General features: G+C 36.3%; 1 protein-coding gene across 1 annotated transcript; it reads right to left on the bottom strand.

Annotated features, from left to right (window-relative positions):
- Positions 1-22408: 22408 nt before the first annotated feature.
- Positions 22409-57050, bottom strand: LOC134662062 (insulin-like growth factor-binding protein 7). Its single transcript, XM_063518336.1, has 3 exons — positions 56655-57050; positions 24662-24884; positions 22409-22660 (listed from the first exon to the last, which is right to left on the bottom strand). The coding sequence occupies exons 2-3, from the start codon at positions 24808-24810 to the stop codon at positions 22558-22560; spliced, it is 252 nt and encodes an 83-aa protein (XP_063374406.1). The 5' UTR covers positions 24811-24884; positions 56655-57050; the 3' UTR covers positions 22409-22557.
- Between the last annotated feature and the right edge of the window lie 15039 nt (positions 57051-72089).

The following is a 72089-nucleotide window of genomic DNA, read 5'->3' as shown; positions in this document are numbered from 1 at the left end:
TAGCGGCCGTCATATAGCGACCGCAAAAAGACGGCCGTCTTTACGGTCACGACATGTGGAAACTTGGAAAGTACCGTGGCGTCATAACACACCGTCAGCCACCAAGGTCAAACGAAACGTATCCAGGATAGAAAATGGACGACCTTGATTTAACTATAATAATTTACTTGGAGGATGAAATATCATCAGAACGGTAGTACGGAAGATCATTTATTCAAATCTCGTGGTACAGAAGGTGCATTTGAGATTTTAGTACAAAATGGCTTCACCGCTATCTAATAAAACGTTCACGAAACTATCGACACCGTCATGACGGCCGTCATTGCAAATGGCGGCACCGCTTTTTTACGTTACGGTGTCAATCACCGCCCTCTGGGAAACCGCGCCATTTGGTTTACATAGACACCGTTCTCGTGACGTCATTCACCGCTATATTACGGCCGCTATATGACGGCACCGCTTTCGGAGGAATCCAAAGCTTAACATTCCTCACAATTAAATTCAAAGCACCATCTGTTCCGTTAATTGTTAAAAAAAAACACATTATAAAAGTAGAACTATAGTAAATTGTATCTGATACCGTAAAATCAGCAGCAACAACCTTTAAAATAGAGCAAAATAAATTATGTAAATTTTGTATTCATTCTCCCGTGCGTCTCACTCGCACTCGTATGTATGTACGGACAAGTTCGAGCGAAGTACACGCGTGAATGATAACTAAATGACATCATTTATATATCATTTTGATCTCAGATGTACGTTCGAATTGGTTCCTGGTTATGCGAGCGAGTTGTATTCAATTTAATACGGTTTCTCTGTAATCAGGAATGGCAGACAAATAAGCATCGAAGCAGGCTCTCCGGGGATTTCTGAAATTTGTGGAATCTTCGTGTTCAAAGGCTGGGTGGTTCAAATACAGGCTAGTTAATACAAAATCGGAAACTGGATCTCAAAATCGGCACACTTCTTTTTTTAGGAACAGACTTCAAATAGAAAATGTGATTTTATATAATTTTCTTTATATTTACTTATATTACGTAGCGAAATATGCTGTAAGTAATAACATATAGATAACAAATCAGTGACAGATTTTGACATTCAAACGCCCCTGATAGTGATTATTAACTTGTACCATAGAGAAATATAAGTAAAGAAAGAGTGGTAACTCCATACATCAGTTTTCTTACCAAAACACGAGTTAATAAATAAATATTATAAGACATTATTACACAAATTGACTAAGCCCCACCGTAAGCTCAAGAAAGCTTGTGTTGTGGGTACTCAGACAACGATATAAATATATAATATACTTACAAATACTTAAATACATAGAAAACAACCATGACTCAGGAACAAATATCTGTGCACATCACACAAATAAATTCCCTTACTGGGATTCGAACCCAGGACCGCGGCTTCACAGGCAGGGTCACTACCCACTAGGTCAGACCGGTCGACGCCGGTCGTCGGTAGTTATTTCGCAACATAGGTAAGTACTTTACTTTATCAGATGATGATGTAGGTAAATTTAAACTTATTTTCACCTCACGAATTTCTACCTTTCCATTATTTAAATTAACGCTACTTCACGCATGTCATTTAATTTGGTAGAGATAATAGAAGGGGCGATAGCTGATCTCGTCATTACTTTAAATGGATATTACGTATTCATCGGGAAAATGGTTCCCTCGATAGCCTATCATGTGAGCGTTATTACTTTAAAGTGATGAGTTTTGATGATTACCATAGCGGGAAGCCAATTCGAACTTTAAAAATCATTTTAATTTGATATTGATTTGACAATAAAATTATCCATGCTTATTGTTTTGCGCGAAATTCACTTCTATTACCTAGTGTCAAATCCATGTCAAATTTAGGAATTTTAAAGTTGTAATAGGCCTCCGGGTAAGTATAGCTTTGAAAAAACAGTGTTATATACACGTTTTTATACAATAAGTTTTGAATTTGATCTCAGATACTTCAAATAACTGTTCATCGGTGGACCTTATGCCTTTTGTAATAAGCTTTACGAACTGTCAGTTAACAGTATGATTGTGAAATTGTGATAGCGGAATTCTAAGCTCGAATTAGCCTCCCAATCTCTTCTTTATGGTGTCTACTACAATATGTATAATTCCAACAATATAAAATCCTCCTTTTCTACCGTGTGATAGAATTATAATAACATGTTACCATTTATTCGCCTTAAGATATTCGTAAATAAAAATAAAACCTGTAGCGATGGAATTCCGTTCCAACGCAATGTTTCATGTAGGTGCGAAAGTCACATGATTTAATTCCAGGTTTTATGGGAACAATAAAATTTCGCGCAATAAAATGTCGCGAGTATCAGGGCGTAATCCCGCGGATACAAACCACGAATTTAAATCACTCCTTTACGTGAAATAATACAGATATAGGTAGGTATGGGGAACTGTTTGGAGAATTGACTTCGTAAAACAAAAGATTTGCGTTTGCTGTGCACCCTTGCACTAAACATAGGTAGTTAAGTACCTACTTATGACCCTTTTCTATTTAACTTTTACTACCTATTATACTTACTTTACTCTTTGCCTTTTACTTTAAAACTAAATACGTTGTGTGTAGGTACTGTCATTTTCCTGACAAAATGTATGGCGTTTGGAACGATTGCTAACTGGCCGTTATTGGTACACAGTTATACTTCGTTTTTTTAGCAGTAGAAATAAGGTAAACAATCTTGATGTGTCTTTTAATTGAAAAACACATTTTAAAAATAAGTTACGGCTAGAGTTTGTACGACGGATCCGAAATGTATGGGAAGATCCGCGGATCCGGATCCAGATCCGGATAATTTCATACATTTCGGATCCGGATTGCAAACCCTAGTTGCGGCAAATATGTAACAATTATGAATCTAATACGATCATTTATATTCTTCTGCTTTCATAAGTAATAGTTTTTGATTTTTAAAAAGCGTTTTTCAATTAAAAGGCATGTTAAGATCGCTTACCTTCTTGCAAGTTCTTTCTAATGCTAAAAAAAACGAAGTATAAGTGAAAACGCTCTTCCATATTCATATCATCATCATCTAAGTTACTCTTTATTGCCAAAAGTCGTTCCCTTTTTATAATCTTTGGGTGACTTCCGTCTTCGTAATAAGTAATAAATCTTAGGCTCTCATGGGAACTTCGTCAGCGCCAAAGACTGTTATAATAGGTAGGTATTCTACGTAAGTGATCTATCACAATAATAGAATAGCGTCATTAAAAAAAAAATTCTACGCTGTACATTTTTAAATTGCTCTTCTCTATTTTTTTCCCTTATATTTGGAGCGAGTCACGTGAACTACGTTATACTCATAATTTGTCGTTGGATCTTGTACGGCATCGAAGCATAGTGTTAAAATCTCAATTTCTGAAACAATAGCTGATATGTTCGGCAAGCAAGCGTCATCCCTTTATCTAGGGCTCGTTTAATTTTAAACTTTGCATGAGGGACTAATCTTGCACGTGTCAAGGGACCCCTGTCGCCCTTTTCAGGGTCACTGCATGGATAATAACCACGTTTCACAATTACAATTTCACACATCCATGTTCCAAGCGACCAGATGACTGAGACCTCTGAAAGTGAAAGAGAAATTAAAGGTTTTCATGGGGAATGATAGGTCTACGGTGGGTAGTCGACCTGCAATTTTAAAAGGTCCATGGGTCAGCATTACTTATTGTCTTCACAGCGGGATTAACGGCGATGTTTATCCCAAAGGCCAGCAAAATGAACTGGAAGACAATAGCTTTACAACGCTTTAATTTTGTAAAGGTGCTTAGTAAATTATACGTTTAAAATACACGGTTAAAATACTCGAAGGAAAACATAAAAGGTTTTTACGAAAAAAGTTTCACAATAAAAAGTTTAGTCAGAGGACCGTCTCACCAAAACATGAAACTAGCTTGCAATTTTATTTTAAGCGTTTAATAACTGCATACTTGGTGAAGAGAATAAAATAAAACACTTTTCAATTTATGGCGTGAGTCTTATGAAGCGAAAGTAGGGGTCGTTATTTTCTACACTTGACTTAAAATATCTTCCGGAATAGACCGCAAGTGCTGAACTAATAGAAAAAGGCAGATACGTCAAGATGAACTAAAATTTATTACATTCCATAAGCCCCAGGGGAACTAATAGTTGTTTCCGAAGGAAAATAATGGTTATCAGTAGAAGCAGTTTAACAAGACTCGGCGTATTCTGGAAAAATTGAGTTTTAAGATTATTAGGCATATGATATTATAAAAATATTGTTTCATATAATAGCTTAACAAGTTGATGAGTAAATAACTAAAGTTTTGTGCAAGCAAGTGTACCTACATTAGCGTAGTGTAAGCGTAGTGTGTATACTGTACATGTTTTACGATTACGCGTAAATGTCACAAATATTTAATGCCATGTCGCACTGCCAATTTGTCACTATACAGAGCGCGCTTGATAGGTTTCAACTGACAAATTGCGATCTATTTTCCATGACTTATCCTTCACGTGAGCTTCAAGTTATGAGCTCCATAAACGAAGAAGGGGTCTACTTTTTCACCTCACAACCTGGAATTCGAACCAACGGCAGCTTCCCTTTCGCTTGAGACCTAAAAAGCTACGGCGTTATCTGCGTTGAGCTATGCACGTGTAACCTCATTGTATAAGTATAGGTAATACCTACTTTATACCTATGTAGATCGTTTCTTTTTTATTTAATTACTTATTTTTTATAAACTTGATAACTACAAATTTTAGGTATTGTAATACCTTGTAATATCTAAAGCACGTTATTATAAGGAAGTACCTAAATATTCTCATCAAAATGTTTCAAGTTGATGAGTAAATAACTAAAGTTTTGTGCAAGCAAGTGTACCTACATTAGCGTAGTGTAAGCGTAGTGTGTATACTGTACATGTTTTACGATTACGCGTAAATGTCACAAATATTTAATGCCATGTAGCACTGCCAATTTGTCACTATACAGAGCGCGCTTGATAGGTTTCAACTGACAAATTGCGATCTATTTTCCATGACTTATCCTTCACGTGAGCTTCAAGTTATGAGCTCCATAAACGAAGAAGGGGTCTACTTTTTCACCTCACAACCTGGAATTCGAACCAACGGCAGCTTCCCTTTCGCTTGAGACCTAAAAAGCTACGGCGTTATCTGCGTTGAGCTATGCACGTGTAACCTCATTGTATAAGTATAGGTAATACCTACTTTATACCTATGTAGATCGTTTCTTTTTTATTTAATTACTTATTTTTTATAAACTTGATAACTACAAATTTTAGGTATTGTAATACCTTGTAATATCTAAAGCACGTTATTATAAGGAAGTACCTAAATATTCTCATCAAAATGTTTCGGCCGGTCTCTCCTTTGTAGTCACTCCCACATGAAACACGGATTTACCTATAAAATTTATTTGGTGTATTAATAGTCAACGAAACAGAACTTAATCGCTTACTCACTCATTTTTGACGTAATTTGCTAAACAAGTATTCAAGCTGAATGAAACTGTTTGTTCCGCAAAACGTACCGTTAATTACGCCGCAGGCCCTAAATCAGGGCTCATCCTTCTGTCATGATTCTGTCACGGCAACAAAAGGTAAGTGTTACAGAAAAGCCATTCAACGCGATGCCAGTTTTAGTCAGGGATGCCGCGCTTTGTAAACAGACCGCTAAATATTTACAATAACATTGTTAGATTTGAATTAAATTGACAAAAATACACCTTACAAGCCCGATTTCGATCGTTCCCGTTCTCAAAACTGACCACATTTTTGAAATGACGAACGTAATTTGAAATTATGTATATTTAACGGAGTCGTATAAAATAACACAACGACTTCACCAGATTGTTGGTCCGCCTTAGCCTTCCCACGCTAAATATTCCACTAAACCATCGCCAAGAAAATCAGTACGAACATAGGGAGTTAAAATTCAGAGAGGTGACTTATTTGAAATACTTGTATTTAAAATGCAAATACAAAATGCAAAATACCTATTTTGTATTTTGTATTTAAATACCTTTTGAAGAAAACTATTTTGAAATAGTTTTTGAGACCTATTTTCTATTTTCAAAATACAAAATACTTTATAGTAGGTAATGTTGGTAGGAGTTACAATCTCTTCTGATGTTACAATCCTGGCAACTCTCTTATTCTTTTAACATGGAACTGTTGAATCTGTTTAGTAACGTCGCTCATCATTAAAAAAGTGGAATCTTAAGTGTTGCGAGGGTTTCAAGGTACGAGAGGAGAACAAACTTTTCTGCCCTGATGAAACACAAACGAGACGTTTTCATCACACTAACGAGAGGCATTATACTAGCTGTAAAACATTACAAATCTAAATTAATGCTTTTAAAAATTGTTCGTTATAAACCATCATCCATCCATCCTTCCGGTTAATATGAGCAAACAACTAGAAATTTGCACTTTAGATAGAGGACTGATTGACACACTGTTTTCAAAGAATAAAGAGAGTCTTTTCAATTCGGATATTCTGAGTAATACCTACTTTTTAATTCAGACTAGGTATTCACTATTCAGAGTACCTTTTATCGCAAAGTATTTGTATTTTTAAAAAGTATTTTGAAAATACCTATTTCGTATTTTGTATTTTAAATACAAATTCAAAAACTATTTTGTATTTTGCATTTGAAATAGTATATCAAGAAAGTATTTGTATTTTGTATTTAAATACTTTTTATAAAGTATTTTTCACATCTCTGTTAAAATTCAATATATTCATTCCATCTTCAATAACCCGAAAATACAGGAAAATTTACTATCGAACATTAGTTGTACGACGGCAATATATTTAGTACCAGCCCTCCAGTAAATCGAGCGTGGAGATGGCATCGACCGTTGGCTTGGGGTCATTAAAATGAAATTTGCTTTCACGCTAACCGGAATATCGTGGCAGATATGAGCCCAGAGCTCAAGCGTGTCGCTAAATGACACTGTTGATAGTGTGCGGGAGGTATTTAGGGCTTAATATCTAACTTGTAGAATGGTGGAGTATCAGGGGGAAGGTCACATACTGACAATATGTTCACATTAGTAGCTTAATTTTCAACTAACTTATGAGATGAGGCAGTGGAGTTCAAATCATTTAAAAATAATTTTTAAGAAAAAAAAACCGACTTCTATGCGGCCCGGTGAAAGATTATTGTAGATGGTGCGCTATGTAGAAAAGGAGGTAAAACCACCCACTTTTCTAGTAGCATTTCGTTTCTGTAAGGCTCGCAGTTCTAACCTAACCTAACCCACTTTTGTTCGGTTCTGTGAGGATAGCAGTTCAAACCTAACCTAACCCACTTAACGGCGCATGCGGTGCGGTGTACGGGGGTTTGAGCGGGAGGGGTTTGGCCTCATCATACTTTATACCTACATTTTATGGTAGGTAATCATAGTAGTTTGTTTAGTTTAGGTATCATAGTGGTTTTCCGGGTCAAGGTCTGTGTCCGAGTCCGGGTCTAGTCCAGGTCCGAGTCCGAGTCCAGGTCCGGGTCCGGGTCCGAACCGGATCCGGGTACGAGGCCGGATCTGGATCCGAGTCCGGGTCCCAGTCCAAGTCAAAGTCGAAATTCGAAATCACCAAACATGTACTATGCGTCGTTGAAGAGTTCTGTTCTGATCATCATCAGCAGTTCCAGTTCATGAAATGCGACAGTTTTTAATGTTAATGCTTTATTTTATGATGAAAATACAGAAAATTCTATACGTGTGCCTTTAAGATTTGAGGAGTTCCCTCGATTTCTCATGGATCCCATGTTCAGAACTTGAGCTTGACATAAATATGGCTTAAAAACCTAACTTGCTTAACAAACATAACGAAAAGGAAAAATCGCCAAACGCGAGCTATGCGTCGTTAAAGAGTTTCGTTCTGGTCATCATCAGCAGTTACACTTCCTCAAATGTTACTTTTTAAATGTATATGCTTAATTTGTTGATTAAAACACAACAATCACTATATGTATGCCTTTAAGATTTGAGGAGTTCCCTCGATTCCTTATGGATCTCATCATCAGAACTCGAGCTTGACAGAAATGTGGCTTAAAAACTAAACTTGCTTAACAAACATAACGAAGAGGACAAATCGCCAAACGTGAACTATGGGTCGTTGAAGAGTTCTGTTCTGATCATCATCAGCAGTTCCATTTCATCAAATGCGACAGTTTTTAATAAAAATGCTTGATTTTCTGATGAAAATACAAAAATCTCTATACGCACGCCTTTAAGATTTGAGGAGTTCTCTCGATTCCTCATGGATCCCATCATCAGAACTCGAGCTTGACAAAAATGTGGCTTAAAAACTAAACTTGCTTAACAAACATAACGAAGAGGACAAATCGCCAAACGTGAACTATGCGTCGTTGAAGAGTTCTGTTCTGATCATCATCAGCAGTTCCACTTCATCAAATGTCACGTTTCTGAATGTATATGCTTGATTTGTTGATAAAAACACAAAAATCACTATATGTATGCCTTTAAGATTTGAGGAGTTCCCTCGATTCCTCATGGATCCCATCATCAGAACTGGGTTTTGACCAAAACGGGACCAATCTGTATGCATATACATACAATAAAAAAAAGAATTTTCAAAATCGGTCCAGTAATGACGGAGATATGGAGTAACAAACATAAAAAAATAAAAAAATAAAAAAAAAATACAACCGAATTGATAACCTCCTTCTTTGAGATTTGGAAGTCGGTTAATAAAATGGTCACAGCACAGCATAGCAAGCCGTATTTCCGCCGAAAACATTATAAATAACACGTTGATACTTGAATACCTACTAAAAACGTCGGAGTCAGTATTTTACTCATATTAGAAAAATGAATAACATCATATACATAAGTAGGTAGGTACAGTCGAAAGTATTAATTTATGACCCATTTTGTACCTTGTATAAGACAGTAGTATAAGGTCTGTAGCGACTTTCATTATTGATTGTCACTGTGACAAGGTACGAAATTATCATAAACTAGCTGTGCCCGCGGCTCCGCCCGCGTGGAATTCGGTCTGTGTCAGTAAGCTAATTCATCCCTAATTTCTCTTTCTCTCCCCTGGAGGCGGAACTTGAAGTAAAGTTGACAGATGGATACGATTAGCGGGCTGAAGTCCAGATAAAATATTTTACAATTAGGTAGGTACCACTAAACAAAATTACACTCCAAACCCAATAGTTTTTTTCACCCTTCCCCAGCTTCGCCCAGGCTGTAAGTACCTAATCACAGAACAATAGTATAAGTGTTTAAGTGCGAAGGCCGAAGGCCGAGCTCCACGTAGGGCCGCAGGCCCGAAGCGTCCAGGCGGTCAGTGCTTAAACACAGAACATGAACAGTATAAGTGTCTAAATGCGAAGGCCGAAGGCCGAGCTTCGTGCAGGTTCAAAGGCCCGAAGCGTCCAGGATGTCAGTGCTTAAACACAGAACAATAGTATAAGTGTCTAAATGCGAAGGCCGAAGGCTGAGCATCGTGTAGGGTCGAAGGCTCGAAGCGTCCAGGATGTCAATGCTGAATCACAGAACAATGGTATGTGTTTAAATGCGAAGGCCGAAGGCCGAGCTCCGCGTAGGGCCGAAGGCCCGAAGCGTCCAGGATGTCAGTGCTTAAGTCGTAATAGTAGTCGCTCGGTAGGGGCAGTTTACGTGAAATTTTGGTGTGGATATCTAATGCGAAAGCCGAAGGCCGAGCTCCATGTAGGGCCGAAGGCCCGAAGCGTCCAGGATGTCCGTGCTTAAACATAGAACAATAGTATAAGTGTCTTAATGCGAAGGCCGAAGGCCGAGCTTCGTGTAGGGTCGAAGGCCCGAAGCGTCCAGGATGTCAATGCTTAATCACAGAACAATGGTATAAGTGTCTGATTGCCAAGGCCGAAGGCCGAGCTCCGCGTAGGGCCGAAGGCCCGAAGCGTCCAGGATGTCAGTGCTTAAGTCGTAGTAGTAGTCGCTCGGTAGGGTGCCCAGAATACCACCTTTATCAAAGTAGGCTTAGCTTTAAAAGTGAAAAACGCGAGCGTAGCGAGCGCGATTTTTTTTTTAATATAAAAAAATTGAGAGAGGCTATGTCAGGGGCACAGCCGCAATGGTTTACGTGAAATTTTGGTGTGGATATCTAATGCGAAAGCCGAAGGCCGAGCTCCAGGTAGGGCCGAAGGCCCGAAGCGTCCAGGCTGTCAGTGCTTAAACACAGAACTCACAGAACAATAGTATAAGTGTCTAAATGCGAAGGCCGAAGGCCGAGCTTCGTGTAGGGTCGAAGGCCCGAAGCGTCCAGGATGTCAATGCTTAATCACAGAACAATAGTATAAGTGTCTGATTGCGAGGGCCGAAGGCCGAGCTCCGCGTAGGGCCGAAGGCCCGAAGCGTCCAGGATGTCAGTGCGTAAGTCGTAGTAGTCGCTCGGTAGGGTGCCCAGAATGTCATCTTTATCAAAGTAGGCTTAACCTTAAAAGTGAAAAACGCGAGCGTAGCGAGCGCGAATTTTTTTGATAAAAAAAATTGAGAGAGGCTATGTCAGGGACACAGCCGCAATGGTTTACGTGAAATTTTGGTGTGGATATCTAATGTGAAAGCCGAAGGCCGAGCTCCATGTAGGGCCGAAGGCCCGAAGCTTCCAGGCTGTCAGTGCTTAAACACAGAACAATAGTATAAGTGTCTAAATGCGAAGGCCGAAGGCCGAGCTCCGCGTAGGGCCGAAGGCCCGAAGCGTCCAGGCTGTCAGTGCTTAAACACAGAACAATAGTATAAATGTCTTAATGCGAAGGCCTGAAGGCCGAGCTCCGCGTAGGGCCGAAGGCCCGAAGCGTCCTGGATGTCAGTGCTTAATCACAGAACAATAGTGTAAGTGTGTAAGTGCGAAGGCCGAGCTCCGCGTAGGGCGTAAGGCCCGAAGCGTCCAGGCTGTTAGTGCTTTAACACAGAACAATAGTATTAATGTAGGTTAATGTGTGTGCTCAATGAGTTTAGGAACTCCAGAGGGTCTGTTGTAACGTTGCCATCATCCAAGACAGCGTTAATGGATTTAGGTATATACTGCCTGTTCACCTTCGATTTCCGCCAATATCCGCGCATGTGTAGGTAAGTATCCAGTACTCGCTGATGTACCACAGTACTTACCGTCGAGCGCGTCTGTCGTACGAATCCGCTGAGCGGTCAACCGTTCTTCGCACTGCGTGAACGTCTCCGAGGCACGAGATTCTTCCTCAGATTCCTGAGACCGTGCTACCTTGTAACCTCAATACGTTGCGAAAATTTCGCGAAAAATTGTTTTTTTTTTGTCCGAAAGGTTATGGTAACGCGTTTAAAATGCAAGTCCCAAATTGTTTGACATTTACAAAGACATATACCTAATATTTAAAAACTTTCGCGTTTTGAACACATATTAACTCACATTTATAGACGGGCCTATCTCGAAATTTATTTTATTACCTTTATTTACCGACGTTTCGACACAGGTTTCACTGGTCGTGGTCGCAGCCAACTGATGTCCCAACAAAATGTCAAAACAAAGATTTGTGCAACTACCCGACGAAAAGTGTATGAAAAAGTTTGGGGTAGACATCATATTTTCAAACCACCCACTTCAAATAATGTTAATTATTGTCAATAGAATATGATTTAATACTTATTTTCAAAGACGTTTGACATCGACTACGAAAAATGTTGTTTTTTTTACAAAGTACCTACACAAAAAAAAAAGTTTACACCACTTTCTTAAGTTAGCGCCATAAGATTCAGGTGCAAACATAACTTAATTGAGTGTAGTGGCCACCGGGGGGGTGGCCTTTTAGGGGTTGAATTTTTCTAGCCTAAAATGTGGCCAGGGATTTTCTTGACAGATTAGTAAAGTTTGCATCAAAATCCGTTCAGCCGTTTTCACGTGATGCGCGGTCAAATAAACAGATAAACAGACAAACAGACAAACAGACAAAAATTCTAAAAACTGTTGGAACGTGTTCTGTTATCGATTCTAAGTATCCCCAGCCAATTTTTTTTCAAATATCTTCCATGTACAGACTTTCGACCCTCTTCAGCTTTATTATATGTATAGATTAATACTTTCGACCGTACCTATATCTTATTTAAGTACTAACACATTGAACACTCGTAAATATGACTTAACTTTCCCTTTTACAATAGGATAATGGCAAAATTTCTATAACACTATAATATTTACACACAACATTATACACATATCTAATCTACGCCTTGGCTGTGAAATACTGCAATGAGCATTAGCAAATACACGAGGAATTATTGTCGTCTATCTATTTTCATATCAAGAAGCTTATTAATGTTTAATTGAGGTCGCGTTCCCAGAAAGGAGTCTAGGGTGGAATCACGTCTGTCAGCATCGAGCCGCATTTTATATATGAGAAATTGCTCGTTAGTATGAAGATGCGTACGCATGCTTTCAGTTTTCCGATGCGTACGCATCTTCATACTAACGAGCGATTTCTCATATATAAAATGCGGCTCGATGCTGACAGATGTAACTTCACCCTTACTTGACTTTCATGCAATATAATTTCTGATCGGTTTCGTTTCACGATTTCCATCATAATTAGGTACTAGGATTTTTTGAAGTAGGATTACTAAAAGTTTTGTCCGTATATAATAATTTGTAGGTATACCTATACCGAAAATAAGTCAGATTTATTTATATTAATAATATCGATAACTGTTGGAAAAAATGAGAATAAAAATACGCCTGCATTTATATAAGTACGTAAGTACTTTCTAGACTAATGCATTTCGTAACTAAAACTCATACTAGTATCTGATTTGAATAAATAGGATATAAGTAAAATTCACCATACTGTTAACTTTTTTTTTGTTGTGAGATGAATATTCCTAGTAGTGTTACTATATGAAATTCTTGATTACTATCAATTAATTAAATTTACATTATTGGGTAGGTACGTATGAGTTGCAAATCTCTCGTTTTTAATGAGGAAATAAAGTTTAGCTATGGTCGCTTGTTTATTACTACTAGAACTACCTACTCTGGAATCTGTTTGTTAAACTAGTTTTTGATTCCGACGGTAACGCAACATGTATTTATTAAAATGCAAAATTTGTTACTTTTCAATCAATTTTAGGATGCTGCTTGCTTCATGGCTGGCATTAAATCGACATTGTTTTTTTACGAAACTGTTATTACCAACGGGATTTCACTAACTACCTACTTACAACATAATTCATATACATAATACATTTTTAGAATACATGTCGTAGTCGGCAACGCGCCTGTATCTAATACCTGTACCTCACTGTAGGTACCTCAAACGAGACATCCGTGCCAGGCCACAAACATTTCTTCATATAAATGTGTAGTGTAGTACCACGAACCCGACTATTGGGTCGTCCGGCCTGGGAACGAAATCATAAAATACCCGTGAGTCGGGTTTTCGGCACTGAATGTGTTAATACCTCTCATTGCAAGCTCCTTTAGGTTACAGTACTTGCTTATCGTCAGATGGGAAATACGTTTGATTAGGACTGCCGTAATAAACTCTCGCTCGCATTTAAATTAGCGAAACACATTTTAATTCGATATATTTGCAGCGACAATGGCTTTTATTTAGAACCATAGATCCGATACAATGAATCCTTATCCCTGTCCTTGTTAAATCCATATGAATCCGTGAAACTTTCGTATTTGTACATGAAAAGAGTGGGTGTGGAGGGAAAGAGGTAAATAATATTGTAGGAGATATACTACTTATAATACGCAGCTAGAATTTTTGCGAGCGCTTAGGGCTGCCAACAATATCAGAATTAAATATGTTAGTCATTAAATCTTCTGTGTATAAAACTACGAAAATATTGTGTCCTATAGGATTACCGGGAGTGATGCGTACTCGAGGTTTAAACAAATCTTTCCAATAGTTTTTTCTTTTAGAATTTTTTCTTCTAACCTAGTACACTAAAAAAAAGTGGGGCTCAAATTTGTGAATGCCGCCTCCAACCATAGGCTTTTATTTTCAGAATAATTCTGGCCGAAAAAACAGAAAATTTTTTCGTTTTTCCACCATTTTCAAATTTCCATAACAAAATATGGACCGATATTCGAAAATTTAGAACCTTACGATGCTCCGCAAGCTGCTTCATCTTTTAATACCACTGCCTTTCGTCTATCTTTATAACTTTTGGAAATATAGTCGAATTACACTCCCTCACGAAAACGATCTGATAAACATTTTTAATATAAAAAGATATTATACTTACTTTAGAATAGAATAGAATATAATTTATTCGTAAGCACAGACAATACATAATATAAAAGAAAACACAAAATAAGATTAAAGTGCCACGAAATGGCCTCATCTCAGCATGTTGCTGGTGGCTTCCAGCGCTGGTCTTCCGATGAGACCATCAAGTGACTTTACTATGTTTACGCTAAACTCGTCCAATTATGACGAACCGACAACAAAGGAACCCTACATTAACTTTTATTAACTGTCAAGATTCAAAAAATACACGATTCAAACCTCCATATAGTACTAAAGTGTCTGCATAAGAAAAAAAAGAAAAAAAAAAGTCAATTTTTGCCACATAAAAACTACCTAAGTGTGCCCTGTAAAGGGTTATTAACCATTGCACGACATGCTTGATATTTGATTAAGTGTGGCATATCTGTTTTACATGTATAATGAGTGGCAAGCGGGCTCGTAATTATGCGAAACAGGGTAAGATAAAACATATCCCTTTCGGGGTGCGTACCAGGATCGTGTACTTAATTAAAACATCACTTTAGAGGATTCTATGCGAGTTTCTGCCTTCATGGGCCTAAAACAATAGTCTAGACTCCAGAGACTATTAGTTTGCGGGCGAACAAAAACCTTTTTGAACGTTATTATTATCCTACTAAAATTATAGTTAAATGTGAAAGTTACGATGTTCCAAACATCGTTGTTAATTAATTGTGCAATAATCATTACAAAATTGGACTAAAAGCATTACAATTTTGAAGCAAATACACACAGGTAAACAAATAAATACACATAGGGAGTGGAGTAAAAGCAAAAGTAAGTATATTTAATTATGCAGATGACGTCTTTGAGGGGCCTTGGGCCTCGCTTGTGGTCTCATGAGATAATGATACGGTACACTTCCGGGGGTTGACCCGAATTTAGGCGAGAATTATATAAATCCGTTAAAAGGGAGACGGTATCTACACAGTACACAAGTAAATTCGGGTGCAGAGAAACCGGACCTCTCTCTTAAATTTTCACAAATATATATATTTCCAAGAAATTTGTGTCACGCACACGAATTATTTTAGTTAATGAGTTTGCATCACTCGCGCGAATGGTCGCAACTAGTTGTGTTAGACTGCACGATTGGCTCGACTTCATGAGTGACACCGCTGAACAAAAATAAAACAAACCACAAGTACTCGCATATTAGTGCAAACGAGATGTATAGAAAGTAAATTACGTTCTCGATAGCGTAAATGTCAATTTTGACACTGTCAGTGACTCATGGTACGGGCTCAGGCCAGGCCATAAATAAACGTAAGTTTTACGCGGTTAAGTCCCGTGTTAGTTTTAAAAGTATGAGTGAAAATTAAAATTAAAATTAAAACAATGCAAGATATTCTTTAAATTTTTATTCCATGTGTGCACAATTAACGAGTAGCTCCGAGTAAACTTTTTACAGGTTACAGTAAATATGTTTAGTTTTGTTATGAATCCCTCTGTAGGTACTTATAACAGAAAAATAAATATAATTTGCCTTTGTACTTATTTAAACCCTCCGTATGCTGTTAAAAAGATTAACTACTATGGAGGAAAAAATGTTACGAGTACTATGTATATCGTAATCCAATATTCATTTCAGGACCTCTGTAAATCAATGTCAATTGAGAGTTTAAAGAAGTATCAAAAATAATAATCTAATCAATAGTACCACAAATGTGCTATTACACTTCAAATAATTATATCAATGTAAAGAATAGTTATTTATATGTTCACAAAATTCACAAATTACATAGGTACATAAATTGCTACAACATAATGTTTTTGGATCCTCTTTACAAAACATTTAACAATCTTAAAACACGGTTGTGTCTCGATTTATACAAGTATGCATTGTACAGTTTAACAATACTACTTGTGTACTCGTTTATAGTAAAACATATATTAACTACCAAAAATAAAGAAAAGAAATAATACCCAATTCAGATTCAGATGGTGTTTTGTAGCCGTAAAGAAATAATTTCTAATCTAAAATCGTTGTTTCATCAGCCAACCGAATAATTAATACTTCGAGAATTCGCAGAAAATACCTAATGAATCAGTCCTAAAGTTTCAAAAGCAAGGAATGATTTTAGGTACCTATTATCTATTGCATATTTAATGGCGGATAATGTTGAAGTTTAACTAATTACCTACACAATCGAGAATACAACCTGGCTTCTTGTTAATGTTAATGTTGTCGTTCTTCTTCAATGTTAATGTTATAACAAAAAAATAAGTATCTAGTCTAGATTTTAACCAAATAAAAAAAATATGGCTTGTACTCACAACGATACCGACGATTGATTCCGTCAAAGAAAAAAACAAAGCGTATTAAAATGGAAACACGTTTTTCTTAATAAAAACGGATTGTAGGTCTCATTCGTTTTACTTAAAAAAAATTTGGTTGTTAGAAAATAAAACGTTTTTGTAAAATGTCCAAGTCACGAATAATCGTAGGCCAGTAAAACAGCAATAAATTGTTACTTATTATATGTTTAACTTACATTATTATTATAATTTTCTTATTATTTAACTTTACAAGTTTAAGTAGATACAAGATAAAAATGCTAATCAGATTCATATTTACAAGAAGAGAGATTAGGTACTACAATACAATTACATACAATGTTTTAACGTACTCTTAATTATACAGTAACCTGGAAGCACACACCAATATTGATAGAATCGATACACTTTTACAATTTAGTTGTAACTTTATTTTACAAAATTTACTGCAACTATACAACAGTTAGATACATTGAAATAAACACTGCTGGTCTGTAAATAATAATCATTTACATACACTAGTTTTGTTTTGTTACCACTCAATCTCTCATGTTATCCGCTAATAACCCATTGACTTGTTCAAACATTTATTCCAATGGCCACGGTAAAATGGAAGTCGACGGGCTACAATGAAACCTACGATTCCGATTACATTTATTGGAAATGAAAATGTCATTTGTAAACAGTGTGATCAATAGCGGTCATAACATACGGTTCCTGAACACATAGAGAGTTTATAATGTGTGTGTAAATAATGCAGTGTATGTAACTGTACATAATTAGGCATTAAAACACTCGTGCGATCTTATTATAAACTACGTTTAATTGAGTAACAGTCACTATTTTATGTAACAGTCACATAAACTGCGATTGTGTATCACTAATCATCATACATTCTTCCCAGGTATTTCATGAAATGCCTAGTCATATATATTATATTAAAGTTAGTCATAAAAAATATATGTCATACTTTGCCTTAACGTTTTAGGCGTTTTATTCTTAATGCCTAGGCGTTTTACAGAATACCCGATTATAACTACAGATCCGGTAACATGTGATGTACGAACAATGAATAGGGTACAGTACACCTACTGTACCCTGTATGTATAACCTGTATAGCATTGGGTAACTTTTTACATAGCATATTGGAAAATGACACAAAATACATATTTGAACTAACAAAGTATTCCTGAGGGCAAGCAATCAGATAGATTAAATAATTAATGCCGATACTGGATATACTTCGTGATCGAGACGTTACCTGTAATCAAAGAACATATGTTTTATCTATACATATAGCACCAGGTCAGATTAATAATTTTTAAGCTGCTGTTCCACTTACGCTTTACTTACACTTGTTTGCCCACCGCCGTGGCAAATAAAGACGCTACCAGGGGTAGGGGGATGATGTTCCTCCAGGCCAATCTACACCACGCCATAGCGGCCACAGCGGTCGTAGAAAAACTCTTCGGCGAAAATGGCCTGGACATCGCCCTCATACAAGAACCATGGATAAACACCAAGTCCATGGTAACAGGACTCAACAGAGCAGGAAAGGTACTAAACTACGAAAAAGGTGCTAAACCGAGAGCCTGCATCGTATTTAACAAAAATATTAACTTCTTGCCTGTTACAGAGCTATGCAGTGAAGATACAGTAGCTGCCTATGTCGATCTCAAAGGGAGAGGAGCACTGAAGGTAATAGTTTGCTCCGCCTACCTGCCCGGAGAGAAGCAAGACCCCACAGAAGAACTGACTAAAGTGCTAGAGTACGCTCAGGCACAAAAGGCGGAACTTATTGTGGGATGTGATGCCAACGCCCACCACACTATCTGGGGGAGCACTGGAATCAATAAAAGAGGTGAGTTACTATCCCAATTTATCTTTACCAATTGTCTGCACTTGTTGAATAAGGGAAACACGCCCACTTTCGTAACCAGAGCTAGGCAAGAAGTATTAGATATAACCTTCGCTACTGAAAAGGCGGCCAACTGCCTAGCCGACTGGCGTGTCAGTAGTGAAAACTCAATGTCGGACCATAGACATATTTTGTTCAGTGTTAAAGGATCTCTAGATAGGGAACCACTAACGCGTAGAAATCCAAAAGAAACGTCATGGGAAGCCTATAAGGCTGACCTTGAAAACCGTCTAAAGGATGTACCAAAATATGTCAAAACACCAGACTCTCTCAACGTAGCAGTTAACCTAATATCTGAAGGCATACTTAGGGCCTACGAACAAAGCTGTCCGTTGAAAGAGACTAAAACTACTAACACAACAACGTGGTGGAACAAAAGGCTAGAAAACCTCCGTAGGTCCACACGTCGCATATTCAATCACTCGACCACGCCGAATGAGTGGAAAAGGTATGGTAGAGCGCTGACTGAATATAATAAACAAATCAGGAAGGCAAAAAGGAGGTCATGGAGAAGGTTTTGTGAAGAGATTGCCCAAACTCACAAAGGAGCACGAATTCACAAAATACTCTCAAAGACACCGACGAACTATCTCGGTCTTCTTAAAAGACCAGATGGCACTTTTACGAACACAGAAGAGGAAACTCTAGACTTGCTCAGAGGCACCCACTTCCCCGGTTCGTACACAACCAGTAACACACAGTTATGCGCCCAAAGGAATAATCAAATCCACAGGGCACGCAATATCGACTGGAATTTGGCAACTAATATCTTCAGACCAAACAAAATTAAATGGGCATTGGAAAAATTTAAACCATTTAAATCAGCGGGAGAAGACGGAGTGTTTCCAGCGCTTTTACAGCAAGGACAAGACCTCCTCCTCCCGCATCTGGTCAGAATATTCCGAGCAAGTTTCGCGTGGGGAATCATACCAGATCAATGGACTAGGGTCAAGGTACGCTTCATACCAAAAGCAGGGAAAAAGGACTATTCACAACCTAAATCCTTCAGACCTATTAGTCTAACATCGTTTTTACTTAAAACGATGGAAAGAATCATTGACCAGCACATTAGAGCGAAATACCTGGTGGAAAGACCACTTAGTGTAAACCAACATGCTTACCAAAAGGGTAAATCTACGGAGACTGCCCTACTTGACCTGGTTGACAAGGTGCAGAAAACCCTAGAGGAAAAGCAAACCGCTCTATGTGCGTTCCTTGATGTTGAAGGTGCTTTCGACAATACGCCCACAGAGACCATACTCAACGGTATGAAGTCAAAGGGAGTAGACGAAACCACCACCAGATGGGTACATAGCATGCTCTCTAACAGAGTAGCCACTCTGACCCTCCATACTACAGAACATGAATTTTATACCACAAAAGGGTGCCCACAAGGAGGAGTTTTATCCCCACTATTATGGACCCTAGTAGTGGACCAACTTCTTGCAATTATGTCAGGCCAAGACTTTGACACACAAGGATATGCCGACGACCTTGTAGTCATCGTCAAAGGCCCTTGCCTCCACACAATATCCAACTTAATGCAAGGAGCTCTAAACACAATATTCAAATGGTGTAGAGAAAATGAATTGTCCATTAATCCGAGCAAGACTGTACTAGTACCATTCACAAGGAAACGAAAGCTCGAAAAGCTTAAAGAACCAAGACTTAATGGACAAATAATACCATTCTCAGAAGAGGTCAAGTATCTAGGGGTTATTTTCGACCAAAAGTTAACTTGGAACCCTCACCTGAGAAATATTATACAAAAAGCGAAAATGGCCATGTGGTCTTGCTGTCGAATGGCAGGAGCAAGATGGGGCATAAGACCCAATATTGCTATGTGGTTATACACAGCGGTAGTGAGGCCAATTATCACCTACGCCTCCGCAGTCTGGTGTAACAAAACCAACCAAAAGACGGCAATAGAAACTCTAAACAGCCTGCAACGCACGGCTTGTTTAACAGCGACAGGCGCCTTCTCCTCGACTCCGGGGGCGGCCCTAGATGCACTGCTGGACATTATACCACTCCATCTGCAGGTGCAAAAGGAGGCCAAGCAGTGCGTCTACAGAATATGCACGCTAAATAGGCCAAAATGGCGCTCCCAAGCATTAGCCAAACTAAAGGCCTGGGTTTTTGCAAATAAAACCCTTAACATGCCCACTGATGACACGCACACCGAATGTCATTTCACCAAACTGTACACAGTAGAAATACCTCCTAGAGACAAATGGACTAACAACCAAATGTACGTTGAAGAGGGAAGCCACATCTGGTACACGGATGGTTCAAAGAAAGGAAATGATGTAGGATGTGGGATCTATGGTGAGAGACCTAAGCTCAGAGCTAGCGTCAGCATGGGCACAAAGGCCTCAATCTTCCAGGCAGAAGTCTTCGCCATCAACAAATGTGCGGAGATTAACCTGGACAGAAACCTAAGACACCAACATATCTACATCAACTCAGACAGCCAGGCTGCTCTGCTGGCACTAGAATCCCTTGAGTCAAACTCAAAACTAGTCCAGAACTGTAAAACAAACCTAAATGCACTGGCTAACTCCAACAAAGTCACACTTAGATGGGTACCAGGGCACTCCGACATTAACGGAAACGAAGAAGCAGACGAACTTGCAAGAAAGGGCGCAGACACACCCCTGGTCGGCCCAGAACCGTTCTGTGGAATCACAAAACGGGATGCATATTCTCTGCTCAGCGACTTAGAAAAAAAGAGAGCAATCGATTGGTGGAAGTTCGCTAAAGGACAAGTACACTCGAAAGCTCTAATCAAAGGGTTCAACAGCAAAATCGCTAAGGAGCTTCTGGGGCTCAAAAGGCACAAAACTTGCGCGGTGACTAGAATACTGACTGGACACTGTAAGTTGAACAAGCACATGTTTCAAATTGGCAAGAAACAAGATGCGACATGCAGGTTCTGCCAGGAGTCAGAGGAGACTGCAATGCACATTCTCTGTTCCTGTGGACCACTAATGTCAAAAAGAAGTACCTACTTAGGGCGGCATGTATTGCAACCCTATGAGGTACAGAACGTTACGGCCCAAAGCATCTGTAATTTTCTGGATGCAACGGGCATTAGTAATGAACTTTAAAGGGCCGTCACAATAGATCAATACTTGGTCGACGTGACACTCAAAGGCCCGATACCACCCCAATAATAATAATAATAATACACTTGTTAAGTAGATATAATTATTACGCGTGAAAACAGGACAAAGATATTTTCCCTGAAAAAATCTCATTTTTTTTATGTATAAGCATTAAGTTAGAATAGTTTAATATATAAAAAGCACACATTGAAAATAATATCTGGGAGACCATATAAAAACTCAAAAATGCGCCGATTTTTCGCCCCCGAAACACCCATATAGCCAATTTCATCGAAATCGTTAGAGCCGTTTCCGAGATCTCCAAAATATATCGGTCAATATATACATACAAGAATTGCTCGTTTAAAGCTATAAGATGTTATCTCAGAACTTTTTCACAAAAATAATTCAATTAAACCACATCTACCTTATTCATGCTGCAATTTATAAAAGCTGTACATCGGGCATTAAAGCAGATCCTGACACTAAAGCCTTTCATGCGTCTGAATGGTGAAATAACGAGGTACCTATTCCAGAACTGAACGAAGTGAACGTACAAACGAACTGGTGGAGCACACTCGTATTTTGTATAGGTCTGGGTCTGGGTCTGGTACTTGTAGTGCAACCACTGGGTTGCACTACAAGTTTGGATATTATCTGTCACGTTTATATTCGCATTTAGTTAGAAGGTATTTCACAATTCTCCTATTTAAGTTTTTTTGCTAGTTAAGTGGTTCCTTGGCCTTTTGGTATGCTGTCCTAGGTCTCCCCTAATATTTTGGGTGTGCATCTCAATTTTAAATAGTTATGAAGTAGACTTACCTTGTACAAAACGATCGCCACTATCTAATTTATTGTCACTAGAGACAACGCTTCCTGGTCTGGGTCTGAAGCTGGTCCTCACATTCTACAGTTTTTGAGATATGTTTAATTTCTACTCTATGAACATATAATACAAGGTCCATTTTGCCCCAGCTTCACGTGGTGCACGTGCCCTCGATGCACTGTAGCTTGGGCTCGCAAGTTCCTTTGAACTCGCCGCAGTCTTCTCCTAACGTTCTTGCACATACTTTGCAACATCTGTGAACAATATAAATAGTATTGTAATGTCACAGAAACAAAAAGTGTTAACCCAAGAACCTGATTCATTAGCCGGGTCCACACAGAGCGAGCATACGCTCGAGGCAATTTCCTCACGCACGAAACGGCCAGTGTAGACGTTCCTCGCGCGCGCCGCCTCGGCCGAGGCCCGAGGCAGCACGTTTACAGGCTACATTGTCCATTTTGTGCGCGAGGAAATACCTCGCGCGTATGCTTGCTCTGTGTGAACCCGGCTTTATATAAAGATTATCATAAAGAACTACTTCATACCATCTTTGAATACAAATTACCGAAGCTTTTCTAAATATAACTAGGCATTCTTCAGTACAAAATGTTTCAAACATTTCTATTAATTAAAAGGGTTTCATTTGAATACTGCTTTGCGAAGAACAAAAGCGATTATTCGATGAAACTTTTTTATTACCTCGTCTCGGTTCTTTGTTTATATTTATAAATGGCGAAAAATGGAGCGAGTTTCACAAGGGAAGTTCAGTAATAGCATTAGACTTCCTTACTTTGAAGTTTGTGGGCAAGGTTGCGTTAAGTGGATCAGCCAGTCGTCTTAACTAATAAATTAGCAACAATAAAGTTTCAGCGGAAAAATACGATAGAATATTTTGGCAATTATTATCGGGTTATCGCAGATTTAAATCGACTCTATTCGATAGATATTTATTTTCTTGGACTAAAATAAGAACGGGTGATACCAACTCTATCCAGAAAAGGCATAGTTCCTATGTTTAGGTGGAGTTGAGCATTTCGGGTCCCTTTAAATCCAAACGTCCACAGTTCAGCATTGCAGGCATGGGACGAACCACATCAAACGGATTTAGATTGGGCAGCACGTTCACTGTCGGCCCAATCCAATGCGAACAATGCTTATAAGATGTCACAAATGTGTCACAACGACACGATACCGACCTGTCAGTGTCAAAAATGACATTTCTTCAACCATAACGTCAACTAATACGAACGCGTACCGTCCATAAATACGCATCACATCTTTATGCGTGAAATGCGGAACTGAAGGCGCATACATAGGTACGTAACTCCAAACCAATGGGAATTGATTTATCTAAGTTTCGCGTCGTCAACTTTCGTTGAGTATACTCAGATTAAAATGTCAACAGGAGATAAATGATCCTACTTAATACTAAGCCCCGGGACAGGAAGGAAAAAAGTAAAATTAATTGAATTCGACTACATTGGAAATTCATTCAAGAAAATGAAGTATTTTTATGCATGACACTTTAAAAGACAAAACAATCCTCTTCACTACATAGTATAAAACAAAGTCGATTCCCGCTGTCTGTCTGTATGTATGTATGCTTAGATCTTTAAAACTACGCAACGGATTTTTATAGGGTTTTTTTAATTGACAGAGTGATTCAAGAGGAAGGTTTATGTATAATTTGTTAACACGTGCGAAGCCGGGGCGGGTCGCTAGTTTATTGATAAATATCATTAGTATCATCACAAGGGAGCCAAGTGACATATTTACGGCGAGCTCAACAGCCAGAGCTGAGGAAAAAGTTTACAAGTCCATGCAGGAGTGGTGGTGGATTCTGAGGTTCCTACCCACACCACCATCCCTCTTAACCCTTTAACCGCCAGAGTCTGATATATAAGACATTACATATCCAGCTCATTTCGCCACAGTCTGATAAATAAGACAAAGATCTGATTTGGTTTTTACAGCACATTTATAACTCCCGTAACTATGCCAACCTTATGGCTCCACTACACGATGGGCCAGCGCCGGACATTCCAAGGGACGCAGCCATGCGGTAGAATGAGATAGCAATATCACTTGCTCCCTCTAACGCATAAATGCGTCCCTTGGAGTGGCCGGCGCTGGGCCATCGTGTATAGGAGCCATTACTCTGCGTGGTACAATTACTGTCGCTGGCGACACGAGCACGCTCGATCAAAAATTGCTGGCGATTAAAAGGTTAAAATACCACCACTGGTTGTACTCACCTACAGGGATCCCACACTACGTAGCCCTGCCCCGGGCACCCACTGGGCTCTAAGCCCTCACACTCGCTCGGGTTGCAGACGCAGTCCCACGCTCGCACCACTCCCGCCACGGCCACCATCACCACGGCCACCATTGCCAGCCACCGCATGCTGCTCACATCACACTCACTCGCCACTGGGCTATTGTCCGCGCATTGCACATTTTACGCGTTATTGAAGCATTCTGAAACAAGGAAAAACCCTCGTGAGAAAATTCAAATGTTAAGTTGACCGAAACCTATTGCATGCATGGTATCACTATCAGTCAGTCTATCAGTGCAATAATTTAATAAATAGTTTATCGTTCATATTAAATATAAAGTGTCATTCAATAGAACTTGCTAACTATGTAAACAAACCGCCATACTAAAATTGACACTGAATGTCAAATTACTAGTAACTTTTGTTTACATAGTTAGCAAGTTCTATTGAATGACACTTTAATAGTACATTATTGTCGAGGTTCGGAAGTAGCTACTTGCTGGCTGAGGATTCGTTTTAAACGGACGACCTTGAGAGTCCGTTTAATTGAATCCGAAGCCAGCAAGTAGCCTTCCAGCCGAGTCGTATATAGTGCTTTTCTCAAAAATGGTGCAAGAAATAGAAATGTTTTACAGAAGCAACGTTCTAATTTTCACAGAAAAAACCAACCACCAAAAACCATTAAAAAAAATTGCTTTGCCACCTTTAAAAAAAATAGAAGTGTATTTTTCTGCTGAAAATACGCCAACTTATTTGAGACACCTAAATAGTCGCGGTACCAACATTATAATAATAAGTACTGATCATCTGTTTGGCTGTTTAATGGACCTATGCCTTCATTTGATATGGCCATTTCAACTTTTAAAAAGTTTGGAACTAGTTAAATGGAATTTGTATGCAACATTGCAATCCCGAAATCGAGACTGCAATGTTTTTAACTTCTTAATTTTTTGAATGACCATAAACTACGCACTTCGCGACCTATTTTTTAACCGGCAACGTCGACTTTGCCGTCCATTTTTGAGAAAAATATCATTCCTATTGATTCGATCTTCATTGCCTATTTAACTATCCCAACCAATGTCAGACCCCAATTTTAACCTCCATTCCACTTTCATTATCATTACTCATTTGTGGCTAAGATTGTTTAAATACAATTTATTTCACCATCTGAAAAACGGTTTAAATGGAAAATAAACAAAACATTATTTTCGGCCGAATTGGTAACAGGAGCTAAAATAATTAATGACAGCTGTCTTTTGTTTTGAATAAACTTCTACGTGAGCAAATGGCTCTAAATTAAATTCCTAGAAGACAACTTATGAATTAGGTGTACTTATACTTTAGTCCGTTGTTTGTTTATACATACTTTGTAACTTAGACTAGAACTTACTTAATTCTTATGTTGTATGCAGTTTATACTTAACCACTTATAACTGACAGTTGCGGACATGTAATTGATGATATGATTGCGTTATTATTGTATAAACCTTTTATGGTTTTTATACAATAACGCGGTAACCAGTCTCAGAAATGAAACTTCGAACGATATTTTTGAACGCCGACTCAAAGAAATGTTACTCAAAAAATCGCTGTATTCCGTTAAAGAATACACTGACATGAAACGCGATTAAAATGTAAATATTTTTCTATTATAATTTAATGTGACATTGTTATTTTTTATGTTTTATTGTTTTTTATCTCTTATTGTTTTTAGCTGTTAATTGGGAATTTTGATTTGACTTTGCAATATTATTATTTATTCTGACATTATATTAACTAGGGTGCCCTAGCATTATATACATTTTGACCGCTTTATACTCCGCAAGAGATAATTTTTTGACATAGTTTATATTTTGACATTGTATTTAGTATGTTTATTTATGCTCTGACATTCTCTGACATTTCATTTTACTGTATTTAACTTTTACTTTTAATTTTTATTATGATTATTTGATTGTTTTATATTTTTTACTTAATTCTTAATTATTTTAATGTATTATTGTTTACAATCTGACGATCTTTTTGTGAATTCATGTTATTTGGAAACATTGTGACATTGTTAAATACCATGTAATTTCCAATAACAAATAAATAAATCTATCTATCTATCTATCTTCGTTCCTTGCCTGAAAAGGAAAAAACTAAACTCTCTATAGGATTACTCGTGTGTCTGTCTGTGCGTCTTTCTGTTACAGTCAATTTGCGCCTAATCTATCATAATTATGTAAGTTCGTGATGCAAAAACAGACGTGTGGCGTAAATAAATACGTTTTTAACATGAGTACCCGTACCATGAGTCACTGACAGTGTCAAAACTGACATTAACGCGAACGTCTACGTAACTTACTTCCTATACATCTCGCTCACCCTAATATGCGAATACGAGCGAGATGCATAGAAAGTAAGTTACGTTTTCGATAGCGTTTATGTCAGTGCTAAACTGGTAGTAGCCACACTGGTCTTCTTGGGGTTTAACAAATTACGAAAATAATGCATTTTTGTAAATATCTGGAATATACAAATCACTAAGTTTCATTAAAAGAGCTTGACCTATACGTATTATAGATTTATTTTTTTTATATTTTCTACGTACATAGTTTTTTTTTGCATTCCACCTTTGTAATTCATTTAAAATAATATCTAATGTAAAAATTTTTATTTATAAATATTTCGGAAATAAAGTGGTGCCTATTGCATATCAAGCGATAAAAGAACAAGATTATAATATAAAATTTGTAGGTAATACCGGGCTTGGTTCCACAAAAGCCATTATTCGATGTTGAGGATTTTTCATGAATATTCAATGTTACTCTTGTTAATCTCAGAAAATTTAAATTGAAAATGCATATTTGCTTCATAACTCAGAATCTATCAACCGAGAGTTATATGTACTTAAACTTTAAAATATGCCATTCAATCAAGTTGAGATATATTGATACATAGGATAGAAACTATAATATAAAGTTGCAGACATCGTTCAAGATTTTCAAACGGTTCAAACAAATCACAGTCAATCAATCAATGTCTCAAGAGTAATAACAATTTCATCACAAAAACTCTGGAAAACAGCCTTCATTCCATTATTAGGGCTATTCATCAGTTCGATTTCCATTGCCATTGCCTGCCATCTGCATCGGTTCTCGGTTCATTTTGTATAGGCTTCGTCTATACATAGAACATCTTATTCATCTTTGAATAAGTACCCAGTTTTGAACAATACATAAAAATTTAGTGTTGTTTTTCAATGGCCACTTTCTGTCGGTTGTCAAGTAGGTGAAGAAAATAGCTTGGCATCAAATGTTAAACTTTCAATAACTATTATTTCAGTTACACTATAATACTACTTCTAATTATAGCCAGTATTTGATTGTAATCTTTCAATTTGTTATTTTACATGTATATATTTCGTGTTAAGATACTTATTTCATACCCATAATACTACATCAAAAGAACAATTTAACCTACAAACTGCAACACAATAGCGCTAAAAATGAATAATACTTCTGAAAGTACATAAAAAAAATAGTGAATTTATCCACGTTTTGTTCCTTTCAAACTAAAGTTAATACTATTTTGGCAGTTCGTTGCAGAGGCAATGAAGCAATGTTTTCTTTCATGTAAATATTCGTTAGTTGTACTGGGAACGTCGATTCGTGTTTAGATTGCTAAGCATTCTGTGAATAAATTCTGGCCGCGGGGCCGCATAAAAATGTTTTCAATACATTTATGTTGTTGGCACAAAAAACGAGGGAATCGTTTTTATATATTTGTTTGAATGGTTTCGCTGATGTTCTGAAAAGTTTGATAGTTATTTTATTGGAAAACTGTATGTGGATTTTTTTAAAGATTTATTTTAAACCAAACTACTACTACTACTAGCCAGTAATCGAACCTTATCGTTTGAAAATCACTATCAAATTATTTATTTAAAACGCAACTACAAAAAAACTACACAACTGCAGTATATACATTTATTTATGTGATGAGTGGATATTGTGTCAAGTCTCTCTCTCGTAAATTAATTCTTTTTTCGTTTTAAGGCAAAATATTATTTCTTAAATACGTCATTATACTAGACTGCTTAACTATTATATATAACGCATAACGTACAACGCAGGCCTGCCTGAATAAGTTTAATCTGCTTTTACATTTTATAACGAAAATACCTACATGGACGTTAGATTCTAAGGAACTGAACATATTAAAGTAGTCAGTTTATTAAGTGAACAAGAGCTTTAACAAGACGTAACACTTAAGTCGTGCAACACGTAAATACGCTACATTTATTAGACCGGCTCATCAAGCCGAGCAACCGCCACGTTTGCAGCTAAATTGCTGACCCAGAAATTTGACAAATTGATGTTAATTTCAACTCAATTTGACATTATTCGCTCGTGCATCTCGCTCGCAGGGGGAGTCCGGCAGACTTGCGCAGGTGGAAGACTTGAACCATTTCAAATATTTGGGAAAAACGGAAAGTAGCTTCCCTTGTGAGCTTCAGAATTGAACCGGAAGCCCGGTTCAGATTTAACAACTTGTTGTTTTGAACTGGTTTTGATACGCGCTCGACGATCGTCTTGGTGATTAGCGTGCATCTCACGCACGACTTTCACTTCATTTCGCATGCATCAATCAGCGTGAGCGATCTTCTAGGTCGTATCAAAATAAGATCAAAACCGTAACAAGTTCTTAAATCTCAATCGGGCTCCCGGTAACAGCAACTAGCAGCTTAAGTGTCAGCTAAGAAACTTGCTAACTATGTAAACAAAAGTTAGTAGTAAATTGACATTCAAAGACAATTTCAATATGGCGGTTTGTTTATATAGTTAGCAAGTTCCATATAATTACACTTTACCCCTGCCAGTGAGTCTCAGAATTTGGTATCATCTTGGGTCGTCCCATTCGTTTTTCGTCAAGTTCTTAAATTAGTCAAAATCTGCTTTCGTCACTCATTCTACATTGAAAGCCACCGACGATTGTGACGAATGTAGAATGAGTGACGAAAGCAGAATAGGACTAATTTAAGAACTTGACGAAAAACGAATGGGACGACCCAAGATGATACCCAGAATTTACCGTGCCGTATCTGCTGTATCGGCTTGTTTAACTTTGCATTAAGCACACGGAAGATAAAAAATAATGTGCAAAGTTAACGTTCACAGCGCCATTTGAGTTTGTTTAAACAGATTTTATCATTTAATATTCAGGGTTTTAAATATTTAGAAATTGTAAATTATGAAACGTTTTACATGGACGCATTTATAGTTAGAAGACAGGAATGATGATTTTGGATACGCCTTGCATGCCTTTGAACAATGATGACAACTTAGGATTTAAACTAGATCAATAAAATCTTGGTACATTACTTAGGAGTAAATATAAAATACCCGTTACCCTCATCTAACTGTAAGGTGTTTTCGTATTAAATGTATTAGTGAGTGAATATATTAGTACATATTAAATATATTATATTTCACTCAGAATATGAATGAATACGACTTTCGGAGTCCCAACATTGAATAAGAACCTAAAGTTTAGATTAGAAGCAAACTAAGCCAGCTGTATCTGAATATAAATTACGCTTGCAAATTTGTTAAATTATTATGTGCAATAGCGTCGAGATGGGCTTGAATAATACATACAAGTGCAAACTCGCACGGCAAGAAACTGTTCAAACTATAACAACAATTTTGCCATGCAGCGTAAAATATGGCCGCGGGAACAATTTTCACAAAGTCATCTGAAAGTTCCTGTGTCTTGACCTATTTTTGGATATAGCATATCAAGGTGCTATTAAAAACATAAAACACGCTTATAAAGTTCGTGGCTTGGGTAGCTGCAGGTATCTTAGCGTGCAATGTCTACAAAACAAAACTTTTCTTTTGCTTTTTATGTACCTACATAACATAAATTAGGTAATGTTGTTTTTGATTTGTTTTTGTAAAAGAAACATACATGCTATAAATTTATACCACACGTAACATTTGCATTAAGTATATAATTTTTTTTCTTCAATTTACTACTAATTTTGCGATTGAAACAGTTAAAGACTAAACTACAAAAAAGAAGGTTTAGTACGTTCAAAATAGAGCCTTATTAAGTAACATACAAAAAAACTCCCTAATAGGGATTGTTATGGATATTTTTTCCGTGAATTTGCTTGAAACCTTTTATGAACAAGTGTGATGATAAATATTCTTGTACCAATACATGCAAAAAAAAATCCTAATTGTTATTCCGCTGGCCTCCAGTGATGCCGTGCACATAATTTACCGTATTTGCAAATGTAATTCTCGCTGATTTCCAGCAACCTAGTTACGGTCGCCTCGAGAGATTCACCCTACTGATTGGCGGTTAGGTATGAAGTGCCAATGAATACTTGAGAGCAGCCATTTTATCGGCAGCACATGTCACACGCTCGTAGGAATGGGACTAGTGAATAAGTGAAGTTAATATTACATGAGGAGTCGGCTTCGCAGACCTTTATTCTTTTTGAGAGACGCATAAATGTTGGGCTGACATATTCATAAAATCTGGAAGTGTGTATTCAAGGGTATTAGGGTAATGACAATCACAAATGGCAAAAACCTGTTTTTCCTAGCACGAAAAGAACACCTAGTACAGTTATATATAACGTCGTAATGAATCGTCGTTATTTTTAGTGTGTTTTTGTTTTATAACTGCACAAGTAAAATTACAATTAAACAAAAATTACAAATAAATATAATCAATAGAATACCTTCGTTATACCGAACGATAGAATTACAAACTGCGATTAAAAATTTACACAACAACTGGAAGCTCGCGGCTTAGCGCAAAGTTTGCGCTTCAGGCTCTCGGCAATTAGCCCAGACCGTTTATAAATCGTCATAGTTTGCGCAAGTGCGTGCAAACGAGCAAATACAAAAACCGTATTCTGATTGTAATAACGTCAAAAATGTGTCAAAAGTGAGGTTTCTGGTTAAATAACACTCAAAAATATCACTAGCGTCAAACGCTGACACATCATATTCATAACAAATTCATATCTCATTCATATCATAGTCTGTGAGCGTTTAAAGGAAAAATTCACCTCTCCCGGCAAGACGCGAATGTCCTTTCGGAACACCGGTCTGACTACTCTTAACCAACTAAGCTACGGAAGCTTACCAGAAGACTGTGTTTTTTTTAAACAAAATGAATGGAAAGATTCACACGCTTCTGCTAAGCTTCCGTAGCTCAGTTGTTGTTTAAAATAGAATATACGAACGTTACCTACCGAAATAATAAGATTTTTTTATTTATTCTTCAGCCACTCATTCTAAGTCCAAAGAACGTAGGTACTTTTTTTTTCAGGATTAATATTTTTAGACTCACTTTAAATTTGGCTGCTTTGTCTTTTTTCTGATGTCATTCTATTTTTACATTATTGTCGGGACGACACCCCATATAGGTAACGTGAATACATTATTGATATTACATTTTCTAGATACTCCTCCAGAGATCCTATTTCGTATGTCTAAACTTACAAAGCTAATATAATTATCATGATTGAGGCTAGAACCAAACCAAATGCGAATTAAGGCACTCCACTAAACTACAAAATGTTTCCAACTTTTGACGCAGCTCCGATAACCCCTAAGGGGTAAAAGTTCACAGTTTCTAATTATTATATGGACCCAACTTTTACATACGGATTCGGCTGTGAGAACCATTCCACGATTATATTGTGGCATTTAAACTTGAATGAAAACAGACGTTTGATATCATAAAAGTCGCAAACAATTTCTCCACAAGTTGCTATAGTGCTCTATGAAATTCTAGAAATGAAATAAAATGGAACTAAAGGCGAAACAAAGTGGCAACACCAGTTGACTTCTCACAACAATCACATATTTGTGAGTTTTTTGTGTTAGCTAGTTATATTTCGAAGTACCTAACAGTTACTACTAACCAAAACCTAGTTAAGAACAGAAGAATACATTAAACGTGTTTAAAAGGCGGGGAGCCAAATAAATCATCGAAGACAACATTACGCTAAGAGTTCTTGTATTCAACTTATGTATTAGGTTAACTTCATATATTTTATGGTTCCACTTTACTAAACTTGTAATTATAATACAGTGAAAAACACATTGTTATTTAGTACAATATTCATCATGTATAATGCTAGCTATTAACTACTATGTATTTCTATATATAATCTTCTATTATTCCGTCGTCCTTAAAGACCTCGTAAAGACCTCGACTTTTCCGAGCTGAAAATGTCTTCAAGTATTTTCACGGTAATGAGACAAGGAATATTCCTGAATGTTCCAATCCGATTTACGTGTCCCATTTGTTCTGCCTCTTATTATATTGTACCTAGTGTCGTACTTTCGTCGTATATGCGTTATTTTCAAGGAATCATTTCACAAATTCGTGTAGAAAGTGAAAAATAAAACAACAATAACGAAAACTTTGTTAAACAGGGTCGCCAACCCGACGTGAGAGAGAAAGGTCCCCGGCACACCGAGCTAAACAAACAAAGCAAGCACAGCCGTACACCTACTTTTCTCGAAGCCCAGAGATTCAAGATGGCGGTCGTATGTACCAATTTTGACTACGGATTCATATTAAACTTTTGGATCATGAAAAATTCAAGATGGCGAACTTTGTCCAATTTTGACCCCCGTTTTGTATTAAATAAAAGTCTTGCACACACTCAAATCTCGATTTAGAACTCACTTGGACCAGTGAGTGACCTTCTAATGTTCGATATACAAACCCAGTTTCCCCGCACCCACTACCATTGACCAGACATGACCACCTATCCTATTTATGTACCTATGCTATGGTTGACCAGAAAAGCAAGACCCGTCATCAAATCGCTTTTGGGCTTTCTAGCTCTATAAGATCCTTTGATTGATCCTACTCATGTTAGAATTAAAAAAAAACTTATAGCTCATCTACCATTTTACCTAATTTCATTTATTTAAACTAGAGCAAATGTAAGTTAATATAAATCGCGCGCAAATAAATCTTAATTTTGGCAGCGATGGCCAATCGAAATATTTTTAGGTAATCAGTAATCTGAAAACATCAGACCTGCACTACTTGTGAGCAAAATCATTATCATTCATTCATCATCATTCAATCATGTAGTACTCTTCTCTTAAAGTACTCTAGCGGTTAAATACCTAAACGTTCCTTCCTCGACGTGTAACCCATAAGTTTTAATATTTAGTACGGTCTAGAGGCAATCATATATATCGACGCTCGTATTACTTAGACAATAAGATTCAAAGTTTTCTATTAGCTTGCAGGTTGTAACAATCGGCCAGGGTCTGCCCCTTTGAACTTTGCGACCCGACACCTAAAACTATTGAACTTGAAACTTAGTTGCGCCCACAAATTATTGCGCCATTCTGTACGTGTTGTGAAACTGGAATTTAGTTTAGTTGTGATGTGTTAGGTAGGTATGTTGTGATGCCAATAAATCTAAAACTATTTGTAGAAAGTGTATTTCGATACGCTCGAATACAGTACGGATACAAAAAAAATATAACCAAGAAGACATATTATACTTACCCATAATAGGTAAATGAAGACTTTGGTAGGTACATACTTTGTTACTTTTATCATTATCAGGTAAGACCACAATGCGTTTTCATTAATTGAGTGATTACAAGAATAATATTTATAGTGTGTATAATTATGACCACTAATGTCATTTGCGCCATATATAATCGCAACCACTAAAAAATATATAATATTACATATGTACTTATTAATTAAACCAATCATCGTATTAATCGTATTGCATTTATTTTCCGTATTGAATTGACAATTGAAGTTAAAATTCATTAATGCCTTCTAAAAAGAGACTTTAAAGTGGATAAAATAAAATATTATCCCTTATACTGGGTGAATACGTAGCGTAGGTCATACTGTCCAACTTTTACTATGGGGCCAACCTCGAAATCGCGCAAAAAAATTAACTGCTGTGTAACAGTAGACAGCAGTTTTTTTATTCGCGGTTTCGGCATATCCCCATACCTAATAAAAGTTGTTCATTATGCCCTACATATTTATCCCTCTGAGTAAAATCATTCTGTATGCGCTAATGCTTGAAGTCAGGTTACAAGAATAATTAGGTATTTTTTTCGCATATTCCACATAAGCAAAGGTTCAGATTTTCTCATATTCCCCTTGCCTTTAGGTTTAAACCTAATCTTTCTGGATCTTATACACCCTTTCAACATCTTTTATTGGAATTTAAACTGTTGTGAGACATGATATGAGACAAGACAGTTTTTAGACACTCGCGCGATATGTTCTTCATGTGTTTATGGTGGTCTTTTAATGGGGTAAAAAATTATACAAGACATACCTAATTTATATTTCATCCCAAAGCCAAATTAACTATACTTAACACTGCTAAAGTCGGAATTTTACTGGAATTTCTTATTAGACGTATTAATAGATTTCTTATTCCGTTGACAACGACTGGCTAAAAAAACTAATTTCTAATTAGCAATGTTTTAGACAAGTTGTATCTACACAGCGCCCAGCTGTAATTTTTTTTATTGCCTTAAATATATTTGTTTATGTCAGAAAATCCTATTTGTCCCGTTTCTTTGATGTATTTTGTTTGAATTATGTGAGGGATGTATTTACGGGGGACACAAAAACGTCCGTAAAAGATTTGTTTCCTTTCAGGAGTACAATGACAATAAACCTGGAATTAAATGGTCCCCTAAGTAACAAAACAGAGCCATAACGACCGTAGTAAAGTAACGAATGGAACAAAACAATGGGAGCAAGCCATGACACGACTTTTTGCTCGGGCCGAAAAAGCATTACGCCCTTGTCCATCTGTCACGTCAAGTGTTGATCCAGCTGGGTCGTTTTGATTCCTATGTTGACGTTTAGAATTGCGTACAACAGTTCTTTGCAACAGTTTTTTGAAAAAGGAAAACCTTCTCAATAGGGAATATTACGCCAAAGTCTGCGGTGCGCCAATTCCACAATTATGTCACAACCTAATAAGGGTCTACCGCAAACAAGAGAGTCGAAATTTTGTTATCTAACTTCTCTATTAAGTTTAGTACTCTTGCATATTCCAGCGATAAAGAGGCAAATAGCTGAGTTTCCCGGTAGGCCCTTTGTAAACTTGATGTATCAATGTCATATTTGATTGTCTGTGAAAACTTGTCAACAAACAGTTTAAGGTACAGTATGTATAAGTTACTCTATGGTATACTTAAGTCACTAGTGCTGCACTCTGGCGGCAAAACATTGCAATAAAACTCCCTACTGCACTTGTGGTTTATGTTGTTACTTTAAAATGGCGTCAACTGTTGCGTCAATATAAAAAAATAATTATAGGTGTTACATTGTTTTTGTTTTCTGTGCTTAAATATTTTAAAAGTGAGATGTGTTACATTTATAAATATCATTGATTATTTAATTTATAATTCAAAATGTGTACAACTTTTTAGACCGTTTCTGTAAACATAAGGGTCAAAAGGAGCTCGAAATGGTTCGTGTAATATTTACACACGGTTACTGCGTCGCCAGTTCCTTTTTCTTTGAACTTGGCTGGACACGCTACCGCGTGTCTAGATAATTATCTTGACTCTAATTCCACCTGTAGAAAGCAACAACAGGGAACTTGGTTACATGATTAGCGCCCTGAGTTCAACTTAAGACAGCCTGCCAAGCTTAATTACCTAACACGGTTCCCGAAGACTTGGCCTACTCTCAACTAATTTCCTACTTCCAGTGATCTCTCCCATATATAATTTAAAATATAGGCACATTCAACCAAATATTTAACCATCTATTTTCACGGGCCATTTTATCTCTGGATAAAATGATGGATAAATATTATCTCTCGTACAACTATGGAATGTTACTAAACTCTCGGTATAAACATGTCTTCCAGAAACGATCTCAGATAATATTATACCCTACCCCCAGCTTTTGAATATTCCTTAATATACAATCTTAACTTGAATTAAGTTAAAAAGGTTATTATAGTACATGTATGCCTTGTCCATAATATCTCACCATGATTATACCTATTCTGATAAAAAATATAATTGTATGATCCTGTTGCACAATGTATCTGCTGCTTTTAACCCACCTGTTTTGGAAATACCATATTTAACAATTAAAGCATTTCCCAAGTTCCAGCAACACATTAACATGAAGAAAACGGTACAGGCAATTTCTTACCAGATCCCCGCTCGTGTCGTGCAAGACTAAGATAGTCTGACAAGTTTCATTACCCAACTTGAGTGTCTCAGAGCGTGGCTTTGTCCTGACTAATTTTCCTAATTCCGTATAGCCTAACCTATCTAATTTTAATAAATTTCTGAATTGATAAAAAAAACATCCTACTGAATGAACTAACGTGTGTTGGATCGTTCCTTATATAACCTTACCTATTCATACTCTAGAATAATTAAAAACTTTACAAACGGTGGGCGAACTTAGGAACTCAATCTAACTACACATTTACCTAAATGTAAGTAATTTATCATAGACACCAAAGTCTGAGGCGAAGTTTATCTTTACAAAGTTGCGAGAATATACCACTATATATATCGCTCAGGTTTTATACCTTCATTTTCTTTGATTTTAGTGGGTTAGCTGCTGCTGTGGGCACATGTGGGTGTGTCTCTGTTACGGAAGTAGTCCGGTAATAAAGGCAAAATATTTGAGTCAGCAAAGGTCTTTCGAGCTTTTAGAGAATGAAGGGTTGGAATCGGATCTATAATCGCTAACGACGTCCCAGAAATAATAATAATATATACTTTATGGTGCACCGCATAAAAGAAATACAGAAAAGAACACAAATGATTAAATTACAACTAGGTAACAACAGGTAGAAATATTATATTAAGTCATTATTAAGTGAAGCAACATGATGGAATTCCCAAATTTTTAAAATCCGTTCCGTGAGATTTCACTTTATAATAAAGTTTTTAAGGTTACATAGGTACTCGTATTTATATTATGATTCCCTTGACCCGTGTAGCTACCAACAGTTTGGCACTGACATAAACGCTATCGAGAACGTAACTTACTTTCTATGCATCTCGCTCATACTCGCATATTAGTGCGAGCGAGATGTATACAGTGTGTGGCCTATAACGCGGGCGAAAAATTAAAATGTAGATTCTACTCCTCAAACAACAAAACTTTTATTCAACAACTTTTTGAAATTATGTAGTCTTAAAATTGTCCCTTTTTCAAACTAAATAATATTTTCAATGTACTTTAAATTCCGTCTAATTGACATTGCCCGTCAGTCTTGTCATCGTACAGGCATAATCAATTTCGTAATACATTGCGTGTTCGATTAAATTTTAAAGTGTTTTAAAATACAAACCACAAGTTATTTTTAAAAGTCGCTGAACAAACATTGTCTAGTTTGAGGAGTAGAATCTACGTTTTAATTTTTCGCCCGCGTTATAGGCCACACACTGTAGAAAGTAAATTACGTAGACGTTAGCGTATAATTATGTCAGTTTTGACACTGTCAATGACTTACGGTACGAGTATAGAACCCGATACCATTAGGTACATACATACCGTATTGTGGGATATTTCATAGATTCAACGCGTACGCGTTCAGAATCTGGATACATAAGTACATAGAAGGCAAGATTATCCCTTTCATCTTATTCGTAATGAGCTGTAGCCAGATCTAGCCAAAAAAACCGAAGTATTAATTAATGGCACAGTAAGGTACTGTGACGTTTAGCATCGCAGTTAGGGTTGGAAAGAGGTAGGAAGGAAATGAAAGTTTAATTTAGAAAAAGTTCATTAAAATTAGGTATCTAAAATTACAATAAGTTAGCTAGGGCCGTGAGTCCTTATAACTGAGCCGGCAAGAATGAAATAATGAAACAAGTCTTTAATAGGAGGCACTTTCCTGAGACTCTACTTCGCAGGCGGGCAGTTGTAGATGGCTCCGCTGAACAAAGCAGGCATCGCAGTCGCAGGTCCAGAGTATTCTAAGATGGCTCCGCACTGTGGTCCAGGATCCTCAGCTCGGAATGGAAACCTTCCAGATTGTGGAGCATGCAGCATGGAGCATGGGGTAGTGCAGGCTAGTGGGTTTTCAGAGTCAACCCCAGACTTGATCCCTAGCAATATTGGTCTTGTTAGAATATGCACACAACGGTGACTGCGTCATCCGGCCCGCAAGGAAAGAAATATCAGGAAAGTTAACCTTTTAGCATTTCTTTAGTGTTCACGGATAAAGCAGTCGGAAAAGAACAGATTAGTTAACAGTATAAAAGAATACAACGTACAATTATTCCCATTAGAAACTTAAATTAAATATTCGCAACACTTACCCGATTCGGGGAAATGTACACAGCATAATAAAAACTAACGGCAGTTTGCGATCTATATTAAATCAAGGTTAGTATTAATTTACATTAAATATCGAAGATTATTAGCGAAAATATGTGAGCAATCAATGAACCTACACCATATTTTTCATGTGACAGATTCACAAGATTCCTGAAGGAAATTTTAAAATGTAATGTTTTTTTGCAACCGGCCAGCACAAAGCGCCGAGCGCAAACGAGGTTTTATAGCAAACCGTTACAGTACTTAGGTAACCTACTTGGGTATCCTTTTCTGTAAATATGTACAAGTTCAAGGGCAACTAACATCAAAAGGTTTCATTAACATCAATTACTTCGATTAAATATGTAACACTACATAATAATTCCGGTGCTTAATCATTGTAATCATCCGTCAACCAAAAAAATACAATCCAAATAAATATATAACTAGTATTTAATTTTATTACAAATCAGCTGAAATAGTTATAATTTAGGTAAATTAACGTAAACCTAAATAATAAGAATAATTACAGAGTTAGTTTGCGAATGTGTTCAGAAGTGGAAACTCATCAAAATTCTGTATATACATATTACAATACTATTTACACGTCTCTATTCTTACTTACAAACTGGAATCTTTAGGAGTGAGTTTCAGTTAGTGTGTGTGTTTGTGTAATGTATATATACTTTCGTAGGTATTTTATTTAACAAAGGTTTCTTGTCGTTTTGTTTTTTCAGGCAAGGCGATATCAACTGGCCATATTTAATTTCATGACATTGTATAAATGATTACCTAATGTATCTATCTATCTATCTAACACCTTTAAACGAGCAATTCTTGTTTATTTATTTATTTATATTTCGGGGATCTCGGAAACGGCTCTAACGATTTCGATGAAATTTGGTATATGGGGGTTTTCGGGGGCGTAAAATAGTTATCTCTGGGAAAACGCTAATTTTTGAGATTTTATATGTTTTCCGAGCAAAGCTCGGTCTCCCAGATATTTTTTTAAAGCACATTATTAGGACATTTTACTATACCTATATATAAACCAAACATTAAATGAAGAAAGCTAAGTAATTATTGTAACGTCAGAGTTTGTGGTTATCTTCTAATTTTAACTAATGGATACGTAACATGTCCGTGGTCGAATAACAGCCAACATATTCAGGGCAACAAAAGGGAACATTAATCAAAACTACTTTCCGCGGTTAATAATTAATAATATAGGTACAAAGCTTCTAATGTCACTCCGCAGAAATATATTAGTCCAGAAGTATAACGACAATGACAATTAACATTTTTTTTGGATATTAGCCTGATTCTGGGTGATTTGCCTGTAGTAGAAAATAGTACAAACAGATTAAGAAAATTTTAGATTAATTGAGGCTTGTATCGCGGTTTTGAATCACGCCTATAGTCTGGTTTCTTTTCGTATATAAAAGCGCGACATGAGATGATATCATTATTAGGGACATATAAATTTATCAGACAGTTGAGAGACTTTATATATGCATAGAGTCTGTGAAGAGTCGTGGAATGGGGCCCAATACATTACACGACTCTTCTCTTTCCGCACAGACTCTAAAGTCACAAAAACTGCCTAAATTAAGGAGTGGTCCGGAAAAAAGTAGCAGCACATTATGTGGATTTTTCATTTTAGTTTGTAATAATTTGTAAGCAGTTAATTTATCATAGTGTAGATAAATAAATACACTCGTATTAAATATAAAAGGGTGAATTAGAGTTTTCGCGTTTTATATTACATCTCTCATGACACTTTTTGAACAGTGTCTTTTGAAGGAAATTATAAGGTATTTCTCATACACATCGTTTTTTCTATAAGTTTGATAAGCGAATTAATACATTATTAAATTATTTTTCGTTCTATATAAAACTTTTTTTATTTGACTTCACTTTGAGGTATTTTCATGGAATTTCTACTTTTGTATATTTGCCATTTTTACAGATATTTGTCTTCCACCTCTGTCATAGGTTAGATTGGAGAGACTTCCTAACGACCCAAGATAAATTCCAGTTTATTGGAATATATTATTCTTTAGATGATGATCTTAAAAGCATAAAAAAAGTTATGAAACTAGAACTTCATTTGTGGCATTGTAGAAAACGGCCAACAAATATTATCAAATTGTACTGTTCAAAACGTTACAAAGTACATTGCAATAAAAATGAGAAAACTCAAACAATCTCATATTTATCGATATTATTTTATTTTATATTTTTATTTTATAGTACTTTATATTAACTAAATTACAAAAAAAAAAACTGCTTCATAATTAGCAAAAAATATACCATATAATTCACAGCTACTTCTTTCCGGACCACTCCTTATGTACCTACTAATGATATAATTACATGAAGTGATTGTAGTATACTTAAAAGTTTTATAACAGCATACAAATGGTTATATTAAACAGAAAGTGCTCGTGAACCCATCGTGCTGACACGAAATTACGCAATTAAGATGATAAAAATGAACTTGGTTGGATATTATTTTGTGACAAGTATGTTTAATGCGCATTAATTTCATTTTATTTACAAAGTAATTACCAACTCGCCATCTACATGATTAACGTTTAATTTTTTATTCATTGTTATGATTATGACTCTATTGCGCGTGAATGATACGTATATTTAGTTAATACTTAGTTTATTAACTTTTTTGCTTTGCTTAGTTAAGTCACGGTGCTTACCAAACATGTAAGGTATAAATGTAAGGTTTTTAATTTTTGGTAAAAAATTGAAAATTGTGATTAAAATTAAGCAAAGTAGTAACATTTTTTTTATATTATACCAACCGAACGTCGCAAAAATATTTATTGCATTTATGCTAATTATGCTAGATCTCGAATGCGAATATACGAATATTTTAATTTTTAGGGTTTACATTTCGGTCACATAACTTTGTTGATTAGGTAGGTACAAGTACAGATACTATTACGAATAAATAGCTTTGAAAGCTTACTTACGTCAGCGTGCACTAAAACACTTATCAAACCGTTTAATCGCCAATAAATCTAACTTTTTCACTAAAATTAAAACGTCAAAGCTTGCGTGTATGCCTGCCTTAAGCGACTACAGTTTCGTTCCTTAGAAGCGTAAGTAACATGCGCAGTGTATACTCCATGATCATAAATCCTCTTATCAGTCCAAAATCGCTTATTTGGAACGCCTCGCGAGTTTATGAGACTGCTGTTATCGTTACAAACGAAAAACGGCTTAAGAGTGTATGGATTTCATACAATCTTTTATTTTTTCTTTTTTACCGCACTGGAGTGATTACGCGCGACCGTAATCTGACGTGACCCATATTTTGTTCACGGAACAGCCGTGCCCGAATAATGGTTTCATTGAATATTAAAGTACTCAGAATTGTTCCGGAGCGCTTTTCGCGCTTCAGGTTTATTTTTATGGTGTTATGGACAATGGGTTTTTTATTGAGACAATTAGGTTAACGCAAAATGCTGTAAGGAAATTTAGTTATTCTTAATAATAATTTATATTATTTGTACATATTTTATTATATATTATTTACCTGTATTAATACGGTGACAAAAATTGTATGTAAGTAGTTGAAATCTGTCAGCCTTACCCCAGTAGGTTCCTAGTGTAGGTATACTTAGCAATAATATCCAATATTGTGCCAAAATAATATTAAAAATTAATTATATCCATTTAAATTTCAAGATTTAATCAAAAGAATGTTTGACATAATAACAATGTCATTACATTACACATTAGTAGTTAAGTAATTAACGTAATCATAAGCCAAGCGAACAATTCTATGGATAAAATTTATTTGAAATATGGAATTAATACGTTTCAAATTGAAAAATCACGTAATTGAAAATTTCAATCGACAAACAGCGAGATATGAAATACTAATACTCTCAACGATGCATAAATTCAGATACTCCAATAACGTTACGATTGCATACTACTGCCATACCGTATGCTGAGGAACAGGAATTTATCACACTTCTTATTCCGTCTTTACAGTCAGAAACTCCCTGAATATTTGGTACACATTTTCGGAAAGACACGCAACATAATTACATCGCAACGTCGAGATCTCATTCGCGTATTTATGGTATGGAAGTTAATATGTTCTTGTCGTTTGAATACTTTATGCCTCCTGCAATCAATTATATAAGTAGATGGTTTATTTTTGCACTACAGTTGAAATTAAAACGTAAGTACGTTGTATTAGTAAGTAGGTATGTTTCTAAGTGAAGATATCAGGCCCCGTAGCCAACATGCCAATCGCTAACGCTACGTAGCGAACGAAACGCAACTGTCACTGTCGCACTAATTTGGAAGAGTGATAGAGAGACAAAAAGCAATTCGATGGCGAAGCGATAGTGATTGTCACCTTGGCTAGGCCGCCAGGCGTGTAGCACAATCGTTGGCAGACGTGTTGCCAACTTGCCACCAATCTAAAATAACGTCTACGAGTAATTTGTTAGTAACTTCAATTAACCTCTAGGGATCGGATACCGGTATTTTTTGTATGGGAACGAAAACGGTATGTTTTCGTTCTTTGCTATAATTGGGCAATCTAATAATACGAAGTCGTTACCTAAAAACACGACTGAGTCCTACATTTCGAGTATAAAATAATTCGAAAAATATGGTTATTTCGAAGTTTTTGCAAAAAAACCGGTTCCGATCCATGTTAACCTCTTCCAACCTTACTGTAGGTAATTTTAATTGGTTTACACAATAAATAAATGCCCTTTCTGTGAACGTAAGGGCCCAAAATATTTAGTCTTACGTTTATCAATTACATACAGTGTAAAGTAAATTAAAGAGCTCCTTACACTCCAAAATATCCAAAAGCCGACGTAAGTACAATGTTGAAAGTAGCGTGTGCGGTCGACAAACGCCTAAATAGCTAATGTACCTAAATATTTGGGCCGTTAAGTGCTCACAAAAGGTCACTACAAAGGCCCTTTTAATAATAAATCATCCGAATTAATCGCATGGGAGGTAAGGAACAAATTATATGGAGTCAGCATTGCTCTGGAAGCGGCACCCAAGAGCGATAAAGTCATGCCGATTTACGCAGTATATTGATGATGATGATGAAATTTTGATGTAGTACATGGTCGTAGGCTAAAGAAGCCTACAGAAATAAATACTCTATGGCCAAACAACATTTCTGCATTCTACAGCGTTAAATTAGGCTCATGGCCGATTCTTCGTCATGGTTTTGAGCTGGTTTTGACTCAAATGCACCAAGATTTCGCATGCACCAATCAGCGTGAGCGATCTTAATGGACGAATATCTATCAAAATAACTGTCCACTCTGGATCGGACTCCATTACACGCGTATGGTGATCATCAGAACTTTTGTCACGCGTGAAACAAAACCGCTTTGTCGCCGTCCCGAGAGACGGGATGGTTGATGGTTGTCGTATAAATTAACAAGGGTTCTGGGTATACAAAATATTATTCAGTATTTACCAGTTCAGTAGCTAGAAAATGTGATTTTATAGTTAAACTTTATTAAATTATGAAATAGTAAAAACTTAATTATCATTGAAACGAAGGTCGTTTTCAACACATGCTACATAAAAATATAATTTTTCGATGTTTTTTCATATTTTTTTCTTCGGATCATACAAGTCTCTGCTTTAACATTTTGCCGAGACATTAAAAGGCTTGCTGTGAATGTTAAAAATTAGTTATCTTCCTCTCTACCACTAGTACCACTCTTGCAGCTTGCAGAAACCGAAATTTCTATTATCCGCGAACATGACCAATGAAACCTGCGTCAAAACGTCGGAATAAAAGTTCCGATAAAATTAGGATTAAATAATATTAATTAATCATTCATAAATACATTTATAACAGTAGTAAGAGGAAAGAGACCGTCCGCATGCGTTTGTATTAAAAAACAAGCAACAACGGTTGCACTCCGGGAGAGCCGATAGAAGTGAAACTCACCTCACTATGTTACCGACGCCCGGTAACACGATACATACGTTTAGCGGAGGTATTCTATTTATTTATTATATATTATTATCATTCTCAAATAAGATCACACTTCTTCAATGACATGTTTATTTAGGTACTTACTGCCATGACAACGTCAAATTATTTGAACATAGGTAAAGAGTCTTGAAATGGAGTCCGCAACAAATGTCAAATAACATTGAGTTTTTCTTTATTGATTTAAATGCTATTTAAATTATGAGTGGTCACCTTACGGGGCTTACGGTCACGTGATCGCCTTACGCCCCTTACGGTCACGTGATCGCCTTACGCTGTCTCGAGTTTATCATTTTTTCCCCACCTCAAAAAGTGCCCAGCGCCGCTAAAGAAGTTTTCACTTCAAAAATCGTATAGTAGGTGGGTTATACTCTACACGTTGCATCATGCTTAGGTACCTACCAGTATCACAATATTATTTACTATTTAACGTTTATTTAATACCCCGCAAATGTTATAAAACAAGTTGAATACTTCCTGGAGGTAATTCCGCCGGTTGCAACAACACTGCTTCAACTACAAACTTGTTAAGCAAACTTTGCTGTATTAAGTGTTCAGTCTATGCCAGTGTTAAGTATAGTACTTTAAGTATATATTTATATTGCTCCTTGCATTGTAGTGGATAATGATCATTAAATAACTGTGCTATTGTGAAATAACCAAGGTGAAAACATTTTCTCTTTTTGCTAAAAAAATTTTGCCCGCTAATCCTCTTAACGATAAGGACGTCTTACGGTTTACCTGTAGGTACATACCGAAGTGTAATTGAAAATCCCAAACCACATAACCTGCACGGGCCTTAAGGGGGCCACTGCTTAACAGTCCGCCGGACGATATCGGCCTGTCAGTTAGAACAAAAATTTGACAGCTCCGAACAACTGACAGACCGATATCGTCCGGCGGACTGGTAATCAGTGGGCCCCTTTAGGGGACACACAAGCGTACCAAGTAACCATGCCGAAAACCTAAAAGGTCCTATTTATATCAAAGTCAAGTTTAGCCGTTATGAAGGCCAAGGTGCGATAAAGCGGAGCTAAAGAGGTAGTGTGCCAGTCGTTTGGACGTGATCAGGCACGTAATGATGTACTAATACTCGTACAGTTATATACCTATAGCTTGCAAGACACAGTATGGTTCATACAAGATGGCCGTTTTGACAGTTTGATGATATTCAATTATACAGGGTGCTTCCTGTAACAGGAGCAATAAATTAAACTGTAGGCTGTACTCCTCAAACTGACCAACATTTGTTCACCAACTTTTGAAAATAACTCATGTTTTGATTTTTATTACACTTTAAAGTTTATTCTAAGACGCAATGTATTGCAAATTTTGTTATGTTTAAAGCTGTTATGTTAAGTGACAAGCAACGTCAAACACACTGATGTCAGCGTACATTGAAGGCAATATTAATTTTGTATGAAAAAGAGCAAGTCTAAAGGATTCATAATTTTAAAAACTTGCTGAACAAATGTTGGTCAGTTTGAGGAGTACAGCCTTTAGTTTAATTTATTGCTCCTGTTACAGGAAGCACCCTGTATATAAGTAGAATAATGCGACTTTAACAAAATATGGTACTACATACTAACTGTTTAGCTATCTACATAATTGCAGAAGCTACTTATACAGAATAATATACTAAATTCAAGTTCAGGTGTCGGCTGAAGATTACACTTGTAAATTAAACTGCGGCAAATTTGGATCGCTTATGGATGAAATTGGTTGAGACGGCGGCATTGTATTATAAACACAATTGAGTTTAGTACCTATAAATATCAAACAATATGAGCTTGAAGGGGAGTTAGGTTTCAAAATTAAAGAAGGTACAAGATCCAGTAGAATTATTCATACACCTCCTATTTCAGAAATTAAAAATAGAATTAAATATCGTGAAATGTACTTAAAGGTTCTTTTAAAACAATTAAACATTACCTAACTTGTCTCAGTACCCATAGTGTAGTAGTACTACCTACTAAGTACCAATGTAATAGTAGTAGTATCCAAAACACAAGCCTTGAGATTACTCGAGGCTTAGTTAATTTGTGTAATAATGTCCTATTTATAATATCGATCTAATTCATTAGAAATGATGGCTCCTGAAAGACGCAAATCATATCCAAATAAATCGTGACCATTACTATATTTTCACAGGTTTCATTTGGGGCCGAAATAAAGCTGTACACAAATCAGATTACATTCAAGTTCGTTAAACTTTCATCGGGAGGTGCGCGTTGATTGAAATTCCCTCTATAAAAGTACGCTTCTAAACCACCCTTTTGGTTACCCGCCGTACAATAAAAATGACGACGGATTGTAGTTTCACCTCAATATTTCAGTTACAACGTTACCGTTACACTGATTTAAACTTTCACGATTTTTACACATTACTCGCGTATCTAAGTTTTAAGATTTACCTCCGACGTTTCGAGGACGGCGTTGTCCCCGTGGTCTCGGAGAAGACTGCCTTAAGTTGACATCAGCATCTTCTAACCGTGCGAGTTTTACGTTACCGTTTAACGGTAAACGTTACCGTTTGTGAGAAATAATAATTGTTTACAACTTTCTTACCTACTGTTTTGAATGAATTTACAGCAATTTAGGTGTTGTTTTACTTTCCAAGTTAAACCAATGCAAGCATAGGTAAATGGATCGAAAACGTTCCAAATAACCAGCGTCTTTTTTGTGGATATTTCCAAATTTAACGATTTGGATACATTCTTCTAAGATTTTCACTTTAAAGAAAAGTAGATTCTAACATAATTAGGTAAAAATAAAGTAAGAAATTTAGTTTTTAATTACCGTTATTTTTATGATCTCCGCAGGAAAGACGCATAACCTCATACTAAGAAAGTTTTTGACCCAAATAAGTGAGTCGCCTCAGTGCACGCCGAACTCGCCACTGCACTGGTCGCTCACCACTGAATCCTTTACCAGTTTAACACTGACATAATTCGCTACCGTGAGCGTAACTTACTTTTTATGGATCTCGTCCATACTGGCATATTAGTGCGAGCAAGATGTCTAGAAATTAGTTACGCAGACGTTAGCGAATATGTCAGTTAGACACTGATACGGCAGTCGTGGTAAGGCTTCTTCACTCAGAATTTGGATTCAAGTTAGATTAACACATTCACAGCCAGCGGTCCGCCAGGTGGGTTCTCTATTCGTAGGCGCTTTTCCCTACACACGGGTATTCCCGTGTTGTCGATTACGCTCGTAGCGCGTAGCTGGCGCTGGCACTGAATGCGTAGCGAACGGTTCCTTCTTTTCGAAGCGTTACGCCCCGTAGCACATAAAGTCAGACTGCTGTATTCGAATTTCAAAATATTCACAAGAGACGACACGTATTAGATCTATTCTAGATACGTTATAGTTTAGTAGTAGTAGTAGTAGTAAAATACTTTATTGTACAAAAAGAAACATAAAACATGAAAGAACACACATCATTAGTACAAAGGCGAACTTATCCCTTTCAGGGATCTCTTCCAGTTAACCCTTGAGCAATTGAGGGAGAATTGGAGAACGGTAGACATAAAAGCTGTACTAATCGGCATAAAGATAAAAGATTTAAAGATTTAAGATTTTAGATTTATTTAGATTTCAACTAGTTCTCTTTTGCAGCGCAATTCGGGCAACCAATGTCACTTTTACATTAGATAGTGTTAGATATCTATTAGATGTGAATTAGATCTCTAAGTAATATCTTATAGAAATCGTTCAAGAGTATCTCCAGAATCGCGGAAATGTCAAATTTGACAGGTTAGATTTTAAACATATCGTTATCGTATCTTGGCCGATGTCTAAAAGATATCTAATAGATGTCTATTACAAAATCCGAATCGGGCCCAGAGTCAGAGTACCGTGATAGTAACCTAAGCAAAAAGGAGCGAAATTCAAGTTTAAATTAAAAGCTTTTACTATTCACGACATATTTTAAAATAAAGTTCAGATTTTTTAATTTCAAATGCGACTTCACAATTGAACTGCGATTACTTACTTCACATTTCAGTATTAATATAGATAAATAAAATGTGTTACTTAATCAATACACCTTATAAAACAAAGTCCCCCGCCGCGTCTACGTATGTCTGTTTTTGTGTTTGTATGTTCGCGATGAACCCAAAAACTACTGAACGGATTTTCATGTGGCTTTCACTTATCAATATGTAGATTGATTCTTGAGGAAGGTTTAGGTGTATAATTTTTTAACCCGTGCGAAGGGCGGGTACAGGGCGGGTCGCTATAGTTCGTTTTTTTTAGCATTAGAAAAAACTTGAAAGAAGGTAGAGACAAACCAAAGAAAGTCTGCAGCGCAATAATTTGACATCGAATTAAAAAACTACATATGGCAATGTTTTTAAGCAGTCAGTAAACGTCATGCACTATGGTATGTGTTTGTCAAAATCGTTTAAATATTCATTGTGTTTTGTGATGAACGGAATAAACATGGTGAAACCTTACAAAACCGGCGTGCGGGAGTTACTTTTCCGCATGACGAATAATTTTACACTTGTAAAAAGTCAGCACGAGGCGATTCAAGCTGAAAAACGACAATGTTTACAAAATTTGGAGTTGATGACGGGTAAGTGGAATGAAACATCTTAATACTTCACCATATGTACCTACTTAGATAATATAATATTGGTTTAGACAAAGGTTTCACAGCAAATTGAACACACCTAATAGGTATAGGCATACTTATGAACTTCCTCTAACATTTCGAGAAACTCATTGGTACTAGCCGTGTTTTGAGCTCGAACCCACAACCTCCATGCTTATGCTCACGGCATGGGTACCTACTAGTTAAAGCTAAAATTAATTTTTAATATATGTTTATTGTTTTAATGGTTTATTTAGTTTTTCCGAAAACTTTAGTTCGCAAATTGCGGGCAATTTCTCTGTCAATCTAATTACGCCTTAATGGGAGTAAAAGAGAAAGATGCTCGCATATTGAGAACTTCGGTGTTCGCGGTAGGCCCTCTGTACCTATTTACCGCCGTCGCGGATATTACAAAAGCTTATTAATTTTGATGAAGCCATATGTCACATTCTTCCAATATTATTTATCAATATTAGTATGTCTACATATTAATAGTGACATCTATTGTTGGAATGAAATTTATTTTACCATAAAAATTAAGCTGTGCATACAGCTTAATTTTTTCATAGACGGTAAATATGGTAGAAATTTCACAAGTATCAAGACTATTTAATCCATTTTCTGTGGTGTTGTCGCATACTGATTTTTAAAAACTACTTTTAATCTAGCGCTGCAGACTTTCTTTGGTTTGTCTCTAAGCGATTTTGACATGTCTTTTAATTGAAAAACACTTTTTAAAAATCAATAACTATTATATACTTATGAAAGCAGAAAACTATAAAAGATCGTATTAGATTTATAATTGTTACATATTTACCGTAACTTATTTTTAAAATGTGTTTTTCAATTAAAAGACACATCAAGATTGCTTACCTTATTTCTAATGCTAAAAAAACGAACTATAGACTTTATATTTTGGTTATAAAGCTAATTTCTTAATGACGATAATGAGCGTACAACTAACAACCAATGAAAACCTCTACCCGTCCAGAGACTTATAAAAAGGCATTTCATTCCATTTTATATTTAATTTTTTAGGAAAATCAGAATTGTATTTGTCTTCACATTTTTTGATTTTACTTATTTACTTAGTGTTATAATTTTATCATCGTTCCGAGTTAAAGTATTTATTTATTATTATTATTGGGGGTGGTATCGGGCCTTTGAGTGTCACGTCGACCACATATTGATCTATGGTGACGGCCCTTTAAAGTTCATTACTAATGCCCGTTGCATCCAGAAAATTACAGATGCTTTGGGCCGTAACGTTCTGTACCTCATAGGGTTGCAATACATGTCGCCCTAAGTAGGTACTTCTTTTTGACATTAGTGGTCCACAGGTTACATATTTACCGTAACTTATTTTTAAAATGTGTTTTTCAATTAAAAGACACATCAAGATTGCTTACCTTATTTCTAATGCTAAAAAAACGAACTATAGACTTTATATTTTGGTTATAAAGCTAATTTCTTAATGACGATAATGAGCGTACAACTAACAACCAATGAAAACCTCTACCCGTCCAGAGACTTATAAAAAGGCATTTCATTCCATTTTATATTTAATTTTTTAGGAAAATCAGAATTATATTTGTCTTCACATTTTTTGATTTTACTTATTTACTTAGTGTTATAATTTTATCATCGTTCCGAGTTAAAGTATTTATTTATTATTATTATTGGGGGTGGTATCGGGCCTTTGAGTGTCACGTCGACCACATATTGATCTATGGTGACGGCCCTTTAAAGTTCATTACTAATGCCCGTTGCATCCAGAAAATTACAGATGCTTTGGGCCGTAACGTTCTGTACCTCATAGGGTTGCAATACATGTCGCCCTAAGTAGGTACTTCTTTTTGACATTAGTGGTCCACAGGTTACATATTTACCGTAACTTATTTTTAAAATGTGTTTTTCAATTAAAAGACACATCAAGATTGCTTACCTTATTTCTAATGCTAAAAAAACGAACTATAGACTTTATATTTTGGTTATAAAGCTAATTTCTTAATGACGATAATGAGCGTACAACTAACAACCAATGAAAACCTCTACCCGTCCAGAGACTTATAAAAAGCGGCCAAGTGCGAGTCGGACTCGCCCATGAAGGGTTCCGTATTTAGGCGATTTATGACGTATTAAAAAAAAACTACTTGCTAGATCTCGTTCAAACCAATTTTCGGTGGAAGTTTACATGGTAATGTACATCATATATTTTTTTTAGTTTTATCATTCTCTTATTTTAGAAGTTAGGGGGGGGGGACACACATTTTACCACTTTGGAAGTGTCTCTCGCGCAAACTATTCAGTTTAGAAAAAAATGATATTAGGAACCTCAATATCATTTTTGAAGACCTATCCATAGATACCCCACACGTATGGGTTCGATGAAAAAAAAAATTTGAGTTTCAGTTCGAAGTATGGGGAACCCCAAAAATTAATTGTTTTTTTTCTATTTTTGTGTGAAAATCTTAATGCGGTTCACAGAATACATCTACTTACCAAGTTTCAACAGTATAATTCTTATAGTTTCGGAGAAAAGTGGCTGTGACATACGGACGGACAGACAGACGGACAGACAGACGGACAGACAGACAGACAGACAGACATGACGAATCTATAAGGGTTCCGTTTTTTGCCATTTGGCTACGGAACCCTAAAAAGGCATTTCATTCCATTGTATATTTAATTTTTAGGGTTCCGTAGCCAAATGGCAAAAAACGGAACCCTTATAGATTCGTCATGTCTGTCTGTCTGTCTGTCCGTCTGTCTGTCCGTCCGTATGTCACAGCCACTTTTCTCCGAAACTATAAGAACTATACTGTTGAAACTTGGTAAGTAGATGTATTCTGTGAACCGCATTAAGATTTTCATACAAAAATAGAAAAAAAACAATAAATTTTTGGGGTTCCCCATACTTCGAACTGAAACTCAAAAATTTTTTTTTCATCAAACCCATACGTGTGGGGTATCTATGGATAGGTCTTCAAAAATGATATTGAGGTTTCTAATATCATTTTTTTCTAAACTGAATAGTTTGCGCGAGAGACACTTCCAAAGTGGTAAAATGTGTGTCGTCCCCCCCCCCCCTGTAACTTCTAAAATAAGAGAATGATAAAACTAAAAAAAATATATGATGTACATTACCATGTAAACTTCCACCGAAAATTGGTTTGAACGAGATCTAGTAAGTAGTTTTTTTTTTAATACGTCATAAATCGCCTAAATACGGAACCCTTCATGGGCGAGTCCGACTCGCACTTGGCCGCTTTTTAGGAAAATCAGAATTGTATTTGTCTTCACATTTTTTTATTTTACTTATTTACTTAGTGTTATAATTTTATCATCGTTCCGAGTTAAAGTAAGTAATAGTCCCGAATTTTCTAAAATCCCGCATAGCCTATCTAAGCCTTGATACATTAAATATTCCTATTAACTTGGCCGCAGCAAAAAAGCCTTTATTAATGGCTCGGCCTAATCTTGGCGAAGCTGAGGTTTCACTGGATTAACCTAACCGCACTTAGGCCGTTGTGACTATCAGATATAATTCTATCAGCTGTTAACTCGATAGGGGTATAATATAAGTACCTATACATATATCCAATCACACTTAAGTTTCACATTACAGCACACATTAAGTAATAAGTACCTGAGCAATTTATTACTTATTTATTACTCTATGATTATAATCCATTCAAAATATCCTTGCCATAAAATTAAAACCTAAATCCAAGCAGCTCAAACGTTCATATGTAGGTATTTATAAAATATATCACCATTCTCTCTGAGATGAATATTTCAGGCCGAATTCGGGAGACCTGAATGTGTTATACCCGACCTACTATTTTAATATTAAAACATGCAAATCACAGCATTACCATGTTCCACTTTCTTTCCCGAATCCTGCATACAAATTCAGCCGTGTATTAAAGTATAGTTTATTGAATAGCCTTTGTTATTTTCCCATTTTCCTCACAATGTCGCACCAAGTCGGATGTCATAAAAAACCAACGAGTAATTTTGTTTTTTTATGTTATATTTTTTTTTACCTGTTATAGCAACACAAGCTTTATCCTAGCGCCCCACGGCTATAATTATTAATGTCTACGCATTCGTTTTGTTTTAACCGATTTAAAAAAATAAAATAATAACAAGAAAAAAGACACAATAAGCACATAAGTCCAATAGGGTTGTTGACTGTATAAATATATATATGTTTAATTATAATTATGTAGAAGGAGGAGTTAATTTGAACGTGACGTCGTGTGTGCGTTTCATATACACTAGTATCTAACCGTTCCGACAGTTCGAGAAAAAAAAAAGAACTTGATTTGACCTGACAGTCAACCACCCTATAAGGGCAATAAGCATTAATTACAGCAGCAGTAAAGTAGCGATAAGTATACATACATCTATTAATAACTACTTATATAATAGGTATAACATTTAGAACTATTTGTTAACATATAAATACCTACTATTTAAGTGCAACAATAGGCTCGGGACTCAGCTTCTGCCGCGAGTCAGGTGACTGCACAGCGCTGTTTTTAAGCCCGTACCTGTCTCTTTGCGTATATAAAAGAAAATATGAATTGCTAGCTATAGGGGAATACATGCCTTCGTAGCCTGTATTAACATTTAAGTAGGTGTTCATTTAAATCTAAATTTCAATTTTCTACCTATAGAAATATTTGTTCACGTTCAGCAATAGGGCCCTAATATGTTTTACTTTAATTTGATTTAAATTTAGGTAAGTGTACATTGTTATGCAACTAATCATCGTTCACATTATTGTTCCCTTAAAAGAATTCTTTTAACATTATTTTTGAAGGTTGGTAATGACATATTAGTACGGAGAGGGGGTGGTAAATCATTCCATATTTTCGAGGCACGATAGCTAAAACTTCCTTGGAACCCTATAAATTTATGCTTTGATACAATTAACTTATTAACATGCATACTTCGAACTCCTCGGTCTTTATCCTTTGGCCATCTAAGCTTTTTAAACAAATACTCAGGTCTGCGAGTTTGAACAATTTTATATACCTGTGTTGCTAGATGTACATGCCTCATTTTCAAGAATACAATTCTCCATTTTCTAACAATACTTATTGATTTACATTGAACAGGTTTTTTTTTCTTCTACGGTGCGCCACTGGAAATTATTGTGAAACAACAATGAACAATATATAAAAATACGTAGTCAACAAGTAAAGTAAGTACTAGAGACTATTGTACGAAACAAGCCGCGGTATTCGGAAAACAAGATCCGTTCTAGACTAGAGAACGATACGATATATACTAGATACGTTGTAGTTTAGATTTCAACTAGTTCTCTTTTGCAGCTCAATTCGGGCAACAAATGTCACTTTTACGTTAAAATATGGTAATAATCTCTTGTGGAAATCGTTCAAGAGTATCTCCAGTATCGCGAAAATGTCAAATTTGACAGGCTAGACCTTAAAAATATCGTTGTCGTATCTTGGTGATGTCTAATAGACATCTAATGGATGTCTAGTTCAAAATTCCGAATCGGACCCAAGGACACGTAACAGTGGATAATATAATAAATCAAATTCTTAGCTATGTAAATAATAAGTCACACACACTCACATTATATTAGTAATTCTAAATGTGGAATGGATTTCACTTCATACACATGTATAAGAGGTGGTTTAACTAATGTATTACCTACAGCGACTTAAGTCACCTAAGTATACCAACTAGCAAACTCTTTAAGCTCTCTTAGGGAAACTGTCACCTATGAATCCCTTCCCCAATTAAAATGTTTACTCGTACACTTTTGCAAAACATCCAAGGCGTTGTCTTGTGTATATTAGAAATCCAAATGCTAACATTTACCGCGAACCTCTTGTCAGATTCTTATTTGTAGGCTAGTTAGTTACTGTTTTAAAGATTCCCAAATCATAGAATGTTTTGCTTTTTTATCTAATATAAGAATATTTAGTCAGTTTGTATGCCTTAATTGTGCAATCCTACAAGTTAGTACATATATTATTAGAATGCCATTTACTGCCACAAGTAACAGAATATTAAAAAATATATTTCACTTATCAACTTCTTCATTAGCTCCGTTTTAATCTTTATTTCAATTTTAATAAAAGCAGACGAAATTGAATTAAAAGCATTGGACATGCTTTTCAGTTCATTCTTAAACAACAACTATGCCTTTATTTAGTGCTTGATAGTGATGTAAAGAACAGAAGGTTTTTTCGGCAGGTCTTGAGTTGAGGGTGAATACCTATACTTCGTTTTTTTTAGCATTAGAAATTTGGTAAACAATCTTGATGTGTCTTTTAATTGAAAAACACATTTTAAAAATAAGTTACGGTAAATATGTAACAATTATGAATCTAATACGATCTTTTATAGTCTTCTGCTTTCATAAGTAATAGTTATTGATTTTAAAAAAGTGTTTTTCAATTAAAAGACATGTCAAAATCGCTTACCTTCTTTCAAGTTCTTTCTAGTGCTAAAAAAACGAACTATAAATGCAAATACTTATTACGCTTAGGATCAGCCGCATGCGTTTTTTTTTATTGAAGAACGTACCCTCGTGGTAACTTGGTACCTATACGAAACACGCCATAGTTTTTTACAAATATTATTCTGATACAATCATATCGTTCTTTGAAGTGAGGTAGAACGATTATTTACGCATGAGCTCCAACCCCGGCACTCGCAGTCGAGGAAACCTGGGCTCTTAGGTGTTCGCACATCATAGGAATACCTATAAATGTATTAAAGACGATGTTCGATTAAGCCAGCCATACTCTAAGTGTGTTCCGCGGAACCCTAGGGTTCCGCGACACCCCTGCAGGGGTTCCGCAAGAATTTAGAATTATACTTATTAATAAAAAAAACACTTCTAAAAACTATTGTTTTATTGTAGGGTTCCATCAAGTATTTCGCTTTCCAAAAGGGTTCCGTCAAAAAAAAGATTGAGAACCGCTGGATTAAGCTATTTATAACAGGCAACTTGAATTAAAAATATACTTTACCTTAAAATTTTCTCAGCAGACACATCCCTTTGGTCGTTTATACGGAGTCAGCTCACAAAACAAACACAGTCAGATGAACGTTATATAATTTGTATGTAGATGCGCGTAACAACACGTCAGGGCAGTGATTCAAGAGACGGAGCGTCCTCCCCCCACGGCGTCCAGAGCGTTACTGATTCCCGTCAACACAGTCGTAGGAAAGCTTGCGAAAACCGGTGTGAAATGCGCAAGTCACCCGGCGTTTAACTTATCCTACTTTCAAAATTCAAATTGTCATATTATTCTTTCTTGTAATGTTCACACGGGACGCTAAGTGCGGCCCGACGGTGGGGTAAGTTTCCGATGTTCGGTCTGCGTGTTTTCAACTTTTCACGCATCGCCTTCCTTTAGCGTAAGCCGATGATAAGATCCCTGTAAAATTGTGTGGGCGAGGATGACTTTTGGAAAAGGAATTATATTCTAGTTAAATTATTACCGTGGATTCAAATTGTATCGAAATCAACCTCATTATTCATAATATTCAAAGCGGTATGAAGGTAATTAATATTGCTAGCGACGTAATTAAGGCGGTTGTTCGAAACTTTGTCTTGAAATTTGTACATAAATAGCCTTCAGCGTGTTTCCTAAATAAGCACATATTTTCGATTTATTTTTAATAAAGTGCCTTCAGCGAATGAAAAGAGAGGGGAGTTAATTTTGAAACCCTTTTTAGGTAGGTTAGGTACTACGGACGTGGTAATAAAACTACTTTAACATCTTTTTTTACGATCATTATTGGACTTCTTTTGTATCCCCTGTCATTATATTAAAAGCTCTACACATTTTGAACCTGATAAGAAAATATTTTGCCATCTTTTTATTTTGTACCAAGTCGGTGAAAAAGAAACATTGGTAAGCGGTTACCCGCCTGTTGGTAAGCGGTTACCGTAGCCAATGGAGGCCACATTTTGGACAGCGTGTACAGCAATCGCACTACTGTACAAGCCAGCGTTCCAAAAATATGTTTACACGACCTTATTGTTAGTGTCTTAGAGGCGTGAAAATATATTTTTCAAGGTCATCAGTCATTTATTTTTTTTATCTACTGACCATAACAACTGCATAAGCATCTATAATAACAATAAAAAGCTTCTAATCATTGAATAAAAGGATTAACAATAAAGCAACTGTAGGTATGTAGACTAAGTGTAACATTCCATTTCTGACCGCAGCTGCACTACTGGTACTGAACGCGTCGCTGTTACTGTCAATTTCCATAGTAAAATGAACAGTAGTGCAGCTGCGGTTGGAAATGGACTGTCACCTTAAACCAGTGGTTCCTAACCTTTTCAGTCCGGTCACCCCTATGACTAACTAGGGAACCTGATTTTACCCCTCCTCCCAAAGGTAATAAAAATAAAACGTGTACTTTTGTTGTATTGTTATATTAGGTTAGCTTATTACCCCCGTAAAATACCAGTTTTACCCCCACGGGGGTAATTACCCCCAGGTTACGAACCACTGCCTTAAACCATATAGAAGTTACACAGTACACAGGACCGACAAGAGTGGTGCAGCATTAGGCGGGGAAACGAGGGAGGATACGGGCTGAATTACACGGTGGAATGGTCTGCGAACTCGTGGCGTCCCCCAATAACGGTAATGCGGGCAACGCCGCAGGGGATGTTAGTGGGTATTCTCTTCCCCTCCCTCTGCCAAGCAGAGGGAGTTACGGGAGGAGCGAGTCCCACATACCACCCCCCCAATGGGTTTCCCCAGTCCGGGGGTGAGATGCCTAAATGCGTTTACCCCTGCGTCAAAAAAAAAGGATACGGGCTGAATAGATATAAATAATTGGACCACATACAGTCTCTCCATAATTCATAAACGCAAATTACCTTTCGAAAAGGTTGTTAAAAGATAAATTAATAAGATATGACTTTAACAACAGAACGTATTCAGGCATTTGAAAATGTAATATCAATTTATGATTCTTGTTGCATTATATTAATTTATTAGATAATTTTATATACTATATGCATGATTTTGCAGACTTCACCATTGGTTGTATGTGACGAAGCCTGAAACTCATCTGGTTTTCTACCTAGATGACGAATAACGTGACAAATAAAAAACTATATATATTTTTGTCTTATATAGGACCTATTTTCTTATACCCTGTTTATTCTAATTCACCCATTTTACTGCAGGTAACATCTGACGCCTGCTGCATTAAGTACTTAGTCGTCAGTCATGTTTTCAATAATGATCTTATCGCCTACTCTCTCCAATATTTTTAGACGCGCCTCGGCTTGTTATCATGTTGGTAATCATATTTATATAATCTAAATATGTCGAAAGGGTAGGTAAATAAACTGCGAGGGCAACGATCGAGTCCGGAAATGTTACACATGCTTGTTTGTACCTCTGAGTTTCACAATTTTGTTTTGTTTTGTTTTGATAATTCACGGGATGCGATATTCACCGAGACCCTTAAGATTTGTCACTTGTACTGTTGTTTTATGTGTGGTTTGTTATAAATTCGACTTGTTTTAACAAGTTTTGATATTCGGTGATTCAAATATATGAATTTAAACAAATTAAAAATAACATTAATATACCGACTAACACTGTCCCAATAGTTGTCGTTGTCCCTATCAATTTTGGATCCCTGTAATAGTGATCTGGCTGTCGAGCACGGGAATTCGATCACAATTTACTATGCATGCTGAACGCACTATGCAATTATGCATATAATGTTAAGCACATACTTGTAGGTAGGTACGTTACATACAATTGGCTCGTGTTACAACTTGCGTCAGTTTGGTACAATTTATAGATACATACGGCGCGACTCGGGAAATGAATTAGACATTCACGAGATATGAAATAGTAACGATATATGACGTTCCACGGCAAAAGGTACCCTATGGTGGTTGGCGCTTACGCTAATATTAACGCCGCTCCAATATTATTGCGGCTATAAGGTACCTTTTGCCGTGGAACGTCACATATCGTTACTATTTCATATCTAGTGAATGTATAATTCATTTCCCGAATCACGCCGATAATAGTTTCTAGGAAATCTAGGAGGTAAAGATAGATTTGGTAGTTGATTTTTGTTCTCAACTGATTACGAGCCACAATGCATAATATATTATGCTCTCCACTAGTCAGAGCATTTTCTGCAGTTCTCCCATTTTTTAGACAAATAATCAACAATGTATCAGACTAATAATAATTTACTTTAATTTTATAATAACAAATTTTTAATACAATAAAAATACCAATTGTACCAATATTTAGGCACAAAAATTAAAGGTTTTTAATTTCAAATTATTTGATGTAGGAGTTTAACAGAAATAGAAAGGGCTATTGACTAGGGAAAGCGACACGGCTCTACCAATGTACTTACTTGAAAGTACGTATATAAATTTAGCTTCGAGCCGATGATGCATGCAGAGGTGCAGTAAGAAAGGACAACATACTTTTCTACAATAAAAGTTTCATGCAATGTTAATACATATATGATCAAAATAAACTACATTAAACTTTACTTTTATGACCCTTATGAGTCCCGTTACTGAGTAATCTTCATGTGTTTTCATTTTTTTTAATAAATATCCTTTTTATTTATCACTAGACAAATTCCACTGCATAGGTGGTAGTATGTACTGATCTGAATAATTCACTTAGGTATTGAAAAAAAGTAAATGATTACAATGGAAGATAATAGCTCAGTCTGCTTACAAAATAAATGTGCAAACCTCAAGTGCTTACATGCTCGTGTATGTAAAGCATTTCATGACGCCGCTGACGATTTTACGATCTTACCGTCTCTGTGAATTACATACTATCTAAATGTTGATTTAGATAAAGTACTATCTAAAAATATAAAAACAAAGAAGTAGAGTAATTTTATGTACACGAATATAATAGGAATAAAACCCCAAAAAAAAAGCACAAACAACAAAATAGTATTCAACTAAGTATTATCATAAAGTTACCATTTGAAAAATACAGGCTAATACAATAACTCTTCAGCACCCAAAAAACTCAGAAACCTCCCATCCTAACACGCCCAAATACTTACAAATGAAACCGTTTAAAAAGCAATGTGTAATATTTTTCCCCGAGATAAGATACAAGCAATAACACCATTTTGTTTATGTTGACGGCGGTCTAAGCCCGCGGGGAGCGCAGGGTCGACAAAGGCTCACTTGCTTACACAGAACTATCGAGCTACGGCCACCAATCCCGATTGACCCCCCACGCTCCTTACACCTGGATTCTGACGGACCTTGAAAGGGTTGATATGTTATTAGTCGAAGTTCGTCCTCCGCTGGTCGCGTTACTTGCTCCTTTGTGGTACCTACACGGTATGCCCACGGGAGAAATCCCTCTCAACTACCAATAGCATGATACCACAATGATAGACTGCCCTTCCCTTAGTCCTTTTTCGTTTTTGTGCATGAAGTTATTGTTGAATATGTAAGCGACTTTAAATCCGGACTATGAATGGACAGCTTTGCTTGAGTAAAGAATAAAAATATCCTTTCGTGTATCCATTAATATAATGCGATTTATTTATCTGTATGTTTCTATAAGATACTTATTGGGATGAAAAAATAAGATTGGGGCAAATTCGTTTTGTATCAAGTTACATAGGTGCTCAGTCAACCTCGAATAAGTATCTACCTGATTCAGTGGGTTTTCCTCGTAGGGTATTTTGCTCTGTAAATCTTTTCGCAAAGACCTGTCAGCCGACAACAGTTAGAAAAGTCCAATAAAGGAGGTCAACAAAGTCAATAAATTAACCGTCCAGCATAGATTTGAAGTTAATAAGAATTGCTACCGTAAAAGGAAATAAATATCATTATTGTCCGTTTTATTTTAGAGAAATCGGTTTTTGGTGAAGATGAGTTTGTTTTATTCATAACACATTTAGGAGCTTAGGTTTTGTATTTTACACAACCGCCATAGCTTTCATTCCTAGAGCCCCATTCAGATTTAACAACTCGTTAGGGTTTTGATGTTATTTTGATACGACCTTGAAGAGCGGTGACGGTGATGGTGCACATGTGAAATGCAATGAAAGTCGTGCATGAGATGCGAGCCAATGGGATTGGCAACTGTCAAAGGTTTGCTTAGATGGCGCCATAATAGCTTGCCCCTTTATGAGATTTGGCTTAATTGGCTTGCATCCAGGGCATTAAAAAAAACAAAAAAATTACACAATTCTAGGGATTGACAGGGCAAGCTATGATAGCGCCATCTGCTAAATACTTCGACCGGCCAACCCCATTACCAACACGATCATCAAAGTTGTATCAAAACCAGTTCATAACCATAACAAGTTTTTAAATCTAAATCGGGCTTCTAGTCATGTTAGTGTGTATTTTGTAAGTTATACGATTAAAAAATACCCTTTCAGCATTCATGACAAGGGTCCGCCCTTATTTATCATACCATGTGTATGTATTAAATCAAGTAAAGCCTTCCCTAAAAGGTTTGTTTAGCATAAACTTCGACCCTTATTAAAATTCTGAATCATTACTTTTGTATTAGAAATATATCCCAAGTTTACAACTAGGGAACAAATCAAATTATATTTATTAAATATTTTTTCTACTCCCGTACTTTTATTTGTCATTTAAAGGATCGTGCACACACCTTTAAACCCCTATCTTATAGTTGTCAACACAAGTCTTTAGTCTATTCCCCAAAAAAGAATTTGTGCATACATGCAGTATCTTTTTGGCGATTTTACGATACCTCGTGTAATGACACTTAAAAAATATTGAATGAAATACAGTGTTGCCAGCCTTAACAATAATTTCAAGTTCCGAACTGTCGTCGAGCGAGCGAGCTGATGTAGTGCCAATAATGTAAAATATCGTTGTTTTTAATACAATTACTTTAATTTGAATGTATTTTTTTAGAGATGCCCCGAATAGTGAATTTGGCCGAATACCGAATATTCGGCATGACATGCGAACATTTTGAGTCACAATTATTATGCAAACTGTTCGCCATCAAAGCACTACGTTTGCTAAGATATATTTTTATGTTGAACAGAATTAATGAATGTATATTAGTCAATCAAATCAGACCCATGATAAAAATAAAATATTTTTTAATCAATAAATGCTCAAAAACGTGCCTTCGTATTTAACTACCTTCCAAGAATACATTTTAAATATTAAATATACCTAGTTTTTAGTTATTTTTTTGTAATTTTTCTTTTTAGGTAGATGCAACAGATATTCGGTATTCCGCCGAATAGTAGGCAACATTCGGCCGAATACCGAATATTGGGCAAAGTGTCCGAATAGGCCGAATACCGAATAGTTGCCGAATCATGGCATCGTGGCAATCGTGGCATCTCTAATTTTTTTTTTTCCGACTTAAGTCCCAAAATCCCGAAAAAATCATATTGTTTCCCGATAATAGCGCCTTTCGATCTGGCAACCCTACATGTAACGTAAACAAATAAATTTTAACATGGGGGCCACTTTTGGGGGGTAAGTTAAAAAGTTAAAAAATAAAACTTTTTAAACTATATCATGTTACATATCAATTGTAAGAGTTCATTTTGAGAAATTCAAACATGTATTTCTTATATTTTTAAAATAAATAGGTTTGAAGTTATTTAAGAAAATAAAATTACCATTCTCTTCTTTATCTCTGAAACTACTGGATCTAAAATTTTGAAATAATATACAAAATAGTTCTTTACCTATAGATGACAGGAAAACCTATTAGAAATGTGCAGTCAAACGTGAGTCGGACTTAATGTACGGAACCCTTGGTATGCGAGTCCGACTCGCACTTGGACGGTTTTTTTTATGACGAAATATTTATATTACGCAGTACACAGATGACTACGAAGTTGGTATAAAATAAAGCATAGTCTAGTGACTTCTTTAAGAGGCTGTAAAGTAGACGGCGCGGCGCGAAATACTCTAAATTTATTTTCAGAGCAAAGCAACAAATATCATGTCTTTTCGTGTCAGTTTTCGTTCATCACATCAATGTTTTGTTAGAACACACCGCCTAATCCCACACGTCACAAATTGGAGTAATTTCCGGTAAAAAGAGGCCATAGAGAAGCGTTGTTTTTTCATGGAGCTCTGACAACAGAGATATACGGGTTACATTGGCAATTTCCTGGCCATGACGTACCTTGCGGTGTTTGCAATATCCGCCCGACGTGGAACATTTATGTCACTGTAATGACTTTATGGTTTTAAGTAGGTAATTTTAGCAAAGGTCAAACTACGTAGTGTATAGTAATATAGAAACATTGACCTTCGTAGTATTTTGTTAACATTTGGCCGGAATCATATTTGTAAGCTTTATATATTTTATTTCGGGATACTATTACAGCATTAGGCCTGTCTCATTCTAACAAATAGTTGCGTCCCAATTTACATGCTGATGTATATTAATACGCCGCTGTAGCTTCAATCCTTGATAAAATGAGTAAAGGAATGAATGCCATAATAGCGGCAGTAATGCCGCGGCGAATGTCTTTCATTTTATCAAGGAAATTGACAGATGCAGCGAAGGTAACGACGAAGCTGCAACAATAATGCAGCTGCAGTTGACATCCAAACGTCACGCGACTTTGTTTGCGTAGTCATATATGTACATATTTAAATCTAACTATATACCAAGAGCTGCTCCAATACGTATAACAGCGCCTGTAGCCAAGATGACAATCGTTCGCAGAGAAACGAAAGGAAACGCTATCTGTCTCTATCGCACTAATACAGAAGAGTGATAGAGACAGATATAGTGTTCCGTTGTCGTAGGCTAGCACAAACGTTTGTCATCTTGGCTAGCCACCCTAGTCAGCTATTGGACAACTTATTCAATTATGTGTGCCACATTCTCACGTAACAAATTACAAATTCAAACTAGTTTTCAATTGTTGTTAAGGCTTCTATGCGTTGTAGATTGTAGATTGTTGGGCAGAAATGTATATCAATGATGCTCAGTAATGGCTTAATTTCAAACTAATTTTACTCTACCTGGATTCGAAATAATGTAAAATTCAACTCTAAAACTATACGGTAGAAATTTTAGTATGGAAACTTTCCTTGTTACGCCCGTGCCTATCTAAATTCACAGAATACATAATACGGAAGTTAGAGTGTTGATGGATGTTTCATAAGCAGAGGCAATTTTTATAGCAACAATGGGCACTTATTGCGGTTCCGTCTATTAAATCGGTGCGTTTATACAGTAGAGCCTCGCTAATTCGGACCCTCACTAATCTGGTGATCTATGTAATTCAGACGCACTCGACACGTTTTGGACGCGCGCACTTGCACTGCCTTTGATAGCCACGAAGTGTTGAGATTTCTTCTTAGAATAAGAGTGCTTTTGTAATGAAAAACTAAAATGAAAAGCAGGAAAGTATACCTACCTAATTTGACTAAGGCAGGACGACCTTAGTCTGGACGATCAAATTAGCTATACTTGACTTATTGAATGTTATTAGTTATTTGTTTTACAAAGAGGGAAAATTGTAACTCCTCGTGCTAATATTGATAATGGTTACCGAGCAAGTGAACGATTCCAAAATAGAACCACTAAAGCAGTGCTTCCAAAAGCGAGCGTTGCGAAGGTTTCAAGGAACGGTTTAAGCAAAATTTCCTACCGAGTGAAACACATGTTTTACCAGATCAATTTGAAGAAATTAATAAATAAGTGACAAACATTACAAATAAAATTGAAATTTCATTTCATTTATTTCAATATAAACTTACAGTATAACACCAAAACGTTTACATGAGACTATTACATATATGTACGAGTATATTACCTATTACATATACTTATGTTATATAAATGAACGCTATTAAATATTTATCATTTAAAATCATCACTTTAAAGTCAATTCCACCAGCCAACATGAAGAAATAACTCAAAATTGGCATCTAATAATTACTTTGCGACTCTTATAAATATTCGAATTCTAGCTTTTTTTTCCTTCGCATTAAAAAATCATCAACTAATAGTTACATGATAGGTTGTTTTCTAACCCATTCCCTTACATCTCTAGCACATTCGAGAATAGACCCTTCCCGGTGTTAAAGAATTTAAATAGCTCAAAGCTATTTAATATGTGCCTTATAAATCACGTCGTCGCCGCGCGCTAACTTCGGTAATTCGATGCAGGAAAATGTGCAAGAAGTGAATCCCCTCTTGACAACCTCTTAAGATGCGCGAGAGTTTATTTTGCACAAGTTGCTGTACATATTGTGTACTCATATTACTTACTACAGGTCTAGAATGACGCTTACGCTTAAAGATAATTTTATTGGAGTGTGCAAAAGGGAAGCCATCACGTAAACACCTATGTTGTATATGAACCGTCACGTATATGAGTGATCGTTCCCAGCGATGATTACTTACTATAGGTACTACAACGAGTAGGCACCAGAATGACCCGTCCGAAAAATGAACGGCTGAGATAACATTCATAGCTTGTTAAATAATTCAAGAGGCACTCTTTTCTCTGCCCTTCAATTTTAGGCACAAGGGTATCAACAAGCGCTTCGAAGATAAGCTGCCATAGCGAGGCGTCATTCGATTCCCTTTGTCATACATACTCCAAGACACTTGAGTACCTTATTATAACTTCTCATATAATACCTTATCAATCGTATCATACTAGTCTCGAGGAATTAGCAATCCACAATAAGCTCCTGTATAATCAAGGCTTTAATGTATGTATGTAAGCACTTTATTGTACATAAGACAGGTTAAGACAGGTACAATGAGCCATGAATGATGATAATGGAGCCAGAATACGTACGCAAAAAAATATTGATGAACCCTCGCCGCTGCTGACACAAAGTGCGACACAATAATCTGTTTAATCCATTATTAAATAGTCCTTTGTTATTTATTTAAATTTATCGGTCAGCCAAGTTCGACACGCTCCCGGGCAACACGTTAAACATGTCATTGTCAGTCTAACGTTATTAAATAATCAAAATCAAAAGTACCTAATGGTACTCGGGAATCAAAAACATATTTGACTCTGAGACTTCTACGTAATACTCACAAAAGTTATGCAAACCCATAGGTAGGTACTTAAGTGCTTTAGTGTCATATATATGACTAAAACTTACTATACCATCCAGTTTAGCATTTCATATACCTACATATTATACGTGGCGATACGAAATTGTCTAAAACCTGTAGATAATCATCAGCAAGGCTCGGAAAAAGTACGTCATTTTGAAAACAAATCATAATTTAGGATCCATTTACGAGTTGCAAATGTTCGTTTACAGTTTACGGATGTCATTGTATTGGGGCATATTTAATCGTTGACATTGGTATAAAGAAGTCTTTGTTGTACGGAACAGGGTAATGTTTTCAAAATGACGGGCGTTTTTCGAGCCTTGATAATCAGGCAGTATTGCCACGTATAAAAATTACTTATTTAATCAATTTTTATTAAAAATAAATGACAAAATTGCAAGTGCAAAGCTGGCTGCTTTCTACTACTTTACCCAACTGAGCAGCAGTGAGTGGATTATCGAAACGGAAACGGTGTCACACATTGCCAACTTAAAGCTATCTTGAATCATTTCACCTTTATACTTCTAGTAAGCCGCCCGTAAACGGTTTAAGCCTGTCGAGTGATGCACGTGACTTTCTCACCTAGTCACCATTTACTAGTTCCCATTTTGCACATCTATCTAACTACAACACGAAATTGCAGCGCATTTAGCTCGAGCTCCCCGTGAAGCGTGCTCAAGCCTTTGAGCGACTCGTACGTTTGAGCATTCGTAACATTTCTTAGCTTAGTTATATCAGAGACTAATAAATTATAAAGAATAGTAAACTAAACAAATGTAAGTCACCACCAGGCGTCACTCAGTGAGACCACAAACTTAAACATTCATTTGTATTATTTTTATCTTTATTTGACATTTTAATAACATAACAGTTACAAATCATTTACGTTGACATCGACTTTAATGTTAACTTGGTTTATATTCATTTTTCTTTGTACATGACGATCCTTATTGGGAGACACAATTAATCTTATTATTAGGGTTCCGTAGCCAAATGGCAAAAAACGGAACCCTTATAGATTCGTCATGTCTGTCTGTCTGTCCGTCTGTCTGTCCGTCTGTCTGTCCGTCTGTCTGTCCGTCTGTCTGTCCGTCCGTATGTCACAGCCACTTTTCTCCGAAACTATAAGAACTATACTGTTGAAACTTGGTAAGTAGATGTATTCTGTGAACCGCATTAAGATTTTCACACAAAAATAGAAAAAAAACAATAAATTTTTGGGGTTCCCCATACTTCGAACTGAAACTCAAAAATTTTTTTTTTCATCAAACCCATACGTGTGGAGTATCTATGGATAGGTCTTCAAAAATGATATTGAGGTTTCTAATATCATTTTTTTCTAAACTGAATAGTTTGCGCGAGAGACACTTCCAAAGTGGTAAAATGTGTGTGTCCCCCCCCCTAACTTCTAAAATAAGAGAATGATAAAACTAAAAAAAATATATGATGTACATTACCATGTAAACTTCCACCGAAAATTGGTTTGAACGAGATCTAGCAAGTAGTTTTTTTTTAATACGTCATAAATCGCCTAAATACGGAACCCTTCATGGGCGAGTCCGACTCGCACTTGGCCGCTTTTTTTTTATTTTAAATTTATAATGTAATTTTTGACGATCATGATGAGAAGATAAACATAATTTTGACGAAAGTAGCAAATTTATAGTGTAATTTTCATCTTGAAATAAAGAAATCTAATCTACTCTAATCTAAATTACGGTGTGTATTAAAAAATAGATGGCGTAATAAACGGTGTGATTGAGCTGGGAAATAAATAAATATTATGGGACAATCAATTAACAATTTTGACCAAGTACGACTACATCCGCAAACAAACATTTCTCATTCACACTTGCATAGTCGTAGCAGGAGTGAAAGACATAGTAATATGATCTCGGTCATCATTTTGCTTAAGTATATTATGTAAAGTATGTATAGTCGTTATGATTTATTGTTCTGTGGTAGCGACGCGACGCAACGTCCTTAACTGAGTTTAGTCGTGCCGCTACGCCACGCAACCTCGGAACACGTGCCTGCATTTCGTACTAAATAACGCTTGTTGCAATTCGTTTAATGAATTTCACGGGTACTTTGTAGGAGACGGAGCTCATTACGCTAATGCCTAAAGTAAGAAATTACTGGTGTATATTAAAGGAGAGAGCGGAAACAACGAAGAAAAACCTCCTTTCTCCTTTATTTTGGATGGTCGTGTAAAATAAGGCTCGTGCCTATTCGCTCTGTGCCGGACCGTGGCGTGGCCCTGAGGCCGATTTTAATAGGTTTTGACACAACCCTGACGATCGTCTTAGTGATTGGCTCCATGAGTTTCACTTCATTTCGCATGCACCAATCAGCGTGAGCGATCTTCAAGAACGTATCACAATAAGATCAAAGCCGTAAAAAGTTATTAAATCTGAATCGGACTCCCCGGCGTCTAAGTTTATATAATAGTCGATATTTGTGACGTAATCAACCAAAAGGTACCACATTGTCGGTTATTGATAAGGTTGATTTCAAATTGAAGCTTTAATGGAAATAGCACCTTATTGACAACCGACAATACCTTTTAGTTGAGAATACAACATTTCTCAAATACCTAGTATGAAAATTAATGTTATGTCCCTGGCATAATACTTAGTTCAAATTCTTTCCGCAAATGCATTAATTGTCATTGCTTATACAAGTAACTACTTTAAGTAACAAGAGTGTTTGGTAAACAGTTGATTTGCAGGAAATACTTGAAAATTTTAAATCCTCTCAAGCTGTTTCGGATGGGACAAAGCCTTGTTCCTCAAACTTTGTATACATTTACCTACCTATCTTTATATTCCAATACTCTTTTTAAATGGTCTTTTAGTCCTTAATATTCAAAAAACATTCATCCTTGTCCGAGTAGAAGCGTATTGATAATCACATATTAGATAGACTTTATTAGCGAGTATTAATAGAAAACGACATTAAATTTCTAAGTACCGCAAAGTGGAGTATTTTGAGCTACATATGTAAAAAAAACGTAGGTAAACATGGAATATTAAGGATTCTACAGTAAAGCTGAATTCGAGTAACATTATATTGTCGCGATGACCCTTCGCCCTAGAATCACGAGCGTTGCGCAGGGCCTTCGACAAATTCTCTTGTGGAAAGCGTATATTTTTAAGTAAGTCAGATAAAAAAGGCTATAAATCCCGAGCCCATCAATTTGCATGCTAATACAGCACCGGGAAAGCTGCCCCGGACAAGTGAGTGACAAGGGCAGCACTCGCCTACCCTTCGAGCCTAAACGGCCCCCTGGGTATTAAGACATTTTTCTTCTTTTAGCAATTATATTAAATTTACAGCCCGGCTTCAAAGAATCATTTTGACCTTCTTATTAAAAAAACCGAAGCCGAACCACGGGTCCAGGAAAAGCAATTTACCTCATCTCGTCGTCATATTTTATATACGTAGCTTATAGTCATTCATTACAAGTATCTTAAATTAATATTTTTCTTGTTTATTCAAAGTAATCTGTTTTGAGAATGACAAATGTTTTGGTACAAGTACTTAATTCTATTTGCGCAATTTGTTATGATTCAATTTTCGTAGGTACCTACTGTCGTAAACTGAAAATGTTTATCATTTCCTAAAATAAACTTGTTATCACTGTTTCTTCCAGTCAGTACAGCTTAGTACCTACTTAATTTAAAATAGGCGTAAGTGATCTAAATTTGTTTGACCTATTTGTATTTTACCTAATACACACAATCAATACAGTTTCACTTCATGAGCCTATAAGGCGCCCCCTTGGGATCCAGTCGCTTCGTAAACTTTGCAACCATGATTGCCTTCAAAAACAAATAACCCCAACTGGGAAGCAAATAAGTATCTCATCTGCTAGATATTGGCTCTCTCTCACTGTATTTGATACACACGAAGAACGAACTGTACAATAAAGGCAGTCTAAATGTAAAAGACAGCAACAAAGTACAGCCTCATACATCCTAATGCCTTTCTCTTTTGGACGGCAACACGACATAGGCATGCCAACACCCGGGTGCTAGTGAATGGAAATTTATTCGGTTTTCGGCTATTATTTTAACGAACCACCGACGGAAAACTGCAAGCATGTTGCTATTTGTGCATAGGAGAACGGGTTGGTACTTACATCGTGAAAAGAATTTTGAGCTCATACAAACGAACAACAAAATGAAGGCCTCGTTGCATTAGGTTTAAATAATATTACATTGGAATGCATCTTAATGGAGAAAACTAAAAGATTATTTCAAATCTTATAAGTAATTAAATTTCCTTAATCAATTTCCTTTAATTAAATAACATTCATAAACAATAATCAAAATGTATGCTAATTGCCCAAAATGACAATTGAATTTATATAACTTATATACCTAAAAATGTTACAACACATCATTTTCAAAATGATATACATACTTCATTTTCTGCGAAAAATACATGATACAAAATAACAATCGTAGGGAAGGTGTAATTAAGTAATAGTTTCCTTTAACATATGTCTAGTCAATAAAGAAGTTTTAGCATAAACCTTGGCTAGTGCTAGGTAAGCCGACATAGCTTTTCGGCCTTTCTCCCGCGATTTATTTTTCGTCCTCCGATCGTGCAATCGACCTCCAGCCTTCAGTAATAAGAGGCAAACTCGCTACTTGATCCAACGTAGCTTTGTTTCACTGAATTTACATTTATATTACTTGGAGTTTTAAGCAATACCTCGCGTGCGGTTTCGCCGCACCTCGCCCGTCTATTCCGAACGAACTTCAAAGGTTCTAGGAATTTTAATAGGATTAGCCAGTTTACTAGAAATAGCCCTAGTATCGATACTTAAGTATCGATTTAGATGCTGAAATGTTTGACAATAATTTGGACCTATTTATGAATATCAAAAGAAGACCAGAATTAATGGAATTATTAGCATATTAAGTGCGGCTAGCACAAATTTTGATTACATATATTGTATAACTTATTCACAAAACTTAACCAGCAATTGTTTATTTTGTTTCTAATAAATGCTTAGTATATGCATTTTTTAGAAACAAATAGATAATACAAACAATCAATAACTACATAAGGCTTGTAGGACGTTTATGAATATACCTAGAACTTCTAGCAAAAATGATTGGCAAATTAAACTATCGACATAGCTGTTAACGATATCGTATACTTTAGTCATGCTTGTTATGAAAAAAAAGCTGCACTTTTGGAGGAAAGCAAGCCGCTTTGCACGATGATAGTGGAGGCCCATTAAAACATTTTTTTTCGAGGAACCCGTAATTTCGTCCCTTAGAGGCCGAGGTGAAGCGAGGTCTGTTAAAAACAGAAAAAAAATCCTACAAGTTTCAC

Source organism: Cydia amplana, chromosome 2 (genome assembly GCF_948474715.1).
Source record: "Cydia amplana chromosome 2, ilCydAmpl1.1, whole genome shotgun sequence".
NCBI lineage: Eukaryota > Metazoa > Arthropoda > Insecta > Lepidoptera > Tortricidae > Cydia > Cydia amplana.
This window is presented reverse-complemented; position numbering and strand designations above follow the sequence as displayed.

Excerpts from the sequence above, each read along its gene's own strand:
- LOC134662062 (XM_063518336.1), bottom strand. The coding sequence starts at position 24,810 with ATGCGGTGGCTGGCAATGGTGGCCGTGGTGATGGTGGCCGTGGCGGGA. Across the intron at positions 22,661-24,661 it reads GTAGTGTGGGATCCCTGTAG|ATGTTGCAAAGTATGTGCAA; the intron begins GTGAGTACAACC and ends TATTGTTCACAG.